The sequence below is a fragment of the Camarhynchus parvulus genome, chromosome 2, assembly GCF_901933205.1.
Source record: "Camarhynchus parvulus chromosome 2, STF_HiC, whole genome shotgun sequence".
NCBI classification, from domain to species: Eukaryota; Metazoa; Chordata; class Aves; order Passeriformes; family Thraupidae; genus Camarhynchus; species Camarhynchus parvulus.
Window position 1 is genome coordinate 95600756 of NC_044572.1, and position 67081 is coordinate 95667836.

Below are 67081 nucleotides of genomic sequence, written 5' to 3' on the forward strand. Positions count from 1 at the left end.
TGAAGACCAATGTGAGTTCAGTGCACCCATCTCAAACAAAAAAACTGCAGGAGAAAAGAAGAACAGAGGTGTATTGGGTCTGACTGAAGTAGAGTTATTTTTTTTCCTTAGCAGTCCTCACAGTGCTGCTGCACAGTGCATTGGTAGCTGGCAGGGTGTTGGTAACACCCCAGTGCTTTGGCTACTGCTGAGCAGCACTGCTCCCCTAACATTCCATCCTCCCATCAAAGGGATGGGAGTGGGCAAGATCCTGGAAGGGCACACAGCCAAGCCAGCTGAACCAAATTAACTGTGGTGGTGTATTTTTTTTTGTAAAAGTTTATAATGGTTGGTTCCATTATCCCTATGCAAATGGTTTGCCCCCACATTGCATGCTCCCACCTCCCTTGTCCATCTCCCCACAGACCTGCCCTTTGTTCCAGGCCCTTCCATGTCCACCACTTTAACCCTGCCCTCCTCCCCTGTCTGTGATTGTAACCCTGCCTTTACTTCCAGAAACCTCCATGTCAATCCTATATCCCCAAAGACCCAATTGGTTCATTCAAACTGTTCTCCTCCCCTGTTATTCCCGATTGGTTTGAACATTGTGTTCCCTGTCTTATGCTCCTCCCCAGGTTTCTTGCAATTGGACAAAGTTTGCAACCTCCCCTTGTTCATTTCCCCACATTTAAGTTGGTGCATACCTGTTGCTCTCGTTTTTCGTCTCTGACCCTTCTCCTGGAAGTAAATCTTCTTGAGAAAGAGTCGGGAAGACCCCTCTCTGTTCATCCCGATCCTCGGTGCAGGTACAGCTAGTGCTTTGGGGAGCAGCCTCACTGCTGCGGCTTTGTAGCAGCCCTGCTGTTCCACCCCAGGCCAATCCAGGCAAGGATTGGCAGCCACTCTCTGTGCAGTCCGGGAAGGGGCTAGCTGGAAATTGACCTGGCACTCAGTCGATTAACCAAAAGGACATCCCATGCCATGTGATGTCAGCTCAGACATAACAGCTAAGGGAGGGAGGAGGAATGGGGGTACATTTGTTATTCCTCAATGTTTGCCTTCCAGAACAACCACTAGGCATGCAGAGGCCCTGCTTCCCGAGCTTCCCAGGAAGTGTCCAAATGTCGCTCGCCGGTGGGAAGTAGAGATTAACTTTTCCCTTCACTTATGCATACACAAACTTTTGCTTGTTTCTTTCTTTCACTTAAATAAATTGCCTTATCTCAATGCAGTGGTTGTTTTTAATCATATTTTTTCCCCTGTCCCCCTGGGAAGGGGAGTGATAGGGCAGCTTAGAGGGCACCTGGCGCCCACACAAGGTGAAACCACTGCAACGGAGCCAGTCAGCGCTCCAAATGGAACAGTGCAGCCAGCATGGACTTATTGCAGGGAATCACTGGCTTCTTGGCCTTCTGGAGTTCTCTGAGTGTATCAAGCAGACATGTGGATAAAAGAAATCAAGATTCCTTCTAAGTTATTTTTAAAAATACTTCTATTATTGAATAAAACAGTTGCCATAGAACTGGAGGGGAAAAAATATTTCACAGCTTAATATAAATCAAAAGACAAGGCTTAATGAATACTTTTCAGGATCAAGAGAAGTCAGCTGTCAAGTTTCCCAGGGAATTATGCTGGTTACAGCTTCATTCAGCTTCTTTATCAATGAGCTGAAGAAAGCATTGTACTGTGAATCCTGCAAGCCTGAACCCAATTCCACTCTTCGAGGTGGCCCAAAGCCAAGTCATAGGCCCAGAATGCCAAAAATTCTTGACAAACTCTCTCAGTGGATAAAAAGGTGGCAGATGAGTGACCAGAAAAAGGTGCAGTAAGGAAAAACTACCCTAAATCTTGCATACACCATGCTACGTTCATAAAAACTCAGCTGTAATTTAGGAGAATTTTTTTCATTGCTTTTAGTTCTTTGAAATTGCTCTACAGCAATAACGTAAAAGAGCCAATAAAATACTGGACATCAACAGAAAGGTGTTCAGAGCAGGAAATCACTGTTACTGAAGAAATTTTGGCCATGTCCAGATTGAGACTGTTATGCCTAATTCTGGTTTCTGTAGCTGAGGAAGAAGATGGAGCTAGAGAAGGTACAGAGAAGGGCAGCTAGGCAATAAAGGGGCCAGAGAGCCACCTTCTGAGATGTGGAAGTCTGTGAGTCTTTGAGTCTTCAGCGTGGGGCTAAAGAGGTTTTAAGGAATCATGAAGGCAATAGAAGGCTGAAGATAAAGCTGTTATTCACAAAATCCTGCAATTAGAGAGCTAGGAAGTACTTGTTGGAACACTAGTAGGAAGCTTACTGAAGACAAGTAAAATACTTCTTTGCCAAATGAGCACTATTAAATTTATGAAAGACAGGAAGATATGGTAAGGAAATTATATCATCACACACAACAAAAAGAGATAGACTGATTCATGGACCACAATACCAGACCAAACTAAGAGAGGTTAGGGGTGTAGCATCTAATATTCCTAATACAACTATTGGGAGTGCTGGGAGAATAAGAGGGGAGTGAGTTCTAAACATGACAAACTGAGTCTGCCTTGTGCTGCCCAAAGTAGCAGAAATATGAGATAGAGCCAACCTTTTAGCGTCTTAAAGGTTAATTGCACAGTATTAATTAACCAACAGATGAGATGGATATGTTAAAAGTTGCAATATAAATTTCTCCTCCCCATGTCATTCCTTTTCTTCATTAACTGTTTAGTGACATCTGCCCTCATTTTCACACTGGTTTCACATGCTCTGAAGTGCCTCCTTGACTACTTTAGGTCTGGTAGATTTTGATCTACAACTAATAAAAAGGGAAAGAAAAAGATCTTTAAAAGATATTTTATAAAATGACAATAGCATTAAATGAGGTTGACAATCCATCTTAACCCAGAAATAGATGTTAATAGAAGGGGTTGGCATTTTCTCAACTCCAAATTGTCAGAAAATGTTTAGGTGTGCCACACCATACTGAAGCTGACAGAATTTGAAGATTTCATTCCAGAAGGAGATGTCAGCAAAGAGGAAAAAAACAGGAGCTGTTCAGAATCCTAAACACAGAACCAGAAACACAGCATTTGCAAATTCAGTCTCTTCTACATTAGTCTGGAACCTCTTATATACACCATTTCAGCTCTACCCATTACTTTGGCAATGTTTAAAATGGTTTACTTATAGTGAGTAGAGAAGTGAAAAACACACAGAATGAGGTGAGACGTGCAGAACTTTGAGACTATAATGAGACTACAGAGTACACCCTTGCTGGCATTTGACTGCTCTTTTTAGATTTACCATATGTCAGATATGAGACTTCACAGGACACTGAAATGAGTAGTTTTTACCCATATATGCCCCTAATTCTCTGTGGGAAGTCTACAAAACCATCACATACGTGAAAATTGGATGTGTCGGGGAACACAGGTATGCTGGTGGCCACCAAAGCCACTACACAAAACCACAGGTCTTTTAATGGAGAGAAAAAGAGAAATGGTAGGTTGTGTACACCCTTCCAAACCATAACATGACATACACTGCAGCAATAGAAACTTAAGTTTCATTTCCGCTAATTAATAGAATTGTCTTGCTTTTGACATCTTCACTTTATCAGAGTAAAAAAAAACAGACATTCATACTAAATGGTTATGATTTTGGACTGCCTAAATGACATTTCAGCTTTAAGCATGTACTGTCTGCTTTCAATATATAAATCTATTCTAGTCAAAAGTAACTAAGTTCACCAGAGAAGCCTGAACATCAGTGAAAAATTGTGGAATTCAGCCTTTTATATCAAACAAGTCTGCTTTTAAGTGCTTTTATGTGTTGTCTAACAAGATTTAATTATCAATTCTGTTAGATATAATGTTTAATTATTCTAAAATTTAAATTAAGTTAAACATAAATGGACAGCAACACAATCTCAACATATTTTTTTAAAAAGATCATGTTCAACACAGATTTTCAGTTTAAGGCCTTTTTTAGATGTAATGCCCAGCTTCAATGCCAGAAAGAAAAAAGTAATAATAAAAGCATCACGTCAGAGAATTAAAAGCTGTTTTAAACTTCTCTTCTTTATATTTTAATTTTGCTACAAGCATTCTTGATTCAAGAGATGGGGGAGTTATCCCTTCCCCCTGTCTTTTTCACGCCAAAATTAATTTTTAAAATTTAGCAAGCAGGACCTGTAAGTATTTTTTCCACAGACTGTAGATGTTACAATGCATTACCAGAATTTTTATCTTCTAATCCATGTGAGCAAATCTGTCAAATGATAAAGATTTCTTCTGATAAGGAAATAATAAATTTCACCGCGAGGGGGTGCTGATGGCAAACCAACAGAACTGTTTTGCCTGATACCAGTGTCCTCATCTGAATTTCTCTGTGAAAACTTCAGGTGCAGATTAGAATTTCATCCGAAAACACAACAGGCCAGACATGTTTGGTCAAATTTGGTCAGCTAAATCCTGAATTTAAAAAAATATTTAAATATACTGTATGTTTACCTTTAAGAGAACAAGGACGCTATGTAAATAATGGCCCAGAAGCTTCCAAAGTGCTGGTATACTGTAATGCATTTAGCACTGTTTCTCATAAATGAACATTTACATTTATGTAGTCAACTTAAAAAGAAAGGTCTTTTATTAGTTCCAGTCTCTTGGTGAGTAGGATGTACACAGGAGGGAGAAAAATGCAGAAAGAGTTCAGGGGGGGAAATGAAAATAGAGCATTATTTCTCCCAGCAATTTTAGTTTTGGAAGCTCTTAATACTAAAATTAGGTGAAAGCCTAAACTGATGTAACTGAAGGACACAAAGTTAAGATATTGTTTTACTGTTAACACAAAAACCCAACCACAAGAATCAAATGGTAAAATGACTATCAAATATCTAAATAATTCCTGTCTAATCACTAGTGTGGTTTTATAGATTGCACATTACTGAGGAGTGCTGAAAAATATAAATATTTCAAAACACAATTTCTTGTGAAAGAAGCCAAGATGTTTTGGTTTTGTTTTGTTTTTGGGGTTTTTTTTTCCTGGTTTTACTATTAAGATCTTTTTCTCGGCATTCAAAAATGAAAAGTCATCTATGTCTTAATTATCTTAGAGTCACTTATCTTTGATGCTACAATACTCTTTTCACTTGGAGTTTACAGTCTTTGGAGCTACTGACTTGACCCTGGAACTAGCAAGTCCTCACAATTTGGCCTATTTACTTGGCTTTTTAAAAAGAGAAGAGAAAAAGAAACTTCTAGCTGTAAACTAGTGCTTTCACCCAGCAAACATGGAAACGTTCCATTGAAATTGAATGGGCTCTACATGGTACTGTGAAAGCAGGGCTCAGAGCTGAGCTGTGGAGTAGCTCTCTGGCGTGGCACTGTGAAAGCAGGGCTCAGAGCTGAGCTGTGGAGTAGCTCTCTGGCATGGCACTGGAGCAGGGAAAGAAGCAAAAATGAGATTATTAACAGATAAAGCTGTTTCAAAGCTATGCAAGAGCCACCATCTGTCCAAAATTCGCATGGTATACAAATCCCTTCAGAGACAGGTTAAGACAGCACCATAGTGGTTTAGGATTTACCACTTTGTCATATACCCTCTTCCACTTAGCACACCATCTGCTGAAATGGGAGTAATGCTTTCCTGGGGAAATGAGAGAGATAGGTAGGATTTACTAATAATTGGCACGAGGGTTATATGAATATGTATGATCTGAATTCTCTGGTTGTGTGGAAGCAGACCGCTTTGGCTCTTCTGGCCATTTTTATCATGATTTGATAGCAGCAGATGGAATTCACTAAGAAGTCTTTTTAAAATATTGAAGTCATTTCTCTTCCCTGCTGCAATAAAGTTTGGAAGTGACATTTATAGTCTATAGGTCAGATCCTGAGGGGTGCAGTCACACACTTGCAAGAATATCTGGCCAATTCACTGTATGAAGAAAGAGTCCAGTTCCATAAGTCTTGTGGAACTAAAGTCCCTGTCGGGAGTTCCTTGACAGTTGCTTTTAAGAATGAAAAGCATTCAAGTTAGATTGGACTAGTCTTCTGTAGGTTTGTAACTTCCTGTGGAAAGAGAACTTAGGTCTCTAAAGCTGTATCTAAAATAGTCAGCGTTTCTAAAGCTACCATTACATACTGGTGTCTGTATCATATTCTTACATGCATGTCAAATCCACATAGATTTGTATCTGACTGGTTTTCTAGTCTAAAGTCAATCAAACTGATTGAACTGACCCCAGAGAGACCAGCAGTGGCTGGGAAGCTGCTATTCACAACTCAGTCATCATTTCAGTCTGCTCAAAACAAAGTCACAAAATTTTGGTGTCACCAAGCTGGACGGGAACCAGTAATGAAATCTGATATTTCTCATATGCAGAAGGATACAGAATATTTGTACAGTGTGTGCTTCAAAACTAAACATAGTCTGTAACTAAGATGTATTTATGGGTAACAACTCACCTATTTCTCATAATACTGATAGCAGAAAAGTGTAGTGATACTTTACTTGTCTTTTCACAGCTGATGTGTGAGAACATAGGTCTTTCACATTCCTTCCTCTCCTCTTCCAATCCACCCTTCCCATTCTACCCCCATTAGTCAGGAATTAAAAGAGGTACAGATTGTCTTTACTGTTTAAAGCTTTTGGGACCTCTTACCCTGTCACAGTCCTTTCTATTGCCCAGTCCCACAACAGGATTTGGGAGGCGCCCAATAGCCCCATATGTGTTGTAGTTCTGCTCTACTCTGCTCCAGGATTTTCTTAGGAAGGTGTAGGAGTGGGATAACCAAGGAGAGGACAAACACAATTCCCTCCTCCAAGCTGCTACTCCAGCAGCAATTGATGGTGAAGAAAAGGGAAGAAAGATATGCTGCACAGAAGCAAAGGCATTTGGGGTTTGCTATGCTGTGTTGAGTAGTACTGGTAACATCACCATTGATAATGTTGGCACCTCCTCAGTATAATCTGCATTGGGAACAGTGAAAATACATACTAAGCATCAACAGAATAATGTAGTTGTATACATCCACACATGAGGAAATCCAGAAATTTGGATCATCCTTTTTTCTCATTCCAATACATTTCCATGGATAAAATGTATGCTCTGCACACTTCTGTAGCACTTTTGAGAAGTTGATGTGGACAACTGCAAAACTGAAAGAGAGAACAAACTCTCCAAATGTAGTAGGCCTGACTGTAACCACCATTTCTTTTGCTCTGGGTCATAAACAAGTGGAATTCCAAACAGATCCCTTTATCCCATTTCTGTTTGTAAATATCTACATAAGGCTACTAAAGAAGGATGCAATACACCATCTCTTCAGGCTGCTTGCCTTAGCAGTTACCTTACCAGTTTTTCCCACTTACATCTCAGTTCCATTTCAAATAGTTAAGTTTCAATTTATTCAATATTCTGTTCATTCTTTGATTTGTTTTTTAAGTTTGCAGGGTGAAATAAAAGCATAAGTGATATTTCTTTAATTCAACTAAAAGTAAAGTAAACCAGAGCTCTTTTATCCCAGATGCAAACAATTTATTATACAGGTCTATTAAATTAAATAGCAAGTTGCACAATTTTGTTTCCAGGATGGATATTTATATGTATTTATTTGATTATTTCTTCCAGGGCTGGATATATGTATAAGAGTGGTATGCAAGTGACACAGCAACAAGGATAATTGTCCTTACCTGGTTAGTAACACATACAGTTCTGGCTGTGCTAAGCAAAATAGTAATATGGACTTCATCCAGTTTGTTAAAACTTTTTATCTCTAAAACAGGGTGAAAGCAGCAGGACTCATTAATTTCTTTCTGCTTTTTAAACTAAAATCCGGACAGAATTTATCTGCTGGATCTCCACCAATAAACTCTGTCACAGGTGCAGCCAGATCACTGAAAATACTTACAAACCACAGGGTCATCCTGATCCAACCCACATGAGTCATTCAGAGCTGCCTTAGAGAAAAATAAGAGAAATATACCTTGAGAAAACGAAATCAGTTAACCTGAAAGAGAAAGTTCTATTAAAAAGACCCCAAAACCACCAAACCTAAAAAACCAGCCAACCAAACAGAAATGCACCCACCCCACCCCACCCAAAAAAACCTCAAACAAAACCAGCCCAAGACAATCTTGACTGGGACCTCAGTTGTGAGCAGTGTGGTATAAGTGGCCACATTTGGGTTCATACACATTCCCCCAGTCATGCCTGTGCACTACAGACCCCTCCAGATTCTGAAACCTAATTCATTCTCATAAAAACAAGGAGTCAATATGTCTGTGTAGCCCCAGTCTCTGAAGTACTTTTAGATCCTTCTGATTAGAACCAGGTTTGGTAGTCAGTCTTAATGACTGGGGAGCACAATCCTTGACTGTCTGCCAGAACAAAAAAAAAAAAAATTAAGACATATCGTGAGAAGTTTGCAATTGAAATTATTAATGTAAACCTCATTAAATAATTAGGGAGCATTTTGGATTTTCAAAATAAAAGATGAAAAAGAATTAAAGAGGGGAAGATCACATGTGTGAAACCTAAAGACCCTAACAGAAATGAAGAGAAAACAAAGCAATTGGAAAACTTGTAGCAGTAATAGCTGCCAGACCTTGCAGAAAACACAGATTCCACGAGAAGATCAGTACCTCTTACCTAGAAGGCAGCCTCTTTCACTTGAACTGCTGCTCACACATGATGGTCTTGCAAGGAGTGCTGCTTGATTTTTGAATCAAAGAACTCTTGCTTTGGCTGTCTGACAGCTTCAGGATACTACACCTAAATTATACCTATTCCAGTGCAACTTTCATCCTCCTCCTACTTGCTAAATGTGCCTCAAATTCAGGTATCTTATTAGACCATCACATCTGGAGATTTAAGGGAATAAAAACCACTTGTGATATGTGAACAGTTTTATTCCTTGTGGCTCTACCCTGCCAGAGGCAGCGAGGCACAGTTATATAAAGAGTGTTCTCAAGTGTGAAACAATGTCCTCAGCCACCAGTTCAGGCTGCATCTCAGCAGCAGGGGCTCCCACAGCTTTAGTGCTGTGGACAAACTGATGCAAACAGAAGACATGTTCACCCAGAAAGAGACATGTTGAAACTGAAAATTTAGAAAAATTGCAACTGAGGATAAAAAAAGCATAAATTGCTCTCTGATTAAATGCTCTTGAAGTTAATGGAGAACTTTTCCCAGCAGTCAAGGACTGGAAGTAGCATCTTAAATCCTTTTTTGGTCCTTATTGTTGCTAGCTTTTCACAGAGAGTAACAAGAAAATATAGAAGTATTTCCAATAATGGATTTAACCTGCTTTTTTCATTACAGTTTCTGTAAGCAATTAATATGCTTGAACATATTCATTTAATTAAATGTATTTATTACTTTAATTTGCTCAACAGAAGCTGGCAAGAATTATTTCATTTAATCTCTAGGCTGCACACCCACACACATTTTCCTGCAAAAATTTTAGATTTCATGTCAGAAACCTGAGATCTTTTTACTTGCAGAGGGTCATGAATATTGTTTATCCCTTTTAACTGGCTTCAGTCATCAAAGTGTTGAGGGAAGCAGCTGGGACTGGGAATCTCTCAGGAATAGAAAGGCAGTACTAGGGAATGGTAGTAAATTTACATCTCTGAGTGATTTGAGGGTAGGAAAGACCCTCCTAGGAAATAGAATACATTTTAAGATGGCATGCATACCTAGCTGCGTCCAGAACTTAATTTCTGAAGTGGATTTTTTTCATGTAATAGTCATGAAAATTTTTGATCTCTACTGTTTAAAGGCTCTGGCACATGGACCATTTTGCTGTTCTCATCATTCCTTGCACAGATACTGTAATGTCTGTCATTCACTGGGACAAGAATGTGTTCCTGAATGCTGTTTTTAATCACTTAAAAAGTGAACCAATCAAAGCTGTTACACTTCACAGTTAGTTACATTTTGAGAGTATTTTTAACGTTAGTAGAACTTTCTACATTGCAAGTGGTTTTGTTCATTTATTAGTTAATTAGTCTCTGCCTATGCCATGGCATTTTAACAGCCTGTTCTGCAAAGCTGTGATATTAGATTATTGGATGATATTTCTTTCTAGCAGTTGTAGAAAACTCACATTAATCTTCAGTTAATTTTTGAATACATTTGTTAAAAGCCTTGATTTGCTTGTGATTTGGAAGACTGATTTGCAGCTGACAAGAAGACAGATCAGGTACCTGCAAATGCCTAATAAACATCCTCATGGTTCCCAGAGGAAGATCCATTGTCAATGAACCTTAAAAAGGAACATTCAGAGGGCTCTGATGGTGACCTAGGGTGCATCTCACCAGGCTGCAGTGTGGGAACAGACCTGGGAGGCTGTGGACAAACCTTGACAGAAGTGAAAATATAAGCAGCAATTTCTCTTCTGCCATGGTAAGTAGCTATGGCCTATCGAAACAGAGTCCATAGGACTGCTGCTTCCTATGTGATGGACACAGGCAATGAAGGGGTTACCATGTCATATTTTTTCCCAATTGCTGTAAATGCAGCTGGCTAAGGATTCAGGAAATATTTGCTATAGTTCTATGCCAGCACCTGATTGTGAAAGTCTGATTAGATTGAATTACTGAATGTATTGTCTGGTTTGCATAATAGAACAAAGAAAGGACACACCCTTCTCCTAATCCTATACACAGTCCTGGTGCTGTATTTCCACACTGAACAAATTTGCAGGTTTCCTACATTCATTTACTACCCTTATTGGGTGAAAATATAGGTTGTACTTAAAAAGTGTGTCACCACAATAAATATGACTCTAGCTCTAGAGCTATTTTCTTCTAGCCACTCCTAAGGTTATCTACCCCCAAGCTATCATGTTGTTACACATCAGTGCACCATTTACCAACCACAATGTAAAACATTGTTCTCCCTGCCTAGACCAACCCACAGCAGTAGTCCAAGAACACCTAACTAGACCTGAGCCTGGCTTTATTTTACTGTGACAATTTTAAATGTAGCTTAAGAAGAAATTTTAATTTTGCCAGCTACAGGGAAGTCAAAAATAAAGTGCGAAACATTCAAAAGACTACATTCCCACTGATTGCTTTCAGCCTCTCATTCTCTGTGGCATGAGAACAGTCTGAACATGTTTTCACAGAGGAGTGTTCTGTTTGGACTTAGATACACGTGAATGTATTGCACCAGTTCTTACAAACACATCTCTCATGCACTGGGGAGTTGGGCATTAACCTATCAGCTATTTGATGAATATACTGAGCCTGTTAGTCCATCTTGTCACTTCTGCTGCAAAGTGCCCTGCTGCCTCAGTGGAGCTGCTACTTTTGTCCCTCTCATTTGTTTAATATTTCTTGCTTCCTGTCTCGTAAAGGCAGAGCTGTGTCTGCTGTGATAACACAGATCAAACATTTTTGAAACAATGAAGGAACCCAAATGTGCAAGGATTTATTTTCAATACATGTGATTCACAGTCAGAGAACTAGGAAGTGGCAGGTACAAGTGTTAAACTGTAAGATTTGAAGTGCAGCCTGCTTTATATATCTTGAACGCAAATGACAAATGAAGCTGGGAAGCTGCAGCATCCTGGAGTGAGTACCACAAAGCCAGTCATTTATAGAAGACAGCCACAAAACCATGAATGGGTGGAGACAGGAAGAAAATCCACTGATGTGAACAGAAGAATGATGTGCTTTGGGGCACTGAGGTCATTTCATCAGTTCAAGAGGACAGAATCAAACGAGCATGAGAAACCTTGCAGGAAAGTCGTCATTGCTGTAAAAATAGGAACTCCTGTAATGAAAACTGATATAGTCCAAATGACATCAGGGAGGGAGGGAGGAAAGTAAATGGGATTGGTGTCATCTGCCATCAGTCAGCTCTACAGTACAATCAATAATTTGTTTTTTCAATTTTTTTTTCAATGGACTGCAATTTAAAATAACCACAGAAAGTCTGACAGCCTCACAGAAATAGAGCTGTACACTGTGATCATAATTGCTCAGTTACCATATAACTCTCATTTTTAAGGTTCAAACCAATAACTTATGGGATAAGCGGCTTCCTACACACTGTGGCAAACCTTGTACTGGTACAGTGGTGTTCATCAGACATCAGATTACACAAACCTGAAAGATTCACAGAATCATTCAGGCTGGAAGGAACCTCTCAAAGTCATCTAGTATAGCTTCTTGCTCTAAAAAGGTCTGCTTCAAGTAGGTTGCTCATGTTCTTGTCTAGCTGAATCAATCTCTGAAATAATGGAACTCCCAAAGAGGCTTTGAGCAACTTTTTCCAGTGTCTGACCATTCTCAAGATTAAAAATAAATATCTATTTCTTACATAGAATTATATATGACAATCATCACGTCTAGAAGAAAATTCTCACCTGCCAACTCACGTCTCTCATCTCAAAACCATGTGTCTCCAAGAGGAGTCTGACTCCATCTTCTACACACTCTCCCACTTGGCAGCTCTGGACAGCAATAGCAGTATTGTGTCTCAGTGTTTTCTTCTCAGAGCTTTCAGCTAAAACTGGATTTGTTCAAGCCCAATCCTCTCATCTTTTCCTCATACACCTTGTGCTCCAGACCCTTGAGCACCTCACTGCTGAGTCCAAAATGGGATGCAGTACTTCAGAATTGATTTCACTCTACAGAGCGGAAGAGACACCTCCCTTTGTTTGCTGGCTACAGTCATGCTAATACAGCCCAGGGTGCAACCGGCCTTCTTCAGTATAAAGAAATACTGCTGACTGATGGTCAGTTTGTTGTTCACCACGATTCCCAGGGCCATTGCTCTGAAGCTGCATCCCAGCTAGTCATCTGCACACTGTGTCTGTGCACAGGATTATTCCATCTCACATGCAGGACTGTACCTGGTCAGGTTTGACTTTCTCGCAGTACCTGCATTTTTCCAGGCCACAAAGATCTTTCTGAAGAGCAGGCCTGCCCACTCTCATCTGCTGAAAGCACAGTAAATATCTTGTCTGCCTCATCATTCAGTTCATTAAGACCATATTACACAGAAGCAGCCTCAGAACAGACCCCCAAAGGACATGACCAATAAGCAGCTGTCAGATGGACTTTGTCCCATCGATCCCTCTGAGACCAGAATGACATGCCCAAATGAAAAAAGGGGCAATTATGGCTCTTCCCCTGCCTGTGACTGGTGAGAGCATATGATTGCATTGGCACAGGCTGTCCCAGGGCAGGAGCTGCTGGACTGTCCAATTCCCCAGCTGTGTGAGGGAATGAATCATCCGAGAATGACGAGACCCACACTAATCATTCATATGATGCCACACTATCCATTCTACAAAACTACACATAGCTGAAGCAGTGAAGCTTTCTGCAAGCTCTTATCATCTCCCTGGTAGTCAAAAGTGTGATCACCTCTGATTTGGGTTTGGTTCCCAGTTTTGCAGTAAATTTCCTATATAATATTAACCAGGGCTCTCTTGAGCCATTTACTTGGTTAAAATCTATGCAAAAATGCTATCACAACTTTAGTGAGAAATCCAGAAAGTGACTTAATAATAGAAAATAGGAGTACTTTTTCCTTGCATATTCCACTTTTATTAAATGCTATTTATTCTTATTACTGAACATTTGAGTCTAATGGTATTTGCAAAGGGTTTGAGACATTTGGTGGAAAATGTAAAGTGGTACCATTGTTTCTTAATCAAGTACTGTGACAATTATTTCATAGGGTATTTAGATCAAGGCATTGACAAATCTCCAAACCAACTTCCTCCACACCCCAGCTCTTCCCCTGATGGTGCAGGGCTTGCAGAGCTCCCATCAGCTAGGCGGGTCCCCTCAGCAATAATATGAGTGAAGCCATCCAGCATTTCACTTTGAAAAAGGAAATGCATTTTCCTGAATATGTGCCAGGTACTACTCCACCCCTAACTCTCTGCACTGCTCAGTTACACACAGTTTAATGGCATGAAAGCTGCAGAATTAGTGGTCCATTACTACTCTATCACTGCATTTTCAGTGACAGTGACTGACTTTATTGCATTATAAATAGAAGTATGAGAATAGGTATAGCAGTGAACCATGTAGATAAATGAGCCCCTGAATCCTAGAGGATTCTAAAACTTTCTTTTGAACTGGAAAAATAGAGAACCAATTGTTGAAATGAGGTAGGATGTGTTCTAAATATCAAGTATTCAAAATACTCTGTGAAGAACCACAGAAAACCTACTCTGTATATATGAATATTAAAAGAGAGATAGGTTATCCACGATAACAGTTTTGGAAGCTCTACAATCCTTAATTAGTAGATACAGCAATTATTATGAAAAGCATTAAATACAAGGTAGATCCTGTAAAGGCATAGAGCAATGAAGTATTTATAAAGATCCATGACAAAAAGCAGTTGATATGAGAGACATAGCTGCATCAGTTATAGTTCTTCTGTGCTAATAATCTTCAAAACAAAACTCAGTAATTCTGGAGGAGTTATCCAAACAAATTAGAAGAAGAGGTAGCAAAGGAAGTTACCTCTGTCTCCAGATTCTGCCCTTTATTACCAAACAACTTAGCCAGAAGTTTTCTGAAAATATCAATTACTTGTACAGTGAGAGTAATCATTATTGATCAATAATGAATACTATTGATGACTCCATTTCATTTCATATCAATCCAAAGCATCTGTTCATCCTTATTACTTCAGAATGATGGAAAAAAATAATACTTCCCTAAACATTTCATCGAATGTGCCATTCACCCTATTTTTAAAATAGTATCAAATTAAGTTTCAAAGTAAGACTGAAAAATTTCATTTGGAGAAAAATGATATAAAATATTTTTATGTTCTGAATTTCTTCCCCTCTGCCACACTGTTTTTCAGATAAAACTACATGCCAGATTCAAAATTCCTGAAAATATAGCAAGAACTCTTGTACCATCTGTTTTCTGCCCCTCTGCTGAGGTAACATCCTTTCTGCAAATTTATGTCAGCAAAAATTATATTAAGACATATGCTGAAAAATATAACAGCTAATTTTTCAGAGAGGCTGATCTTCAAAAGACTTATTTATAAGAGTAAAATTTAAGTTAAGAGGGGTAGTTGAGTTTGAGTTGAAGTCTCCATGCAAATATAAAAGGACTAGTATGGCAATATCCATGTGGGGCACCATTATGAAATTCCACTGACTGGGTTTTAGGCATATCATTTTCTGAAGTGTATATTTCCTTCTATAAATAAGGTTTCCAAAGAATTATTGCAGGAGAGGAAAAAAAACAGAGGATAAAAATATTTTTTTAGTAAAATAACCTTTAGCTAAGTACACACCAAAAAGTTAGCAGTGTTTTTGCCTTAGATATATTTTAAATTAAAAAAATAAACTTCAGGTTTTTCTACCAAGTGCTCATGAATTCAGAAAAATGGCTATTACTGAAAACTATTCTCTCTAGGCCTTCTCACCAGATGCATAAGTATTTCTTGTCTTAAGGCTCCATGATTTAATGTAACATGCTTCACAGAAGTAATTAATAGGCGATTTATTTTTGTAATTCAAGATTTAGGCTCAGTAATCCATAACACAGTGGGATCAAAAAGAAGGCACTTGAAATTGAATTTCTGCTTGGAGGACACCTGAGTATTGCCCTGTTCAGCACCATTTTTTGAATGAAAGATTATGAGGTTTCATTTGAATTTTGCTGAGCACTTAGTTGTTAATTTTCATGCATGGACATTTTGCTCATCAGTTTAAGACTCAAAAAGTGTCCTAAAGCATGGGACTGGAGCTTTCAAGTGGTTTTACTTCCTTAAACCCTCTGGACAAGATCCTGCTTTCAATTACAAGGCCATGTTTACAATGAAATTTCATTATTTTCTCTTTAATTCAGAAGATACAAGGCTACTTCTACCTATTTGGTTTCCTTGGATGTGTCCTCTTCTTCCATATGGGATTTGAGGACTCTGGACACTTACAAGATTTTTGCTAGCATCCTGTAATGCCATCATATCACATGTTTTAAAAAGCTTAGAATGCCTCTCTGATCCACCTGGCTGCAGTGGAAACCTGCCCATGTTTATATGTCTAGAAGTAGACTTTCTCAGTGATTCTGGTTAAATTTAACACAAATCATCTCAGAACTGAAAGCAGTAGCATTTTATCTACATGGCAGTGGGATGCGTGTGCTTTGCACAGATCCTGTATTTCTAGACTTCATTTACATAGGTTTGTATTATCTGTGCTTTTCTCTTGGGCACCAAAATCCTCCATTACCCAGAAAACTGAGTGTTAATTACAGCTGGTTCTCAAAGGAGATTTGGTTTTCATGCTCACAGGCACAGGAATGGCAGAGCACTGCCTTCATCTCCCAGAGCCTTCATCTCCTCTGACCTTTGCATCCCAGGGACCCAAACACAACAACAACATTTTCATCCAAAAGCGAATTACAAATTTGATCTCAATGCTGCAAATTCTTACCCATTTAGATAATTTCACAGCTCTGATTATTTTTGAGGAAATTCATAGCTGTGGTACATCCTGCCCCTAGAAGCACAGACAAGGCCTGAGAGACCCCAAAATCTGGATACCACAGGTTTGAGGCAACTCTGAAAGTAACTGAAAGACATAAGTAATTTTGCAGAGTACTGAATATCACTGCAGTTACTAACAGAAAGATAAAGCATAAAAAAGGTATCTTTTTTATTGAGAAGATAAAGTGTTTTGCTATAACTACCAAGACTCCTGTCACATAAAGACATTCTCTGTTCTCATGTCACCAATAACAGGAGACAGGTTTATGACATCACTTGCTGTTGAAGGGACAGGTAAGAAGAGGTAAAGGGAAGAAAGAGGTAAAAATGCAACTATGGAAGCAATATTCAAAAGAGATGGAACTGAAACATTCTTCTTTCTTAGAATTTATCTTCTTTGCTTAGAAAAAAACATAGCAGCAACAAAGCTAAAGTAATTCATAGTAACTTCCTCTAGTTTTGCAGTTCTCTTCCCTTTCCATACTCCCTGTGAATAAAGCCTATATAAGGCCCCTAAGAAACACTAACCACAGTCTCCAGGGAGTGCAGTTATGAATTATAATGAATAAATATGAAGCAGTCTAGATTTGAAGATTTTATATATACAATCACTGCAGGCTACCAACAAGGTCATTGCTAAGATCCTATGTAACTTGATGTTTTTGTTAAGAACTTGAGAGTAATAGAGCAAACCACATAAATTCAGGGTTACCTAAAGGTCCGCTTGTGAAAACATCTGGAAAAAGTGATCCAAAGAGTAAAAATTATACTTCTTAAGAGAGAATCAATTCTTCTAAGCAAATATAGGAGTTACCAAACCCTTCTATGCCCCTTTCCTGATTTGAACCCCATCCTGTCAAACAGCTACTGTCCTAACTTCATACCCCTCCTTAAAAGACTGTACCAAAGCTCCTCCTTTCTTTCTATTTGTTTCTTCAAGATTTTGATATTTGCATGTAGTCATACTTTTCACTAAAATTTATGGGGAAAATTTAAGAATACACAGAAGTTTATGCTGTGTCTTTGACAAACCTTTTCCATATGATGCCAATAAATAATCAGAATAATGCCATACTTCACCCTATAGCATTCAGAGAAGTTAATTATTAAGGGAAGAAAGATAAAGAAGGCAGAGTTAATCTTCTCTTTGATATAAGGGAAGGTTTATTCTGATTTTTCCTTCTACGTAGAAAGAAAGGTGTTGTCTTGTTCAGCCTCTTTATGCAGGAACTGGTCCCAATTACCCTTTACAATGATTTAGGTGTGTCCCCTAAGCCTGCTACTCTGCTTCTGAGCACAGGGTATGAAGAACTGACATATGTCATTAAAAATTCTACAAATCCCTCTTTGCTGTCATTTCCACCAACTTCCTGCCTGATTATACTTCTCTTCCTTCCACAGCCCATGCCAGTGCAGCACCAAAACTATGCTTTTTCAGTCATGTTTGTGTACTTTCAAAAGGAAAAAAAAAATTCCCCAGAGAGCACTACTTGTGTTATTGCTGCATCAGCAGGTTCTTGCTTGCTTCCTGTGATCACTAGGCAAGGAGCAGTGGCCACAGGCAGAGTAGCTCCCAAAATCAACAAACAGCCAAGCTGATGGGTAGGATCTGGTTTTAAACTGAGAGGAAAGAACTGAGCTGTGATTTAAATCAGAACTAGTAATAAAAAAAATGAGGAATATAAAAGGGGAATGAGAATGGACTCAAATATCTGGGGACCACTATAATAGCTCTCATTCCACTGTGTATTGAATAGTATCAGGTCAGCTGATAACAAGAAAATATATTCTAATCTCATTATTGCTGCTGAATATTGAAGTGGGAATAAGCTAGGTAAGCCTGTCCAACCTTCCCATTTTGTGTCATCTTAACATGTCAAAGATAGAAGAATTAAAGGCTTGTCCTTGAATAAATTACCTCTTCTACACATACAGAAATGCTGTATAGGTTACTGTCTCTCTCATTTTCCTTCCAACCATTCTTCATCACAATCAGAAATCTACAGCTAATTGTCAAATGGCACCCTCCATGACTAATTAACTATCAGGGAAGCTAACATTACCAGGAATAAAGTGTTTGATGGAGTGTTTCCCTCTATTTCACATTCAAAGACTCTGTTATAAATTGATGATACCACAGCTGACTTTTCTTTCAAATGCCAAAGCCTTTCCTATGTAATAGAATGTGAATTTAAAGTAGAAAGGCATTATCCTTTATGAACCATATCACTGCAACACCATAAATCACTTTTCTAAATGATTTCTCCATGTTACATGAGTAAAATGCTGAACCTATCAATCCCTCTTGCTTTATGAGTCTCGGAACAGCACAAAGGCGTGAAAGCTGAAGGAGTATGTATTAATCCTTCTGAAAACTCACAACTCAGCCAATGTAAAGAAGTGAGCACGCCTGACACTGCTCATTTGAAAGCTACAAAATGAATAACTCAAATGGGGAAGGCAGTGCTCACAAGGAGACGTAACACATGGCAATCTACTGAGCATATATCAACAAAATCTGATCACACTAGTAAAAACATCTATCGTGGCGCTGTCAGCACGACAAAGACAGTGGGTTCAGAGGAGTCCACAAAATTCATCAGAGGGCTGCAACACCTCTCCTGTGAAGACAGGCTTAAAGAGCTGGGGTTGTTCAGCCCAGAGAAGAGAAGGCTTTGAGAAGACCTTACAGCACCTTCCAGTACCTAAAGGGGAAGTATTAGAAAGACAAACCTTTTAGCAGGGCCTCTTGTGGTGGCACACAGGGTAATGGTTTTAAATGGAAGGAATGTCAGTTTAGATTAGATACGATGAAGATATTTTTTTTACACTGAGGGTAAGTGAAACACTGGAGCAGGTTTTCAGGAGAGAATTCCTCATCCTTTGAAACAGTCAAGGTCAGGTTGGAAAAGGTTCTGAGAAACCTAATCTAGTTAAAAATGTTCCTGGTCATTGCAGGGGAGTTGGACTAGATGGTCTTTAAAGGCGCATTCCAACCCAAACTATTCTATGATCATGTGATCTTCCTTAATATATTTAGCTGGATACTCTTGTTTTGCCCTTTCTACTAATTGGTAATTGAACACTGCAGTCAGGCTCTACAATATTTGGAAAAGCTTATTATATCAAGATTTTTTAATTGCTAACATTTTAAGAGTATTACTAAAATGGAAGTGGTTATCTGATAAATTCTTTATTATAGTGAAATTATGGTTATACAAATATTCCTTCCCCAGACAATTAGTATCCATAGTGACCAGCCTCAAGTCTTTAGGTCACCTCTTTTGTCCAGAGGTGAATGAATGAGATGCACACCCCACAGCACCTTTGCCTTGCTGGAGAAACCTGCTCAACTTCCATCTTGGGAATTCAGAGATACCCCTTGGATAGCAGCTACACCAAATCCAAATGTCAGTAGCAAAACCCAGACTCCTCAGCCAGCAGCTGTTAATGGTTAGCTTACTTTTAAAATTTAAGTATGTCCCTAACTTCCTCCAAAGAGCAGCCAAGGTTGAGGGAAATGTTTTGCTTTTAAAATATATTATCTTTAACATCCTAACCTGTGGAATCAGTACTTGGCCAACTGTTGGACGGCTTCACAAAGCAGGACCACTGGTGTGTAACTTCTCCCAGGATTGCAAGAACTCTCGAATTATTTTCATCAAAGAACCATTTTTGATTGTGTTTCTTTAATAAAATAAATATCTATATATATAAATAAAGCAATGGCATGCTGTTGAACAGAGATTTCTCTTTGTACACTACAAAGGCCATATGGAGCACTCCACAGACACATAAATTACTGACATCCATTGGAGGCTGTTCTGTATGAATAGTTTCGTTTCAAATTCAAAGGATGATTCCATGTATCTACTGATCAATAGTGATCTGACGATCTTTCTAAGTACCTGCCCATAGATACTGCCGCTTTGAGGACATATTCCAGCTGCTAAATCACATAAAAAATAAAATAGGCTGTACTGTGAAATTTGAAAAAAAAATTCTCAGTGATATTCTAACACCTCTGAAGGCAACATGGTTTTGATTTCAATGTAAACAGAGCATGAATTTCTCCATATTGCTTTCCAAGAACATACAAAAGTTATGACTTGGTGAAGTAATGAATGCAGCTACGAATTTCTAAACTATTTCTCTTTTACTGACTGTACCATCAGAAACTTTGAAAGCCTTAATTAGGGACAAGGCTGTCTCATACTTTCATGGGGTTTGACCACTTTTAATTTCCTCTGTTCAGCAATCTGGAAATGCTAAAATGATAGACATAAATTTCATACTTTAAAATATACAAATAAGCACATTGTTTATTACTTTTCTTTTCAGCGCCACAACATCACTAAAATAATTATCAATGTACTTAGAAAAATCACAGTTGACAGAACCTAAGAGACACTAAGTTAGACTAGCAATATAAAGAAAAGGGTAATTTAATATTTGAAGTTCTTAGCAAATTCAGGTCCCCTAGAATAAGTCAATATCTATTGGCATTGGAATATTATTTTTAAAAAAACCCTCACTACACTGACATAAGTAGATTCTCATAGTGTCTGACAAATTAGCACTTCTGTTAATTTGGCACAAACATTTGGCTTGAATAATTTCCTAGAATTGTATCCATTACAGTTTGGTGCCTGTGGCTGAACAAATTTCTCCCTTGAATAGAACAGAGGTGAGTTACTATTGACACCCACAGAAATGTAATTGCCTCCAAAATCCCGACTAACAACAGCCTCTGAACTCTGCAGTGCCCCATCAATGTTTGTCAGCTTACACTGACTTTAAAGCAATTTGTAGTTTGTCATATGAACATTTGTCATTACAAAATTGTTCCTCATTTTCTAGCCAGAAAGATCAAATGGAACTACATGTCTATATTTCTGGCTCAATTTTTTTAAAATTGTGCTTATAGAATGCAGAAAAAAAAAAATAAGAGTAGGCCTCAGTCACCAGTCATTAATACTTTTTTTTCTTAAGTCATAATAAGAATTGCAGGCTCGGAAGATACTTATTCAGTAATTTAGTTTACAGGGAAAACCAAAAGGAGTTTGCTGGTTCCAGAGTCCTAGGAGTCATCTTTTAAGCAATATGCATTCCATACCATTTAGCCAAAACTTTAGTAGTAAGCTACCCTGCTTCCTTCTCCAGATGCAGTTTCTTGCCCTGAGTCTACTTAACACAAGAGAAATCATTTGCAGCTTAGGAAAAAACCAAACCAAATTTAAAAAACGCAAAACAAACAAAAAAAAACCCCAAAACCAAACAAAAAAAAAAAAAAAAAAAAAAAAAAAAAAAAAATCATTCCCCAAAAAACCAAACCCAAACCCAGACAAACCCATAAAAAGTAAAAAAAACACTCCCCCCAAAAAACCCCAAAGAAACCCCCACAAGGTACACACAATGCAGAAATGTATTTTATTTTACTTTTAAGCTATTTTTTTTATATGTGCATGAATATTGCATGAATTTCAAGGTATTCGTGCACCTGGATAATTTAGGTGATCTCTTTGGAGTCTCATCCAGTCCATTGTTTGCTTCACATCCTCCCCTCAAATTACTCATCTCAAACCATAGTGCTTTGTGTAAAATTTATTTTCCTTTTCCATCTGTGTTATCCAGTGGTTTTATGTTCTTGTCTGTCTGTTCTGCCAAGCTTACTGAGGCTCAGGGAAATTAAACAACTGGTGCAGGGTCACATATGTGTCAGCTCAGCCAAAATTAGCATCAAGTTTTAAAAACAGACATATAACCGCATACAAAATAGGAAGAAAAATGTGAAACCTTGTCACTTTGAGGGCTGTTGAGTTTGGCTTGGTTTGTTTTCTACAGATAAGCTTAGGCAAATTATGATCCTATCAAGAAGAGGTTCTCCTCTCCCCTTTCTCCTGGTAGATCCTTGATTGTACCATAGAACCATCTTCTTGCTCAGAAGTAGTAAAGTTCATAACAGTTTTTCTCTTCTTGTACCACCTCAGAAGGACAAGCTGTAGAAGTCAACAGTGCTGCATCCAAATTTTAAAAAATGAAAGACATTTGTGTCTGTTGGTACCTATATTAAACTCTCTTCTAGACAACACAGACCCACTGTTTGTTGTAATCTTTCATGAAAGCTGAGAGAAAAACAGTACAGTAGTTCACAAACATGAAGAAAATTTGCCTCTTTTTCTGTCCTAATTTCTAAACTTTCCTGCTTTAGGCCAGTAAACAACTGCATTTAAGAGAATTGTGAGATGTATAATAAAACAAAGTATTTTACGAGGTAATAAAATATTTTCTGTATTAATATTACTGCATGCCTAAGAAAAGAAGTAGTAGATTTGAAAAGGAAATTCAAGTAGGATCTGTGTAAGGCATGGACAAGCTTCAGTTTGGCTCAAAAGTTGTTCAGATATAGTTCCATAATAAAGCATGCATTACTATTAAGAATATATGAGGATATAATACCATACTATCTTACTACTAAGGATAGATGAGATTTTAATAATATATCACCTCTTTATATTCTATATTTTACTTCCTGACATCTTCCCAAGATGCATGCCAACTGCCTCATGATTATTTAATGCATGTTTATAAGTCTAAGATTTGAAACTTGTAAAAGGTCTTCTGAGGAGAAAAAAATTGTCCTCATCCATAATTTCTTTTGAAATTCCACAGCTCTTCAAAATAATTTGTGTTTAAAATCAAACACTGACTATCACCTTCTAGCAAAACCATACGTTTTTTTGGTCCCAACAGATTCCTAGAGAAAGGCAAGAATTTCAGTTAATTGCCAGATTTTCACAGTATCCACCCTCTCAAATTAGAACTTGAGATTAAAAAAAAAAAAAAGGTAATAAAAATTACTTCTTTTACTATATAAAAGATACATGATTTTTCTTCTTGCAGTATTGACTAGCTCAGTTCCTAATATGGAACATTTTCATTTTTCTTGAACTTGCAATGGAACAGGTGATACATAGTCATTTATCGTTCTGTGTGCATAAGGCTCCAGATTTTCTTATACGTCCCAGTACTTCAGATTTTTCTAATACCCTTTTAGAACTTGTACATCACTCATTAAGGACTTACTACTTTTAATTACTTCACACCACTTAAAAAAAATCTTTGGTCAAAATCCTTGGTGATTTTCATTTCTCTCCTCAAGAAAAAAACCAAAAAAACCCCCAAAAAACCCTGCAGTATTTGACATGCCCTTCAGCATTAGTACTTTTGGAATAAAATATGTCTTCCCTTTGTTCGTTATCAAAATCTATTTATATATTTCCATTGGGAAATATCTGAGATTTACAAAGCAATGAGAAAAAGCACTAATCCATTCATTAGCTGAGCATTTGATCTTTTCCAAGACTATTCAGGACAAAAAAATTAGGCTTCACTGTTTTTTTTCTACAGCAATATAATCTTTAATGAAAATTATCAAAACCACAAAGCTGTTTTCTGGTAGGTCTTTGAAAACATAATCTCTGAAACTCTCAAAGCAAGCTGCAAAATGGCTTTAAGAAATATATACAGGTGCTGAATTATGAAGCTCAGACCCTGTACAGGGGTAACATGACCAAACTCAGCCACACACACACTGAAAAAAAATAAATACTAAATCCCTTAGTGTTAATCTTTACTCAAGACGTCCCCGACCCCTATAATAGTATTTCTTCTCTTTTTTACTTATATATAAAAATAGAAGGATGAAAGATATTTTCCTCATCCCCCTCCTTCCCATTTTTTTTCATTTCCCCTTATCTATTTCATCACCTCAGCAAATTAAAACAAACCAACCTCCAATGTAAGAATTAAAATACAACATTAAATAAATATGTCATTATGTTTCAAATCAATTTTAAGGATAAGCAGATCAGATTTTCTTCTGATACTAATTGATACACGGAGATTTCTATCATTTTCTGTGCAGTTAAATATGCTTATACTTTGGCAAACACAGGAGGAAGAATGTAATTTCAGATTTGCTCTTGCTCTTCTTGTTTGCTGAAATATTTATACTACACAGATTCTGTGCTGGTCCAAAAAAAAGTCTCCCTCAGATATGATATTTTTCAAAGCTTTCAGTGCTAGAATGAATCTGAAGCAGATCTTGAATTAATTTTAACACTGGCTTTGCACTAAAAAAAGTGCAGAAGAGCTTCATGAAAAATCTGTTAGATGCTCCAGTTGGGGACAATTCTTTACCTTGCAAAGGCCAAATTATTTACTGTTCTGTTTAACGTTTCCTTAAAATAAAATAAAAAAATAAAGGCAACACTTTCCACAATGATCAAGAAAGTACTCATCCTTAAAATTCTCTCTAACCCCAAAACACAGAAACAAGAATTCTTAGACAATATTTCAAGATCTACAGTTTCTCATCCAGTGCAAAAACATAAGCACAGGTGCAGAGTCAGACTACAAACCCTCACAGCTCAGCATTATGTTTGTCCAGTTACAAACCAATTTTGGAAAAGATGACCAGCACAGGAAGTAAAAGTAAATAAAAGCAAGTAAAAAAGAGGAGAAACACTGCTGGAGGAGTTGGAGACATCTTGGGCAAAGATTAACACTAAATTACAGGGATTTAGTCTTGCCTTGCAAAAACAATCTGCCCTTCAGATGCCCTCCTAGCCATCCTGTGCCATCACTGCATTTAGGAAAACAACACAAATATTTCTAACATATGAACTTACCATGTTCTTGCCCATGCACATTCTTAGCATGTAAAAAGGCCCATGAAAAGGAGCTTCACACCTCAAGACCAGCTGTATGAAGCACATACTCCTTTCTTTTGAACCTCTTCCTCCTACTTTTCCTTTTTCCCCCTTAGATCTTGTTTTGGGAAAGGCAATGAATCAATGATCCCCGTTCACACACAGTTCATAAGCCACCTGAAATAATTCCTTTGTCCTTGGCCAGCAACCTGAACGTTACATCCACAGTGGGCTGGTTGTGGTGACCCTGAGTAGCTGCAGGTCATAACTCAGGGCAGGTAAATTGTGATTAGCAGCACTGGTGCTACATGGAAGTTCACTTCTCTTACATATTATTCTTACTCGTGCTATGACAACCCTTGAAAATGCTTGTTTTAGACTGCTAAAAGCCTTAATTGTGAAAGTTTTCTACAGAGAATTCTAGAAGCTAATAGTTAATCTGTTCGAAGGTTAACTTCCTTCAGGCTGTCAAGCAACAGCCATTACCACATTGCTGGAGCCAGACCAGGATTTAAGCCAGCAGCTTTTCCTGGAGTCCCTTCCCAGGGCTGCACAGACCCTGGAGCAGCTGACAGCATGGACAACATGCTGATGTTTGTGTGGTGCTCCCTCCTCTCTGCCATACGAAGGGATAGAGGTGATCTTTAAGTGACACTGCAAGTTTTAATCAGAATATCCCACACAGCGAGCATGGCAGAGATGCTGAAAGGGGGAAATGGCACCAAAACAAGAGACAGAAGCTACAGGAGAGATGGAGCTGTAAGTGATCAGGCTGGTAAATTGTGGGGAGGAGAACTGAGCTGAAGAGAACTGCTGTCTCTGCACACTGGTACGCCCTAAGGTACATAGACATGTATGAATGTGAAGAAGTGTCAGCATTGTAAGGCACAATTCTTCCTTTTAAAAAAAAAATCATAAATTTTAAACAATGTTAATCTTCAAGTAGATTTCCTTAAAACCTGTATTTTATGAAAGAAAACAAAAATACATAACCCTACAATCTCTGTTTTAAAAGTAAACTATAAAAACTTTTCTTCCAATTTTTATTCTAGGAGCTCAAAGCTATTATTTTTATAACTGTTTTGTTCCCTTCATTGTACATCACATATTCTATACTATAAAATATTGACAATTTCACAAGGACAGTAACCTTCCAATGACTGAACACATTAACTAAATTTCAAGAAAAGCTAATCTTTATGAAACTTAGCAGTTCCCTATCTCAGCTTGTGCAAAATATATCATTAACTTTCCTGAAACTGCAGAGCTGACAATACTGGAAAAAAGTCTACCTCTATCTCCACAAAAATCCCTCTTAGGTACCATCACAAGTTTAATTCTGATATAAGTAAATTCATATAACTAACCAAGTAATTTGGGTATTACATAGGAGGCGCGACACCTAAAAATCAGTCTCTGTTGAATAAAATTGAAACTGATACTTGGAAAAACTAATTCACTAAAGATATTGAAAAAAAATTATGTGTGTTGTAGGCTTTTCTTGGGGTCTTTAAAATTGTTCCTATTTTCAATATATCTCTTTTTTAAGTGGCACCATCGTTTGTATATTTAACAACGACACCCTAAGACTTCTCTTGAGCACTGACCTATTTGTATGTGATATATGCCACTGAATTAGATTACCTATATATGAACAAATCTCTAGGGTTTATTATTTTGTTGTTCTTTCACAATCATTTATAGGATTGTGCACAGTGGTAATGTATAAAATAAATTGGGATTTTGGGGTGGCTTGAGGCAGGGATTGCTTCGTTCTCTTGAGACAGATGTGGTTTTGCCATTGAACAAATGAGGTTAGCTGATCTTAGGAAGTTACCAGATCATCTCAGCAGTATAGTAGGGTAATATCAGTGAAAGTAATATGTAGTTCTTTCTTGTATGTATTACAGTTGGAAGTCCTTTTATTATATTAGAATAATATATTAAATTCATACATTACCAGATGTTGAGACAATTAGTCTTTAATCATTACAATAGCAATTACTGTTTCTGAAACTACTTTCAGGCTAAGATTCTGCTTCTTGGCTATCCACAGAAAACTGTTCTAGGATTCAATTTAAAATTAATTAAACTTGAAAATTTATTGAGGTCAATGTTAATTTGAAGATTTGACAGTGCCATTTTTTTTTTTTACATGTAAGGAATTTTTTTTTTCCCAAATACCACTGTTGGAGAAAAGGTAATGATCTAATTATGAGACGCTATGGCTTTCCTTCTAAGCAATAAATTATCTTCAAAAGAAACTTGGATATACAGTAAATTAAGTACCAAAAGATGACAGTGAGGTTATCTTCACTTTCAGTATTACATTAACCATCATGAGGGCACAATTCTTTGATGAATACATCCTAACAGTTAACTGGTATGAAGATGTTAACGACGTCAGTATTGAAGCTTATGTAACAACCTGTATTCAGAAAAAAAATTCTCCCTGAAAATACAGCAATAGTAACAATTTCCATCATTCTATATTTTTTTTATTTGGGTTTATTCACTGAAACTGAAAACATATGCAAAGAGAAAGAAAACATAAGGGGAAGTTAGAAAGCTTTAAATTGATACAAAGGAACAAGTCTGCCATGGACCTGTGCTTTGTTATCTCTTACCTTCACCATAGCCCAGAAAGACAGGAGCTTCTCAGAACATCACATTTCTGAGCTTCATGCTCATCAGAACTACAGAGTATCTTTGACTTTGTTGCACAATGAAATCTTGAAACTAAGACTTTTAGAGATTTCAGCATCATCAGACTGGCAGAAAATTCTGCTTGACTAAAACAGTTCTGGTAACTTTTCCATTAGCTCAAAACAGGACTTTTGAAAGAGCTTTGCTTCAGAAAGATCAGGTTTGAGGAAGGCTAGAACGCTCACAGACCTATTTTCTTCTTGGAGTGATACAGGGCAGACAGCCAAGGAAGAAAAGCACTCTGGAAAAAAGTAAAGTATGCTTTTCAGGGGAAACAGGCATTTGTATTAGTGGGCACAGAAAACCTTTTGACAAACAAAACCTCCAACCAGAAACTGAACAAGACAGCTGCTGTCTCCTGATGGAAGCAGAGAGCTGGGGCAGAAGAAGAAGGGAGGTATTTTATTGGGAGGCAGCACTGCCAAAAGTCTCTTCAGCCCAGATAGCTCTTTGGTTCCTGTGGCGTGGTCAAACACAGAAGCACCCAGTAACAGCTTAAGAAATTCAAGCTGTTTTCCTTTCTTCCTTAGTTGAAAGGTATATAACTGAAATTACACAATTAAAAAATAGATATAATGATCACATGATAATAGATGCCCTATCTATTTTTCAAAGGGCTGCAGCATCTCTCCTATGAGGAAAGAATAAGAGAATTGGAATTGGTCAGCCTGGAGAAAACTGACCTAATTTTGGCCTTCTGGTACCTGAAGGGAACCTAAGAGAAAGGTGGGAGACTTTTTACCAGGGTGTGTAGTGTCAGGATGGAAAGGAATAGCTTCAAACTGAAGGAAAGTAGGTTTAGATTAGCTATTAGGAAGAATTTTTTTCCTTTGAGGGTGGCAAGGCACTGAAACAGGTTTCTCAGAGAAATTGTGGATCTCCTACCCCTAAAAGTGCTCAAGGCCAAGTTGGATGGGGCTCTGAGCAAACTGGTCTAGTGGAAGGTGTGGCAGGGGTGTTGAACTAGACAATCTTTTGAAGTCCCTTCCAACTCCAAGCCATTCTATGAAGCTGAACTAAGAATCTGCCCTGAGGCAGAACAACTCCTATTCCCAAGTTGTTTCTCAAAGCCTAAGAAATAGCCATTGGTCTCCACTCCCTAAAACATCCTATTCCTACTTCACATGGCATGGAGAGGAACCAATAGTTATTACCTTATGAGAAAAAAGAAATCAAAGTGCATACTATGGTGGAAAAGATGCCAAAATTGGCTGAACCTTAGCCTTTGAAAAGGAAAAACAAAAAACCAAAACCAAATGAAAACAAAAGGATTGCAAGCAAACTGCACGTGCTAGGGGAAAATAACAGAATATTGGAATATTTTTTCCTAAGTATCAAGGACTTCCACAAGATATTGCAGCTTTGTAAGTATTGAGGTCTTAATTGCAGAAGGTGATGTATTTCAGGCCCTGGCTGCCAAGCCCTGCTTTGGTCCCAGGGTTGCATTATTAGATATGCAGCAAGATTTCAGCATCAGGCAGTGTCTCATTCCTTCTCTTCTGCCACAACTATGAAGATTGAATGTGGGGTAGAAATAGTACTGTAGGCATAAAATATCCAGCTCTGTTTGGATCATGCCAATTTTACGGGTGGCTGAAAATTTACTTCTTACTCACCTTTCACTGCTTACCACAGAAATATTTGAAGGTAAGTTTATTTTTCATGGAATTTCTGGGGTGAATAGAATAAACATAAAGAAGAACATCATGCAGACCTATTAACAAAACCCCTGCAAGATTCCCCAGGGGAAAAACCCCCAGGGGAACAACCACACAATGCACTGAGCCTAAAGCAATACCAGCCCCAGCAGCAGGAAATAGAATGTGTTTTTCTCTTTAACAGCAAAAGCTATGAATCCTTCCTGGTTACTGTTTGAGGACTTATGTTACAGAATAAACACAAAAGTACATATCACTGTGGACAATACGAGCACTAATTATTTGCTACCAAGGCTGGACTTCTAGTTTGTTTGCTTTTAAAAAAACCTTCAAACCAAACAAACACCACCACCATCACACCTGGTTATAAACCAAGACCTAAGGAGGTGCTGGCACTCACCTGAATTTTAGTAGAGAATCCAAGTCCGAACTACATGAAAACATGTGAACAATTGTGCATATCTTCTGTAACACACTGTTTATCTTCGATCTTCTGTTTTATTTGTGCGACTTCCCAGCATCAAGTGAATATATGAAGAACAATACAATGTCTAAATTTTTATTTTGGAGCTACATAAAAAATATCTGGTTGCTTGAAAGGCAAGAGGCAATATATTACCTTTGAGGTACATCTGAATGAAAGGGAGACTTTGGTTATGAATTCTGTAAATTTTTAATGGAAAAAAACCAACTAAAATGATCAAAAGGTTAACTTAATATAGTATTTATGCATACCTTTCAAAAATAATATTCCAGTTATATCCTGGCAATTTCTTTTTTTTTGTAAACTATAAATTAAAATAATTGGTATACAAAAATACTTTGAAAGTCAACTAGCAAGGGTTAAAAAATACAGATTAGTTAAAATAGTAACCATTAAAATTTAACTGTTTAAGTCAGATACCCAAATTTTACAGTGTCTCTCAGGGCTTTCTTCTGTTTTAGAATGTCTCTAATGTATAGAAGACTCTACCAGCCTTTTTGTGAATGAAATTTTTATTTACACACTGTATCCAGAAGCAGATACATAAATCCTTATACAATTATTTTTCAAAAATGTGCAAGAAATTACTATAATTTTGTTTACAAACCAAAACACATTAAAATCAATGGACTTTGGATAATTCACTCTGTGGTGTGCTTAGTACAAATAGTGCACACCAGGTCTGAAACAGAGAAAAGTGTAAACTACAGCAATCTGGATTGCAAGTATTAACTTCATGGCACTCCATCATCACTATAAAAATTCTTTAACCCAACAGGTATTCATAAAAAATTCATTTAGAATTTTTCATTATCTGTGTAGAATTTAGACCACTTTCCAGATACAAGAATGCCATATTTTTCACATTATGAACTACCATCTAGGCCATTTTTTATTTATAAAGAATGCCTGTAATTTTTATTCTTTGCAGTCATAGGAAGATTTAAAGAAATTAAATTGGCAATCATTAATTCATCTACAGCTTAGCTCAGAATTTGAAAGTTCAGTAACAGAGAAATACTTCTCATCATAGCCCATATATTGCTGGTATGCTGTTTTAAATTTATAATTCCAGTATTCACACAGATGAAATGCATCAAAACAAAAACTGCACAGATTTTACTTAGCCCAGCAGTCAATATTCACAGAAAGAAAATTGGCTTTAACAAAATGCAAAGTCAGCTCATCTGAGAACAAAAAGTTTAATTAATAATTGCATTTCTGATCCTTCTGGCAGAATTACATTTTGATAAAAAGATGGCATTCACTATGTCAACAGCAGGATAAGTGCTATATCCTTCAAATAGATCAAAGAATACACATCACTTTCAGTTGTTTATAACACTGGTTTACAAAACAAAATTAAAAACAAAAACAACAGAGGAAATTGTGCAAATTTATCATTTCCAAATACAAGGTATTGTTTCACTCTTCTAATTTGTAAAGCAAAGTTATGAGTAATGTCAATCATTTCAGACACTGAAAGGAGTTTTATTTTAAAGTTTCATTTTTAAAACCATTTTTCCTCAATTCAGTTGCATATAAAAGCATACCTTTTAAACCCTTAAACTGTTGAGCTGAATAAATAGCCATATTTCTACTCTAATAGGACCATAGTCTTGTTAGCTTTTGTTCCTAGTGTATTTACTTCCAAAGGTCCCCAAAATATCCTCCATCATCTTTCTTTCATTTGTCAAGGACACTTTGTTCCTTTAATTTTCACGAAGCAGAAGTCAACACAAATATTGTGGTTATTCTGAGTGCTTCTAAATTGACTCATAACTAAATCCTACTGTGTTTCTTTTATATTAATCTTTATAATAAGAAATTGTAAGTATCTTTAATATTTTCAAAGTATTTTTTCTAAGTTCATTCTCCTGGCTGGCCAGACACCTCACTATGAAAAAGTACTGTGAGGTTCTGATTAAAGAAACCTGTAAAAATAAGTATCTGTGTCTACTTACTAGTGATTTAAAGTATTTGGAGCTTAGTAGAAATATTACCATCATTCTTTATTCAGAAGCAAAGTGCTCTATGGTTCTTATGATCTAGACCTCAATCGCTTGTAAGTGTTCCTTTTGTGGTAGCTTTATGGCAGGGGAAATGACAAAGTTAACTTGACCTGATTAGGTTCACAGATGAATAACACAGCAAGGAAGGCAATTCAAAAACTGGATAGCTGTTTTAAAACATTTTTTTATTTAAAAAAGCATCATTTATGAGTGAACAACTGAAATTTATAAAGGCATGGGCAAGAATTTTAGCATGTGTGTTCTTGCATGTTTTTCAATTCCACAATAAGACCAGGATATTATAGCTTCAAATATTTAGGTTTCAATGCAATGACTGCTAAATTAATGCATGTGGCATAGTATAAACATATGTTTAGAGTATTCAATAGTGGTATTAAATGGCAACGAAAACATTTCATATACTATAATCTTTCAAAGATTCTGTAGAATGCATAGGCCCTCTAGTATGGGGAAAGAATTTTTAGAGTGAAGAAAATGCCAGAGGTTTTCTTCCAAAAGTATGCATCTGAAATCCATAAAAATTATTTTCTTTTTCCTCTCCACAGACAGAATCAGAACACTGTACCATACAATAGGTTATTGTGCCTTTTTGAATAAAGTTAGTGATCCTGATTCAGGGGAGGGGGAATGGGACATGACTGGGTAGGGGGAGAAGTCAGTAGAGGAAAAAAAAGAAAACAGAATCCTCCCTTTCATACATATATCTCCATGGCAGAGCCAACAAATCATATGTATAGACTGCTCTAGATTATTTTCTTTTTTAAGTTTAAAACTTTATCAGACTAAAGAGGAAATCCTTATTCTCCCTCCCTTAAAAGCAAAGGCAGTCTTTATCTACCTTTGATTTTCTTTTTTTATTTTTTAATTAAACATTATGGTCAAAAAATAAATTAAAAAAATATAAATTTTGTCTATCAATTCAGGCAACCCAAGATGTAGTGCTACTGCACCACCTTGCAGCAATACTGTATTCACTTCTAAAGACTCATTTTAGGGTACAGAAATGCTAGATTAAATAAGGAGAAGAAAATGACCCAAACAAGAAAGATGTATTGAAGATGGACTTTTTTTCTAAGGTGATCTTTACTTATTAGCCACTTCTACCAGAGATGGGGAATATGACATTTTAAAACACAAAATAGGGGGGCAGAAGCATGCAAAGCGAGGCCTCTCAGCAAGGCAGAGGCAGGCCTCCTTCCCAAGCCAGCTATGACCCCTTTAGAAAGTAACTCATAAAAGTAATAAAAATACGGGAGAAAAGAAAACCAAACTAAAATAAAACAGGAAAATGCCATGGATTAATCTTGCATAATGAAAATATTACAGTGTAGAACCTGTACTCCCCACTGAAAGTCTTTTTTTCCCTACAGAAAGTTAGAATAACTGTAAGCTTTCCAAATGCCAGAATCTTTGACAGATATCATAAACACTTACTTAATTGATTCAATATTTCATATGTCAAAACACATTTCATGACAGCAAAATGAAACATATTCTGCGGTCACTGTATATCCAAACATCTCTTCCCAATAATTTGAAAGGCTAGGAGAATAGCACTTTAGAGATGCATTTAAACATCTTCCATATAAAATGTTATCAGTCCTGTTCCTTCCTCCTCAAAGGATATAGAAAAAAGGGGAAAATTATCCAAAGGACATTAGTGTATTACTGTACTTTCTGAAGTGAAATAAAAATGTAGAAAAATGGAAATGATAAAATTTCAAGTAGCTTGAACATAAATATGGTAGAAATCATCCTATTAAAAGTTTTACCCCATCCCCAAAATGGCTTAAAAATTACGTTCCCATGATAACAATTCTTAGAGTCTTGCCACAAATCCAGGAAACGTCCTTCCCTTACTCTGCAAGAGTAGGCAGGAGGGAAAAGGAAAGAAAGAGGGGACCTGGTAGGTGTTCATTTATTAACTGATGGCATGATTATAAAAGGTAATATTTTACAAGACCCCCAATACCACAATTTTCTTCTAGGTACTATACATTTACTTTCATATACTGTTTTTTAAAGGCCATTTTTAAAGGACAAAACACTGAGACGAGAAGAAGGCTGAACCAACCTTCTCAAACACAAGAGTGTACAGACAGTACAAGGCTTAGGAGGAAGGCTTTTTCTTTCCCAAAGATATGCCACATAACCATGTTCTTATCACACAGCTCTGTCTATACATCAGGGCATATCTCTACAGAAATGTCTAATTATGACACTAGGAAACAGTTTTTAATTTAGATGTAAAATCAGTAATTTAGAATACCAATATGTTATTTATTCATGATCATTTTTTTCCAGAGGTCGTTTTAAAGGAAAAAAAAATCCATTCAACAAGTTTCATTTGACTTTTACTTGTCGTTGAATACACATGAAATGTGCTTTCAATGCATAAAAATCACAGTGGATAGCAGCAAAGGACTTGGGGGAAATTAAGGAGAATTTGATCATTCACATTGTGATTAATCTGCACATTGACGAAAGATAGCTATTTCACACTTCTAAAAATAAACTTGAGATCATTCTTTCAACAAAACAAAACAAGAAAAAAAAGCCTCCCAAAATATACAAAACCCCCCAAAACAAACATAAATCCAAATGCATTACTTTTCTTTTACAGACAAAAATGAAATATTTTTATGGCAGCAAAAGATTTTGATAATAATGAAAGTCTGTAAACTGTAATTCAATCTCTTTTTGTTGTTGTTGTTCCCAAAGTGCAAGATGCAAGATTCCCGTAAGCTTTCAGTAGTGCTTTTCCTGTAAATAATCCTTCATTTTGTTTGGCAAAGGCAGTTTTTGAATCAGGTCTATTCTGGTGTACTGACGTATTACAAAACGACACAGGTACTGTAAAGAGCGCACCTGCATAAACCGGGACACTGGATTTGTCAGTCTCACTGGGTAAGTTGCAGATCCTGGCAGTCGGGATCTGGAATAGCAGAAAGCTCCATTTTCAGAGTCCCTGATTGAATGTTCAATTAAGTCAACTATAGACGTATGTCCCTCCACATCTGGCTGTTCATAAAAACTAAACCTACCATTTGAGTGTTCAATTCTAGTGTGAAGAGTTTTTCCATGGGAACGAAAACTCAAACTTAAAAGATAACGATCATCAGAACTATCTCGAACGAGAAACGAGCCATCAGGCACATTAGCTAATTTTCCCTCTGCCTCCCAACGTGTAATGGGGCCCCAGTACCATCCTTGTTTTGCAAGCTTTTTCAGTTCTTCTGTGAGGCTTGTCACAACCATAGGACCACTGTTCTGTACAGAGTCATAAACTCTTCCAACTCCTGGGGCAGTGTTAGGATCAAAATTCAAATGGCAGCGCATACTTTCAGCCACATGGGCATCTGTGCCATTTAATCCATTGAAGTTCCTTTGGATTTGATTATTCTGCATTGGAGGTAGCAAAGGTGAGAGTGGAGGGACATCGCTATGATTAACTCTTGGGCTTTGCAACATGACTCCTGTGGTACCAATCAACAAACCATTCATAGTCTGGTCCACAAAGATATCCGGTGCAACAACTACGTCCTGATCCACTTGGCTCTCATCTTCATGGAAAGCATTTCCCCCCACTTGAGAAGAAACAGTCGAAACTTCCATGGGTGAGGAACTATCCAGACAGTAACTACGTGATCCTTCCAAAGGATACATTCCCTCATCTAAAGGCACAGTATACTGAATGTAGTCCTGAGGCATTAATCCAATAACTACAGGCACATGTTCATCAATATGAAGATGCAAGTCCCCGTTCTGAGATTCCGTATTTTTTAATGCATTGGTTTGTTCCTGGAACACATTTTCTGACTGCAAGTCATGGAAGTCCTTTCGAACACCATTCAGTGCTGGGCTTGGATTAGAGGAATGGACCAAGGCCTTGACTTTCACTTCCATTTTGATGCAAGTCTCTTCTGAATTTGTAGGTCGAAGTGGCCACGGAGTTGGGCTGTAATGGTGATTACGGAGGGAAGTGGATCTCATAGGTCTTTGAGCTCGCACATCTTTGAAGGTTATTGGAGCAGATGAGGAAGAAAATGTGTCATCATCTGCAGAGCTTACAGATGGTGTGCTGCCTTTGCCTTTCTGTTTTTGTTTTGCTGAAAGCCTCCTTTTTAACGTACCCATTAAACTTTCACTTTTTGATCTATTTTTGCCTCCTTTTTCATCTTCACTATTGACTTCACAGCTAGCCAAATCTTTACCATAGCAGCTGCCAAACAAGGAGTCATCTTTTCCAAATTCACTTAATGATGGCTGCTGAACCACTACAAAGTCACTTTCATCTTTACTTTTATTTAAGTTAAAGGACTTGCGAATTGTTTTGAGACTAATTTTCTTCATTATGACAAGTTACCAAATCTGGCTGATCAGCAGTACTTGCGGTGATGTAGCCCTAACACACGAAGAGCAGCTTCTGCTTCATTTATGTGTTTTATCCTGCCTCATTTAACTTCAAGAGCCATTTCCTGGAAAGAAATAAAAAACAATTACACTCACAAAATAAATATTTCAAAAATTATCTATAAGGGTGTCCCCCTCTCCAAGCAGAACAGAAATTGCAATACTTTAACAATGGACATCACATAAAAGTAAAAATAGGGAGATGACTTCGAAACAATCAGGCTCAAAAAATGAAACTCCTGCATTAGCCTTGGAGATTTCCACAACTTCATTCTGGTTTCAGCACAGTAATTTTTGAAACATCCACACACCTCATATTACACTCACAGGCACATATATTTAATGCATTTATATATAATTTTAAAAAACATAAACACTCCTCTCTTTCCAAAGGCTCCTAAAAATCCCCACACAAGTAACTACAGAAAATAAAACTATAGAAAACATTCTAATCAACAGAATTCCTACATGCAGGTTAAACTGACTGGTCCTAAAAACATGGTCTTATAAGGTTATACTTTGTCTACACAAGAAAGTTAAGTAATATTTAGAAGGTTGCATATTTATAGGAAAACTAACTGTAGTGAAAATACAGATTTTCCTTAACAGCAAAGCAATACACATTTACAGCAAGTCCCCTCCTGAACTTCTGTGAAAGAAACATTTCCAATGTTTTAGCCACAGAAAACCAAGTCATGGGCTCTTCTTGCCTAAAATTATTAGAACTTTTCTTCCTCCAGTATTTCTGCCAAGACCTAGTGGACACAGCTGCTCGAGTTCCAGACAACTGCTCCCACCTGGCATCTTGCAGAATCAGGCACCCACAAATTTGATCTTTCTGATTCTTTTTTTTTTTCTCGATTGAGGTTTGACTGTGTTTTGGGGAGGCTTTGGATGGGCATGGTTTGTTTTGTTTTAATTTTAGCTAGATCTTCCAAATAAAGAGCTCTGCAAAGAGAAGGACAATGCACGGGAAAGAGAGGACAGGGAAGTTGCTACTCGCACAGAAGTAGGTACTACAATTAGTAGTAACTGTTATTCTACGTACCTCCAAATACGTGCGATGTTAGCAGCACAACCTGCAGCAGCAAGCCTGGCTCCAGGCTAAGCATGGCAAGCTGAAGGAGTCTAAGAATCTTTCAAGAAATCTTCCAAACTTGGTGGACTGAGGGGAAAGTAAAACAGCCCTTATATATGCACTTCCCACTTTTCTCACAGAGTATCACAATATAAGCAAACCGAGAAAAACAGTGCAACCGACTGAAATAAGTTTTCTCAACTAAACAATACTGTTTTCTTAAATAAGCATTCAAAAACTGCATAAAAGCATGGAAGGACAATGATTACTATAACCAAGAAGCAGTCCACTGCCTATTGCTGTTGCCCAGCCCAGCTTCTGTGGTCCTCAAGTACACAAAATCTAAAGAATCATATCCAAAGCAAACTAAAGGCAATGTGAAGCATCTAAAAATTCTGAACTTCAAAACACCTTGAAAATTTTTAAGTAAAACTCTGCTGCTGGAGGCGTGGACATTGCTCCATAAAAAGCAGAAGTAGTAGAGATTGATTTACTAGTATTGTACCCTAGTCCTACCTGTATCAACCTATTTCAAAGACTGGTTCTGTCTCCTTGTCATAACCTCTGATATTTCCCAAGTCCATCTTTAGAACACATTCAAATCTTTGCATTTCATTTTCTTAATTACCAAACTAAATAACATTTTCCTTTCTTTCAATGGGGAGAAACTAAAAGGTTTCTCCAGACTCTAAACTGATTTACTTTCTACCAGCAAAGAACAAACATGACCAAACCACTTCCTAGACAAAAGCCTAAGAATCAATTACTTGCTATAAATGAGTGTAAAAAAACAGAACCAGTATTTTATATGTTCACTAGTTATTTCCCACTTTTAACATGTTACCTGTTGTATCAGGAGTCATGAAATCCTAACACCATCCTCCAGTTACACAATGTGAACACAAACCTAAGTTATGGGTATGAATTTTCAAAAGTTAAAATGCTATGTTTACTTTCCTAAAAGTGCAGATAAAGGGAGACTTACATGCCAATTAAAAGAAGACTCAAAATGTCATTGACTTTCTAATCCTAAACCATTTAGATTTTGCCACCTTTCCAATTTGCAGAACTCTTTTTGTCATATGTAACCAAATTAACTGACAAAATGAGTGAAAATTACAACCTCAGGATTGCATGCCTTCTCCTAAACTAACAAAATTAGAGCATTGATTCATTTGATAAAATTAACTCTACTTTTGTGTATGCAGTACCAGAAGCCTGGGAACTATCACATTAGCTCCACCTGTGAAATCCACAGTGTTCTCCAACTGCTTCTGACATCCACAAGCTGATATTATTTCCACTTTTCCAGAAATGTTCCTCCCTCCTTGTGGAAGGTACTGTCTGCAGATACCAATCTCATCACTCTCATGACCAGTACCTAGACTCAAGGAAACAGCAGGAAGATTAATCAGGGGATATTCAGATTGGATACCAGGAAAAGGTTTTTCACACTGCGGGTGGCTGGGTACTGGAACAGGCTCTCGAGGGAAGTGGTCAGAGCACAAAGCCTGACAGAGTTCAAGAAGTGTCTGGACAATGCTCTTAAGCACATGATGTGATTCTTGGGCCATCCTACACAGAGCCAGGAGCTGAGCTCAATTACCCTGATGAGTCCCTTCCAACTCAGGATATTCTGGATTCTAAAAAAATGGTTGGTTTATTAGTTGTATTCTTGTAAAAACTCATGTCAAGATATAAGAAAGGTTTTATAATCAACTGTAAAACACATAAACAACATGCATCTATCCAGAAGCCCAGTTCACTCATGCTTGAGAAGATGATAAAAATCTAGTGACAGTCCAGGTCAAAGCTCTTCAAAGTAAATCGAACACACTCACATCATGAGAGCAAGTCTCTAAACAAGTCATCCATATGAGACCCACCCTATGATACCTCCTACAAATATTTTGTCCAGGACAGGAGAAGTCAGATACTCAAACTGATCCCAGTACATCTCTTTCTTTGCACATACTAAAGAGCACCAGCTAATTCTGCATTGCGTACCAATGCATTTAAAAACACTATATAAACAGCCCTCAATAGATGATACACTCATATGTTTGCAAGTATAGAATTCATTTCAGTCTTCATCTCATAGAGCTGGAGCAGAAGAGGCCAGGCATATACCCCTTCCTGGAATACATTAAAATGAATTATGCAACTTCACAACCCTCAGCACAGCAACAGCTTCGCTAGTACTTTGCACCAATTACAGCATGACTGAAGCTTCCCACCAATGTGCTCTTCCAGTGCCATCTGCTGTACAGTGAATTAGACAGCCTAACAAGACACAACTCCAGAAATTCTTCTGGTAGATATTTGCAACTATAAACAGACTCGAACTCCACCAATGTATTCCCAAAGCCTGGTGACTATATGTGCAGAAACACCTGGAACACACAGATTGATAATGAGAGATTAATTGAATCCAGCAAGAAATGAGATCTTAATGCACAGAATAATGTGGATTAATGAAATTCAAACTTACAAACTTTCATCACAAATTCTACGTCTCAGAATTTTCAATATTATGCAGGCTAACAAAATACAAGCCAGGTCTCTGGATGAAAACTACCAAATTACTACCCAGTAAACACCAGGTCCCCTTTTGCACATAAAAATATGTGCAATGAAATGTAAAAAATATGTGTAATGAAAACTACATTTGCACACCTCACTTGGAAGAAGAGCAACATTTATCAATCGCATACAAATGTGAAACTACTAGTGAAGATAATTAGGGCTAAAAGTTCACTTTACAGGCTGTTTCTTGGAAACCTGAAAAGCAGGCCATGCAATGGTACATTAATTATTATGGTGGCCAACACTGATGTATGAAAAATTATGGAAGTTTTAAATATATATCAATTACTGCAAATCCGGTTTGAATATTCCAACATTTCAGAGTAGTTTCAGTTTGATGGTACAAAATGGTTTCAGTAGATGGAATCACATAGCTAACTCTAAGCAGTGCTTGCAAAAGTACACCAACAAAAAAGTCTGATTATACTGTCTTTATTAATTTCTGATCTTTTTCACACTTGTATGTTAGGCATACTCATTTCCCAAGACAAATGCTATAAACAATGCTGCCAAAATGCACTAAATAGAAATAAACCAGGAATAACTTTAAGGAGTTAGGACAGAAAACATCACACTGGAAACATATAGCAAAATAGAACTCATGTTTGAACAAAGAATTGTCCTTAAAAAGTTTAATAAAAAAGTCATCACAAAAATGACTTCAAATTATTAGTCAATGCTACTTCAGAAAACTTTTCTAAAATAAACGTTATTCTCCTTATTTATTTCCATAAAATGAAACAGTTGAGCATTGATTTTTTTTTAACCCACATCATCCTGCATCATTCCTGAAAAGTCTGTCTTTCACTTAGAAATATATAATATTTATTCTTATACTGGATCATCATAAGACTTATATCATTTACAATTTCAATTTAATGAATTTTAACATAATTATTTATATTAGGAAAATAACTAAAAATACCTCAAAAGTGAAAAATTTCTGCATTGCTGGGCATGACAACCACTAGGGTCTCATTACTGTCAGATAATGAAGCCTATTCTAATCTTCAGAAGCCTAAGTTCTCATTCCCCTGCTTTCCCCAAATTGTCACTGAAATTTAGTCACACATTCTTTAGAAGATCGTGTCAAAACCAGCATCTTAAGGTAATTCAGATTTCAAGTGCTGTATTTTGGAAATTCCTAAGTGTCTACATTTTCTCCAAAGTTACTAAATCTATTAATATGAATTATTAAGGAGTTGGTCTCCATACCCATTCCCATCAACTTACTTCAATACTGAAGACCGTATCACTGGAATTTTTTCTTAAAACCAGTAAACAAAATACTGACTCGAGGTATTTCCTGCTATGTACTTAGAGTTTCAGGCTATATTAGTACAAAAACTATGGACAAAATACTCATTAAGTAAAGAGAGATCCAGTATCTACTTCAAACACCATCAGTTTCTAAAAGAACAGACACACTACAAGGCAACTTTTGGCTTTTTCTCTATACAAGCACACTGAAGATGGTGAGGATTTTCCCTTCACTGATCTTCAAGTTCCTACATTATACTTCTTTTCAGTAAGAAGAATCTTTAAATGAAGTAATCTGAATTCCATTGCATACTCTTATACCTTGAAAACAAGAAAAAAAATGGTTTTAGTAGTGGCTTCCTCGCTAATGGATGAACACTCCCCTAATATAATCACAAATTTTATAAAAGCCCTTCTGACTAGCATACCTGCTTTCTTAGTGAGCTCAAGGTTCAGATGTACAACTTCATATAAAATTGGAACAAGGAAAAAACAGATGAGAAGTTCATTTGACAGTACATTACACTTTTAACATTTCAAGAGTACTTAAAACCTCCTATTTTCAAGCTAACTAATCAAACACCTGAACCATGAGTTATTCACCACAAATTTAAACTTCTACCCTTTATGACTGGAGCAGCTGAGGAAAGTATGGTCAACTTCTCTACAGGGCAACATAATTGAACAGGTTTTATACAGATTATAATTTAAAACCAACCAACAGTAAGTTGTGTCATTTAGTCGTATCATCTCTCCTATTTTTTTCCTCCTTTTACAGAACTTAAACATAAAACAATCCATGTGCACTACTGTTCCAACACAGGATAGGGTAACCCTAATCACTACCAATCTTTAGCAGAGAATAACCAAGGTACACCTTTTGTAATACATAGAAAAGTGGGGTAAATTAATAATGAAAACTTGACACAATGAAATTTTTCTTTGTCACTTCTGATTATGGAAATTAAAAGTATGTAAAACCAGGAACAAAGTCACTGGAAAAGTCCAAACACCTTGACTTCTTTTTCCTGGCCTGCTGCTGAAAAAGAATGCCCTTTAACATTTAGATTTTTTTAAATTTTCTTTCCTTTAACACTATTTAATCCATGAGTGCTTGCAGTAGGTCCTTTTCTTTCCCATATTTGGTTGCAGAATGGAATATTTCTATCTGATTGGTGATTTTCCTCTTGGGAATAACTTAAGGGTGTTAAATGGCATCTCTGTTATGGTTTGTATGTGTATATACAAACTTGTAACTATAATAATTTCATCACTACAACAGCCAAACCCAGTTACTAATATTAACAGACCTCAGCCAAGGTTACATCTCGGTCACCCAAGGATGGCTGTCTGGGATCTGTATCTACTCCCGAGCTACCATGGGCACACTAACGTGGGGGTGTTAAACTGAAGTCGGCACCAGTTGGTATTGGCTCAAGAACACACACAACATCATAACACCAGAGATGCTGTTGGAGGAGGACACTCCAGGGAAGCTGGGTGGATGACAGCCAGTAACCACTTGAGCCATTCCTGCTAGATCTCTCACAAACTGAGAATCAACACCCAAACAGGGAAATAAGCAGACTGTATTTTGCATACATTTACTAAAACACAGCACAAGCACCACCTTTCATCACTTTCTTTTAAGCAAGCATATGATAATAAAGCATACTGCTAACAAACTGTTTCAAGAATGTGGAAAAATTACCAGGAAAATGAAACCACAATTTGGCTCTAAGACCCTGATTAACAGCAAGGGGAAAAGGAGAAAAAAAAAAAAAACCAGCAGTTCTATGTATGGCAAGGCATTGAAAAAGAGAAAAGAACATTTTTGATGAATCAAATGGGAGAAGCCACTAAAGAAACCTGATGTGTTCATGTGTTTCACTGCAGAAAATCCCATCCATTGACTGCAAATAAACTTTTGCTTTTAGTTTTCACATAGCTGGGCAGAAGCAGATGAAGAGTGAGAATAATGCTCAGTCAGGCTCTGTTTTCATTTCTTACTATTTTACCAGAATGCAGCAGCCAGCCTTGCAGCAGACTGTCTGTCAGCAAAAATTAAGTAGTTTCATAAGCAAAGGGTAGACTTCCTGGGAGATAATGCATGAGAATTCCTTTCCAACTAAGGGTCCATCTCCCACTCCATCCTGACAGAAGATTACACCAAAATGTTCCCCTTACGTTGTAAGGTATGGGGTAGCCTCAGCTTGATAATGAGGATTTATGGTTATCCAAGATATATATGCAATCCTCTTAAACCATAACACAGTTATATTAAGAGTCTGAAAAGCTGCAAAACCATAATGCTGTACAAACCAGCATTTCATTTTACAATACAGACCAACATCACATTCTGTAAAAGGAATCAATTTTGAAACATTTTTGCTCTAAGATGGCAAGGAACAGATTCTGTGCCTACGTATTGAGAACAACGTAAGTGTTTGAAATTAATATCATGAAAATGAAAGGAAGAATAGGAAAAACATAATAAAAACAAAATAAAATTGCATTTCTGCACTTATATTCATTGAGAAGCATGCATAAATTTCTAAATGCTGAAATGTATGTTGAAAAGAACATAATATATGTAATTGTATGGGTGCAGGTACTAAAACCCAATGCAGTTTGGTTTCTGAATCCTCAATTATGCATTTCCAAACATAATTTTAGAAATGCTATCCATCCGTTCAAAGCACATGCCAGAAAGACAGAAATAATAAAGCAGACCATTCTCTCGAAGTCATTTTTTTTGTGGTCAGCAATAATCTTACCACTCTTCATGTTAGTGACAAAATAATATAATTGTGAGAAACGGTTTTCCAGCCCTTCCAAAAAAAGGAAAGGAAACACTCAGCAGACATGCAGCAGCTAAATAGGACCACTTCACGTTGACTTATATCGATTTTGGTTTCGCTTTCAAAGTTCAGGCTGGTGTTTCTACAGCAAGCACAGAAACACTGTTACTGTGTACAGCTTCCAAAACACGAACCAAGACAGCTGAAAAGGGCCTGCTGCAAAAAAAAATATTTTGACAAGGAGACATTAAACAGGTACCATGGATGATCTTTTCCTACTATGCTATTAGAACAGACATTCAACTTCTCAGGCCAAACATCTGTCACCAAAGAACCCCACAGTACGAGGGGCACGTACCAAATGGGCAATACAGAAATACACCACTCGGTTAACACCCAATGCTACATTACACATTTTTTTCCTGCTTCCAGGAGAAAAAAATCACTAGGAAAAAAAAGGGAAGACATTGCAAGGAGAAAGAGGAAAATACAGGAAAAGTAATAGAAAGAGAAACCTCATACCATATGGTACGAATACAGAGATGATAATTCTAGGAGGTATTGAAAAACATCTGGAGGACAACACAGTCATTGGTCACAGCCAGAACACTGTGTCATGAGAGGAATGTCGTGCTTGTCAAACATGATTTCCCTTTGTGACAAGGTAACCCACCTAGGTGATCAAAGGAAGCAAACTGATATTATGTTTTTGGACTTCAGTACTTTTTGGTACTATCACAGGACCCTTCTGGACAAATGTCCAGCACACAGCTGGATAAACACAGCACGGGATTGGTGAGCAACTGCCTCACGGGTTGGGTTTTAGTGAATAGGGTGACATCAGACTGCGACCTCTCACCAGTGGGGCTCTGCAGGGCTCCATCCTCAGCCCTGTGCTTCTTTCAACATCTTTATAAATTACTTTATAAAGGACACAGAACTGGAAGAGATACTGAGCAAGTTTGCAGATGACACAAAATTGGGAGGAGCAGAGAGGTCCTGCAGAGAGACCTTGACAAGTTAGAGGGCTGGGCAATCACCAACCATTCAAGTTTAACAAGGGCAAGTCCTGATTCAGCACCTGGGATGGAGCAATCCCAGATGTACAGACAGACTGGGGAATGAGATGCTGGAGAGCAGTGCCACAGAAAGGAACCTGGGGTCTTGGTCGATGGCAAGTTGAACCTGAGTCAGCAGTGCCCTGGCAGTCAGGCATCACCAACCAGGTGAGGGAAGGGATTGTCCCACTCTTGCTCTGCACTGGGGGAAGCCTCACCCCACCTTGAGTCCCTTCCAACTCAAAATATTCTGTGATTCATGTTTCTATTGAAAATTATAAGAGTTTGTACAGCATCACTACATAGGTCACTGTACTACAAATTTTTAAATATTGTCATTCTCCCTTAGTTACGAGTTGTTAATTTGTTATAGTGTTTTTTTTTTTTTGCTTCTGCCTGTCCCAGTCACCTAATATGAAAATAAAGACAGAGGAAGTAGTTTTAAATTACTATAGCACCGAGCAAGCATGACAGATAACTTTGCTTTCTTTGGTGCAACATGGGATACTCTTTTCTTCAGGAGCAAAAATGAGAAAACAACATATCAGGAAAGCTATTAAGTCACATTCACAAGGGAAAAAACAAACCCAAAACAAACAAACCCCAAAACAAAGTTAAACATAACTTTTAAACACCTCACTTGCCACACTAGCTAGCCAACAGGTGGCTTCACAGCCCATGTTTGCAAAACAAGTATCTTCACCAGTAAGTGGTAAACTGCTCACATTTCCACTTACATTTGTCATTTATGCTTAATTGACAGATAACCAGGACCATATGTAATTGGCCTTTATTCCTACAAATAACATCCACCTGGCACCAAAGACATTAAAAAAAAAAAAATTAAAAAAAAAGAAAAAAAATCTGCACAAATTAGCTCCAGGTAATACGATCCCTTTCAAAATATCCAGACAGAAAAAAAACTCCAACCTTTTAAAAAGTATGCCAAAAACATAGTAATTAAACTCTTCAAGCAATAATTCAAATTTAGTTATCTAATGTATTCCAGCAGGAACAAAAGAAAAGTTAAACTCTAAAAGATAAATATATTTTATAGTGATCTGTGTACCAAATACACGAGCTGAAACAAAGGCACCTGAAACAAGCTTTCAAGATAGCGACTGGCTTTATAATTCCCTACACAGAAAAAGAGGATTCTGGTTTTCTGCCATATGCAGCACAGTCATGTTCTGCAACTGGAGAACGTGTAATTGCAGAAGACTCATTTTCCAATTTTTCAGCTCTTCTAGAAGGCCCGAGCAAACAGCAATACACTGCAGCCTTACACTGTCTTGTACCATTCTGCCTTGGATCTCATGACTGAGGCTGACTCCAAATTAACCTCCCCAGTACAGTTTTTCATTGAGACTGAATGACCCTTGGAACTTTTATGACCAGGTAGAATCTCCAGTGTTTTTATGGCTATCATCCCCACCTGCCTCCATCAGGCCATTTTCAATAAGAATAAGAGCCTTCTTTCCTTACAAGATAACACTATCCTCTCAATTCAAGCTAAGATGCAGCAATTCTTTATGAGACAGTTAACCCTCGACATAAATGGAAGGATTAAATGAACTCATTTATGGTCTGAGGGGAAAGAACACAGTGCCTTGATTAAAGAAAAATAAAAGTGGAAAGATCTTCCACAACATCTGTACAGAGTTGACACATGAAGAAATCTCCAAGCATGCTGAGGAGGAAGCAGCTAATAAGCACAGTCCCCAGAATCACAGAGAAAAAAGGACAGGCCTCTGTTTTGGACTTTCTTCACTAAATTATCAGAGAAATACAATATATTTGCTACACAGATGTCACAAAGGTCCCACCATTCCCCTCCAGACCATACAAAAATGTTTACTGTCAATACTGTATAATCCTTGCCTTGCGTCAAGGCATCCAGTTGCCATACAACTCAGATTTGATAAGTTTTCAACCTGCAGACTCCTGCCACTATGGCTTTCCTTTTTTATTCACATTAAATCAGTTCACATCTTTAAGCTCTAACAATGGAAAATTCTAATAGAATCAACAACTGACATCATCCATGTGTGCATTGTGAAAGAAAAGTAATTTTGTGAAATTATCATAGATTTAATTCATTTTTTTTAAACTAAAGACAGCAACATTTTTCCAAAGCAATAACCAATTGTGTTACTACAATACATATATAACATATGCATAATTTGAAAGCGTATGCATCCTTTCAGTAAATCTCATTGAAAAGAGAAATAGATATTCAGTGAACTATGAAAGACCTGGGATGAAAAGGCATTGCCTACATTTAAACAATAAGTATATTTAGTCAACCAAGGTCATTCTAATCCCTTCAATAACAACAAATACATAAAATACTGCAGTAGAGCATCTCACATGAAGTAAGAGGCTTCTATTCAAGAAGCCAGGTTCCCTAGTCACTTCTCAAAAGTTCAAGAAAAAAAAAAGCTCAAGAGTTAAACTCACATTCAGAGACTACTGTTTGTTTTAGCATTACTTCCCATAGAAAGAGAACTCAACCATACAAGGTTTCTGCGTATGCCCTGAAGTCCCATGAGGGCTGCCCAACCAAGTTTTATCAAATAAGCGGCTAAGAGAGCAGCCATGGCAAAAATTCATATATTCTTACATATACAAAAATCCAAGGGCATTTCTAAACACAGGAAAAGCTTTCTCTGGAACTCAAAAGTATTTTGAGAGGAGAAAAGTGACATGGAACATCTCCATTTCACAGAGAGATGATGTTCACAAAAACTGTTTCATTGTAACATAAAAATGTTTACCTCTGACCTTAAAGATACCACCCACATTCTCTAGAAGTAAAAGTATTTTGTTACTGTGACCTGTTTTTCAATTCTGAGCAACTGTTAAAAAGCAAACGGCTTAGGAGATACTTTTTATATCACTGTGCTAGGAAACCAGCAGCGCAAAATATTAAACCTTTAAAAATTATCTTTAAGTTCCACTAACAATTTTACTTTCTTGAAAATTTAAAACATTATCACTAAAATAATCACAATCAACTTCTCTTAGCAAGTAAAATCCTTTGTGCTTTCCCTCTTGAACAGCATAATGAGAAAAGTAACTTTATATCCTTTATCTGAATATGTTTACATAGGAAACATAGTAGACAATTTTATTAAGGTTCAAAGTACAAGAACTCAGAAGTTGAGAAAAGCCAGAAGAGTTTCCTAACCAACTCTCTTTCTTCTTTCTCTCTTTCTGTGGGACAAAAATGTTTACATTAATGCTGCTCTCCAACATCCTTTAAAATGTGTAGTCCTACCATTTACTTACAGGACACCAATTAAACTCAAAATTGCAGACAGAATTATTGACTTCATTAAGGACATTTTTGCTGTCTCTACGTCCATTTAAATGTTAGTGCACAGGCACTCAATGCTCTATTCAACACTCCATGAGTCAGAACACAGAGAGATCAATTTCCAATTTTTTTAGATGGATTCAGAAGCTGAATAGCATGCACCATCAGGCAGACCTAAGGTAGTTTAATTCTGAAACCTAAATTTTGAATTCACATAATGTGGAGTTATGGGAGAAAGGGGTGAGAGCTTCTGGGGTTTTGAGAAAACACCTACCCTACCTAAATCTGAAATCTCCCACACTTCTCTAAGATGGCAGCGGAACCAAACAACAGCAGTGCCAGGAGTTGACTGCAACAGCAAAGTGGCGTGTGCTGAAAGAGATCACTTAAACTTCTTCTGGTCCCTTTCAGAGTTTGATGGAGGAGTAAATCAAACACATGAGCTTGGGTTTCATTATTCTTTTGAGATATACCAAACCTTTCAGTAAACTTTCTATCACTGTCCTCTAGCCACGATTCAACTTCCCGACTTCCTTTAAAATTTCACAATTCAGCAGATATTTCACAAAGTTCTTTCAGCCAGTTGTTTTATTTATCAAAGCAGTAAGCAAATGAATAGCCCATGTTACAGTACCAAGATATATCAGGTAGCAGGATAAGGAGCAGAGAATCCATCAGTGGTATGTAGCTAAAGATGTCAAAAAAGATGCAGAAAAAAATAAAAGCAAACCATCAAAGTTATGGAGAATGGTAACAAAAAAAAAAAAAACAAATCCCCTTCTTCCCTAAAAAAAAAAAAAAAAAAAGGCGCAGCAAACTCAAACACCTTTCAAGGTTAGTTCTAAACCATTAATTAAAGTGATTGAAGTACAATCCGCAAAGAAAGCAAATTCAGACTAACAAATAGGCCAAGGGCCAGAGTTTAAGTTTTGAATGATACAAGCTCTGAGTTGGCTAAACTGGTGTCACTAGCATGGCACAAAGCATTCTCACAACCCCCACCCCATTCTGCTTGTAACAACAGATCTGACTGAGGCTGATGGCCTGCTTTCCAAAAATACAATTGAAAGCCAAGTACATTTTGACGAACTGCAAAGGTCAGAACTGTAACTACTCTTACCTAAAATTAAAAAAATCTGGCTTTTGTCCAAGTTAGAATTCTTTTTTTTTCAGTATCAAAGCTAAGCAGTCCCTCTAAAAATCTACAGGAGCTGCAAGTACTTTGTGCATACTACAACAATCAAATTCCTTAAAACTTTCATAGACATGCGGACCTTTGTTGTTCTTGAAAATCTTTCACATACAGGGAGCAGCTTAATCAAGGAAGTATCAGAATTTCAGAGATTTTTTTTCTTTTAACTCAAAGCTCCTCAGTAGCCTTTAGTCTTATTTTTTGTATATAAAAGCAGAAGTACTTAGTGTTGAAAGAACAGTATCAGTGGCTGTCCTGTGGTTAACACCTTTATCGACATTTTTAATATTGTCTATCATCACCCAGAACCATGCCACATAAAATTCAGCGGCAACCACTTCTTTTTATGGACATCATGAGAAGTGGAAGCATGATCATAGAATCCCTTTGGATCACATAAGGAGCTTGCACAAATGGAAATCAAACTACAAAGTCTAATTACTTGGGCAGTGGTCCTAGACACCACAAAAGGAGAGTCTCACTTAATATATCCTACTGTGCAGCAACAGTTTCAGATGCAGGATTAATTGGGAGAGAAAGTCAGATGCAGGTTTTCCCTCTCTGGATCAGTTGCTTACTCCATCAGGATGAGAAAAGGCACACTATCTAGATAATTTTCAGCTCTGTTAATCTTCTTCAGAACGGCTTTAGAAGAAGGAATAGAAATCTTTTCACACTACAGAGCAGCTGAAAGGCTGGTGTTCAGAGTAGTCCTCATACAGAAAGGACAGAAGTGGAAAATTACCATGGCTATCTTTCATTCTGAATGAGGGCTCTACCTACCAAGCTGTTATATCCTATATTTTTACATCACTGGGAAATGCAGCTTGTACTGCTTGCAGTCTCTGAAATCTATGCGTGCAAATGACAAGGAAATTTTTAGCTACATACTTTTGTATTTAATTTCATATTTCACTGCTGATACATTTTGTCCTTCACATAGATGACAGACCCAATATCCACCTATTATCTAAGGTCCTAAATAAATAATAGTGACAACAATCCACTCAAACACACTTGGGAATCCATTCTAAAGGCAAAGGAGCATTTAGTACATCAAGCATAAGGAACCCACTCTTACATAGTTGCACCTCAATTCTATTCTGGAACACACATACTATTTAATGAGATACAATTCGACTGAGATTGTCAAATAGTATCAGCTAAGGAATGATCAGTCTTTCATGGCCAGGAAAAGAGATCCAATCAGCGAGACAGAAAGTAAGGTTTCTTTTACAGACAAGCCAGCACAACACAACAAACCAGAAGGCAGGGGGTGAAGGGGCAGGAAGAGAACTTTCTTCTCCTTGTTTGAAGACTGGGGGGATCTTGAGTCAGGTGGTCCCCAAGGGGCAATCATCCTGAGTACCTCTAATTAAGCAGTCTCTCCTGGAATATGCTCCAGTAACAGAATCTGTATCAGTCAGGCACCCAGCACTATGTGCCCACTGATCCCCCCCATGTGTTTGGCTTGGCTGCCCTTCCAAGGTCTTAGGACCCACTGCAGAAAGTAATCCAAGCTCTGCATTTCAGAAATGAGAATGCAAAACACAGCTTATTTAAAATATTTCCCTTCCCAATTTCTCTGGCAGGAGGCCCAATAAGAACAGAGTAAATTAATTATCTTCTTTATGGTTTAGAGTCTATCCACACATGGGAAATAGTAGACACAACTGTGCTTAAAGTACTGTCAAATATACCAAGTAAACACACCTGTAGAGAGAATATTATCTCCAGCTAATCTCACAAAATTTTTTTACACTTTGTTTCCCCTAAAAAAAGAAGGTGAAACATTACACAAATTTTTAATTTCACCCTTTTAAGTCCAAGGGTGCTTTTAAGAAGGCACATACCCTAACACTGTGCAACTTGCACACTGACCAGAATAGGAATAGAATTTTGACTGCATAGGCAAAGCTGTTTAGCCATCTTTTTCATAAAGTCCTGACTTGTCAGAGTAAAACCTTTTTACAGGACTAGACCAGTTCTGACAAAACTTAGTCTACATGCAAATTTTCTCATTTTGGGTCAAAATGAGAGAGACTCTTAATTATTCATGATTAAGATCAGGAAACTTTTTTTCTCCTACACCTACACTCTCATCACCTGCAGACAGAAACGGCTCACTACCCCAACCAGTGAATATATTAATGGCAGCTTTTAGACAGACACTGTTCTGTCCTGATGCACACTGGATGATGGTTGTTTTGGGGCTGTTGTGAGTTTTTTTTAAATAATGTTGCCAGTAGCAGGAAATCATTGTACACTTAACCCTAAACTATCTGATTTTACTAATATTCTGTCCTCACCCAACAAAGATTAATCAACTGTGAGCAGCCATTTAACTCAATGGGACTCCTCACCGTACTTTGTATTCAGCTTGCACATGAAAAAATTGGGCCTTACACTGAGCAACTTCACATCAGTGTATAAATTGTTATACATAGACAGGATCAAAGATAAAATTTTCACTGTCTGTATGAAGTAATGTGCTCTATCAGATTTACACAAACTCAAAGCCCTTAAGATAGCTATCTCCAGAGCAAGGTCAAATTTCTGCAGAGCCAGGAGTATCGAAGCCTGGCTGCAAAAGCTAGCAAAGCTTCAAAGTTCAACCACGAATAAAAGAGTCGTGTCCATGCACACTGACTTTTTTTTCTCCAGTTCTGACATTGAATTTAAAGACACACTATAAATAAAATGAAGGAAAAAAAAGTATTAGCCCAATTCAAAAAAAAAGACAATCAAGGGAATACATACTTTTCAATGCTGATATATAGAACTTAAGTTCTTTTTTTCCCCCCTGTCAAAGAACATTTAAAACACTGCAGATTCCAAAAGCACTTATTTTTGTAATACACAGAACATACAAGTCAGTACTGATATAACAACTTCCATTCACTGTCGTCTTCTGATCATCACTGGATTAGACAACAGCTCAGATAAGTGCTATTGGTGAATAGAGACTTTTATCCCTGCAGTAAGGGACCACAGAATATTTACATTCACAGCAAGTATTTTCCCAAGTAACTGGATTTTTTGCACAAAATAATGCCAAATACTAATAGCTAGTATTTTATTACGTCTCAGCATTACTTACTACTACTAACCAGCAGCTCTTTTCCTTTCAAAAGCCAAAAAGAGGAAGAAAGTCAATATTTCAGAGTGCATTGATCAGCATTGGTTTTGCCTCTTTTCTGCTGAAGAGAGAACAGGGAGGGGAAGGAATAAAAAAACCACTAGGCACCTACCTTACACAGACTGAGACTTAAGCTCTTACACACACCTTAGTGACTCGTACCTTTGAATGCACAAACCAACTATTCTAGAGCCAGTCTCCTTGGGCTGACCAAAATTCCACCTTAGAAAACACCGCCAGCACATGTTTCACCCAAACCAGTATCCCTGCACAAACAGCTTCTGTTAGTGAATCTGGCGAGAATTCCTTACGCGCTCAGTTCCCACCAGCTCCTGAAAGAACATCCATCTGAAAAGCTGCCTACCCTGTTTTTGGAGTACAGCTTCCACACAGCTCATCCTAGAAGGCACACCTTCTGTAATCAAAAACCTTTGGCCTGCTGACACTTGTCTCTGTTTCTCTATTTGATTAAAACTCCTAATCTGATACCTGATTACTAACCCAAAGGGATTCCAAGGGTATTAAAACCCATTACTGACGTCAAAACCAGTCAAAATTACAGCTTCTAACTGCCCAGTCCTGCAGCACTTACTGAGGTAAAGCCAGGAGAGATAGAATTCCCGAAATCAGAAGGAACAAAAAAAGAAGGCAAGTTTGACCACTGTATTGGAGACATCATGGGACCAAAAAGAAACATTTGGAGTAGCCTACTATGTTCTCAACCTATTTGAGGAATGCAGACTGCTTTAGAGAAGGAAAAACAATCACCTACTCAAGACTCCTACAAGCTACTGTTTTAGCACATTTACCAGAAAACGTCAAGATTAATTAAGAATAAAACTACTCAAGAAAAAACAAGAGATCACACACTGTAAAACCAAGTCTGACTGGAATCTCATTTCCAACAATCTTTTCGAAAGTAGCACTCTATGTACTGTTTTAAGCAATACAGAATATCCTTGAGAAAAATGCAGATTTAATAACTTTGGGAATCTCAAATGCTAAAATTAATGACTTTATCTCCTAGCTGCATTCACGACATGAATTCAAGACCATCAAAACCTATCACAACTGCTCTTACAGGTCAGCATCATATACATCCAAGTTAAATAACACAAGTACAGCTGCTGATTATACAGTGCACTAAAAAGCAAAGAACAATACCATATATCTGTGTGATTTACTTAATAATATGCACAGTTCATTTTCATGGTTTAAATTTTTAACTTCAGACCACTTAAACTCTCAGAAAAAATTACTAACATCTACTATCTATACCTTCACTTCCAGAAAAAATGGCTCTCATCCAAAACTATTTTACAGCAGTTTTACAGCAAGATTAATTGGTGTTTACAACAAAAACCCCCTCGCTTTACAAATCTAAGATTTTTTAAAATTGCTAACCTATTGCACTTGGCAGATTACAAAAAGACTGTTTCCCAGAAGACAGAGCATGAGAGGCTATGTGCATGAAATATACAAAAAAGGAAGCAATGTTAGGGGTGCAGCACCTGGACAGAAATGTCTATATACAGCATTCTATGCTTGGCTTTACCTGCAAGAAAGATTTTTTTTCATATTCCTTCAATGGAGTTTAAAGTCAGAGGCAGAACAAGTCAGCCACTCTATTGACATCCATGCTAAACAAACACCTACATTTAACTTGCATAGTTTTCTTGGTGATGCAGCAACCAAAGAAGAATTTTTTAGGTAAAACATGTGGCCTCATAAATGAGGCCAACTGAGTTCCTCAGAGTCCAAAGTGTTATGTGAATGGTTAAGGAGACAGAAAAGGACCAATAGTTTCCAAAGTATTTTATCTTAATATTTTCCAGAAAATAATTTAATGAGAGATAACAGTTTAATTAATCTTTTTAAAATTAAAAATATGCAAAGATACGTTCTTAAATCCACATTACAGACTAATGAAGAGCAGTTAGATTTGCAAAGCCAAACACCTCAAAGCCTTCTGAAATTGTCTGGAGTTCCAAATACTTATTGTTTGCATGCCTGTACATGACAAAAGAAGACCACAAAAACTACCAAAACAAAATATCCAGAGCAACTTTTATTTAAGTGAGCTTAAGGACTTGAAGAGCTAAATTTCTAATGCTTTGATCTGAAATTTTTAATTCTCAAAATAAGTAGACTAAGCCAGATTTTGCTTCATGTTGCCTATTCAAATTCAGTCTGTGCAGACTCCAGCAAAGTTTGTGTACCCTTTTTCATAACCTTGATGTATCAGTCAACACTTTACATACAGTCAGCTTTCCATTTTCATCCAAGGCAATAATTATAGGCCAGTTTGCTTTCAGTTTGGTTTTATTCACTAGGAGAGGCTGAAGTAGGCGACAGGTTTTTGTTTCAATAGCTTTTTCAATTCAGCTACGGGGGGAAAACCTTCTGCAACAAAAAACCCCAAAGCCACGAGTTTCTAAACGTTTCTTTCAAAAGTAATGTAACAAACTATTTTTAACACAGAAATTTATTCAACTTGCATAGTACATTGTTTTAATTCAGAAATCAATTTTTTCAAGAGGAAAAAGTAAAACAATAATAAAAGAAAAAATGTACTGTGTACCATGAATCTTTATATTCTTCTGTATCAAAAATATATTTGAGTGGTATGAAGCTGCTTTTTAATCCTGGACAATAAATATACCATTACAAGCACAATCATCTTCTTTTCTAAGAAAACATATTGTTGTATGTAACTTGACATCTGAAATCAACAAGAATGATTTTTAAAAACGTTTTTCTTAAAGGATACTTCCTTCTCTACCACTACAAATTTATTGGGAGGGTCCAGGACAAAGGTGGTAAGATCTTGGGACCCTTGTCTTCTGAAGACTGATATTTATTTCCAGAAAATTAAATGTGCAACAAAACAGAATGCAAACAAATTTTGGAATAAACATAAGGACAAGGAACATTACAGATATAATTATTTCTTTTCTGAAAAATAAAAAATATTAAAAAGAGTAAACTCAAAGTTCTGTATTTGCTCTCAGTTTAATACTTTACAGTACAAAATATACAGTTACATGGCATAAGATATTGTTTTTCATCCTACTCAATTTATATTCAAGCCATTTTAGTATGTCTATTACATTCCCTTTTATACTATTTGTATCTTATTTTCTTCCTTGGAGCATCAGAACTGCTTGAGCTACCCTCTCTGATTTGTTGCTAACACACATTAAAGCCCTATCAACAAAACACTGAGGCACATACCAGCTGAGAACAGTCTCCTTCCTATCTATTTTATGTTATTGCATTGTACTACCCAAACACTGCTAAACTAGTGCTATGTAGGCCCAAGAGGGCCGTAAAGAAAGAGAAAAAAAGGCACTTGAGTTAGGGATTACCCTGGACTATGGCCCCAGTTTTGCCAAAAATAGCATAGTAAATATGCAGTGAACTCAGGGCAGCCCTACCAAATGAAGTCCGGCAACTGTTCATGTTCAAATTACTATAAGACTATTGAAAAATTAATAAGAAAGAGCAGAAATAATTAACTTGCTTTGTACGAACAACTTTTTGTTAACAGTTCGCTCTCTCACTCTACCAATTAATCATGTTAAGGAGAATCAGAAGTTGTAATCTACTCACAGAACAGTAAGAACCAGTTACCATTTCTTCAAACTATCCCTCTCCAAGAGTAAGCCAAGGTTACTGACCAACTTCACAATCTAGGATCAAAGAAGCTAATAGCATAGTGTAAATTAACAGACAACTGGTTTTTAGATTTCAGTACGTCAAGTTTTTATGAAACTTAGAATTATCCATCACGTCTCCTGAATCCATGCAAACACTTTGATGCTGCAATGCATGCAGTACATAAAGCGATGCTCATGGAACCCCTGGAAACAACACAGAGCTTCTCCCTAACTACTCCATACCTTTGCAGCTTTCCAGGGAGTTAGCTAATGTGGGTATGTCTGCATAACAATACTCTGTTATCACTTAAACTTTTAAGTATTAAGGCTTAATTTCATTAAATTTTTACTTAAAAAAAAATCTACTTAAATCTCAAAACTTGGGATATAGGGAATGCATCCCTGATTAAGCATACAAGAGGTGAACCTGTTTCAAGTAAAAGCTCAGTTCCAAGCACAGTGCAATGCCAAAACCCCAAGAAATATTGAACAGGAAGTGAAAACTCCCTTCAAGTACTGTTTAACACATCAAAAAAGCAAGCATTTTGAAAAAGCTGAAATTGTCTTTCTTAAGTTACACATTATGACTACTGTCTTATTGCAGAAGACTCAAAAAATACCTACACATTCTCTAGTTGTTTAGAGTCTTCCAGCCAAGCTAAGTAATTTATTTTATAATCCCACCAAATCTTCCATATTTTCTACAATCCATAGATGTATCTATTAGTACAAACAAAAACTAGAAATAGAACCAGTTCTGGTTTTTTCCACCCAGAGCAGAAATGCAGAGACATTATTCCTTGAGTACTTGTGCAGACAGCAACCCTCCAAGAAAGGAGGCCTGCAGCAGGCATATTTTAACTACAGGTGTATTAAGAGGATAGACATGGCATAAACATTCTTGGCCTGTAGGAAAGAGTGTTTGGACCCTCACAGTGAAAAGGCACAAGACTTTTTTAAGGAGAAGTCAGTTTTCCTGACTAAAGCATATTCTACAACCAACTTCTTTAATGCAGTAACCTACTCCATACGAAAAAAACCCCACTGTGTTCCAAACTAATATGATTTTGAAAACACAGGAAGACAAAAATAAAGGGGACAGAAAGACATAGCCAAAGTACCCTCATATCACAGAAGCATCATCCTCTGCATCTCTCAAAAACCCGTTGTTTTGCAAAGGCTTTTTTCATAAGCAAACGGGTTGGCATGGGCTAGTTTTTTCTAAGTGGCATCTTTACGGAAAGACAGTGTAAAAAGCAGCTCGAAGAACAATGAAAGCGAGTAAAGTTTGCGGATCTGGTAATGCTTTTGTTAAAGTCAAGTTCTTAAGTGCTGCCTGTCACAGAAAGGAGCCTCTCTCGCTCGCCCCGTCGGGAGCCCTTGGCGCACCCTCACCTCGCAACAACCCGGGGCTCCTCCACCGCACAAACCCCGACACCGGCTGCCCAAATCGCCACCTCCGGAGACGGGGACATACAAGCCTCAAGTGAAGGCGGGTTTCACGGCGGGGTAAAGGGAAATCAGCCCAATTCCGCCGCCCCCCACAATGGCACCAGTAGGCGTGGGGTACGTTCGGGCAGCGGCCCAGGGTAGGAGCACGGGAGCCCGGCGGGCCCCGCTGCCGCCAGTGGCGAGGACGAGAGGCTGACCTGGACCCCCTCCTGTCACGGCGGGGGCTGGGCAGCGCCTCGCCGGCCCGGGCCCGGCACTGCTTCCCTCCCGCCCGCCTGGCCGCCTCGCAGGCCGCGCCGCGGCCCCGGTGCCTCCGCAGGGCCTGGCACCGCCGCGGGCTCGGGGAGCCCAGCAAACAAAGGGAGCGGAGGCCGGGGCCGCGGCCCGGGAAGAGGGCGGCGGGCAAGTGGCGAATCGCACCGGCCCAATCCACTGGCTCCCCCTGCACCGCACCAGCCCTCCGCGCCCAGCGGTGAGGGCAGGGGGGAGCCGGGCCGCGGTGCACCGTTGCCCCGGGGACGCTCACCCAGCGGAGGCCGCGGTGTCCCGCTCCCGGCGCGGGCCTCTTCCCGGGCACCTCAGCGGCGCGGCCCGGCCTCCGCTGGCTCCCGGGCTCGGCGGGGGGCAATCTCCGGGGGTGGCGGAGCGGCACTCACCGAAGAGGAGGAGAAGGAGGAGCTGGCTCTGCTGTTGCTTTCGCGGGGCCCGGCCCGGCTTCGGCTCTGGCTCCCTCCCTCGCCGTGCCGCCGCCTCCCTGTTCCTGGCGCCGCCGCCGCCGCTTCCTCCGCCTCCTCTGCCCCCACCCCTCCGTCCTCCGAGGGGCGCACGGGGGCGGCGAGCCCGCGATGGCCGCCGCCTGCCGCAGGCACGGCTACGGCTGCGGCTGCGGCGCCCGCGCACAGCCCGGCGGCGGCAAGAGGGCCGCGGGCATCCCCGCTCCGTCCTCCGCCCGCCCGGCTGCCCCCGCCGCCCGGCGGACTCCACCAGCCCTCTGCAGCCCGTCTGCCCCGCAGAAATCGGGCCCCTTCCCTTACGCGGGTCCGGGCGCCTCGCCCCGGGCTCGTTCCCGCTTGGCGGCCGCGGGAAACCCGCGGGGGGCGGCCGGGAGCCGCGCTGGAATGGAGGCAGGGAGGCGGTCTGGCTTTGTTAGCCCCGGCCCTTTCTCTCTCCACCCCGCGCTCCGGCGTGTGACCGCTCCGCTGGGCGACAGGAGCTCATCAACCAAGTCTACAGGGAGTTGCCTCCCTTATTCCTTCTGGCGGGGGCAGCCCCTCGCTGGCAGCGCCCGGCCAGAGGGGTCCCTCAGCCACCCCCGCTGCCCCGCCGGCCACGGGCGCTCCCCGCCAGGCCCGCTTGCGCTGAAGAGGGAGCGGGAGAAGGAGGGAGGTGATTTCTCCTCCGCTTCACCTTCCCTCACACTTCTCTTGGCGTGAAAGCGACGCGCCAGAACAGGCATTGCTTTTGTGTTCAACTCTTTCACAGATCTCCTCGAGAAAAGTGACACCAAACTTCAGGCATGTATCAGCTGTGCTGCAGCAACTTCAGCCAAGCAGACTGCTTTGATTGCTTGTTCTTCGGTCTCTTTTTAAAAATAAAATGCTAGCTCGAGAGCAAGAAAACAATTCTTAATTTAGGATGTGTGAGACTGATGGAAGTGACTAGCAGGGTGTGAAGAATTAAAATCTATGGACGATACGGCTCTTAAAAGTTGTCACAAGTCCTGTTTGCTGACTTGTGTGGAGCTAGTAAAATACTACTTCATTTCCTGCTTGTGGTGCATATAACCGATGCAAATCAACAACCAGATTTGCACAGATAAGCATAATTTGCTTACCTATGTAGTTGCATGACAGTCAGTAAGAGTATTTGTATGACTTATTATGAAACAACTGACTTCAAGGTTAAAAAGTATCCATTGAAACTCATGCACATTCTGCTTGAATTCTATGAGATCTGAGGTGTTCGTGAGTTCAGGTCAGTGACTTGTTTAACTGCCTAGGTTATTTGAGGTCAGAGTGTGCCCCAATTGCGTTCACATTTTTATATCCCAGGCATTTATAGAGAGTTATATACTTTCCTTGAGTCTCATCCAAAGATTGTATGCTTCCTTATGTGCCTGATCAGCCTCAGTTTCTGGCAGGCCAGGACCATTTCAGGAGATGATGACTCTAATCAGAGTTGCAGAAAGAATTTTTTTTCAAATATAAAGTTTGGCTTTTTCATTTATAAATAGAATGACTTATGTTTTTATTAAGTGTTTTAGATTAGAACTGTTTGTTTTACAATTATGATTACATGTTATCAATGGTATAACAAAGCTAAGAATCGCTTCAAGTGGATCACATGAAACCTTATGGGTTTTAACTTTTGTTTGTAAAACCAATATTGTTGATATGAAAAATACAAATGACTTTCTGGGTTGGCAGTGGTGTTCAAAGAAAGAAAGAAAATTAAACGAGCAATAAAATACTAACTTTTTTTTACAACGTAGAGGGTTCCTTCTTCTCCTAGAAGAACTGTTGTAAGTTTAGCCACCTAGTTAAAAAGGGAATAAGAGAGAGCAAGATAGGCTCTGATGGGGAAAGTTCTTCTTCATGTATGTGTGTGTATGTTCTTACCTTCTTCTTGGGCCTCCTTTTCCTTGAGATACCAGCATTTGAGCAAGTAATTGTTTTCAGGATCCTGCTGGCATTCATGCTTGACATATATATGTAGTATTAACTTAAGCTGGTTTAGCATTAACTATTCAGCAGCAGTTGTGGGACAATGGCAGCAGTATGAGAAGAAGCCAACTGGGCTTAAAATGTTTGTCCTTCATTTTGCTTTCAGGCAGCTTTTACCATAGGCAACTTTTTCAGTCATCTACATTGCAAGCAAGATGAATTTTTTAAATCATCTTAGAAATCTTATTCTACAGTCTCCCAAACTATTAAAAAACTGTTGAGTCTGGATGATGAGGTTTTCCAGCCATGTGTTGACCAAAGGCTTCCACGTGTCTGAAACTGCCCTCTTGTCAGTCTTATGAATCAAAGGACTCAGCTTTCTGCAGAAACGAGACTGATAGACAACAGGAAGTTTGAAGAAAAGTAATGCAAAACATTTGGTAGATTTTCCCCCCATATCTTCCATACCTAAACATTCTTCTCAGTAGGGATGATGTTAAATATGGCTTAAATTACTACTCCAAGCACTCACCTTTCTCATTTTCTCTCCTTCTCCTTCCTTTCTCCTGCTCATGCACACGCTTCACTTTTTTCATGGTGGCTCCAGGCCTCATTGGCCCTCTCTAAGCCAGCTCAGGTGGCAATATCTCTTGAGGTTCATTTTCCTAACAATAATTTGTGACATAAAGAAGAACTGATGCCTTATTTCTCACATCTCATTCTTTTCCATAGGCTCCAGTGCGGTCTCAGCTTGTCTCACCCTAAATACAAAGTTTCAGGTTTCGGACAGACTTTTTCCCATCTAAAAGTAGAAGCAGGCAACTGTATCCCACTGAAAGCAACAGTTTATCACCAAGTCTGAATTCACGTAAGTGCGCTGCTGATGCTGCATCTTGGATGGCAGGCAAGGAGAATGCAAGTGGGATCACTCAGATAAGTTTTTCTTGGCTTAAAAACATATAGTGAACTAAATTGGGCTGTTTGTACATTCAGGCATCTTGTTTCGATGTTCTCTGTATGTATGACCTATCAGACTTGCCTTACAGTTGCTAACTTTTTTTAAATGACAAGAACGAGAAATTTGGTCTTAGTAATAGAGAATCCAAAATTTTCCTATCCAATTTCCTTATATTTGGGAGCTTCTAAAATCAAGAGCTCTACACTCAGTTTTAATTACTTTGGGGTTGCATGTTGATATGTTCTCTATTTTGATCTGCTTATGCCTTTTTTCTCATTATACTTAAAATTGTGATTACAAATTACTTCATTATTTTTGAGATCAAACTGTGTATATACAAATCTGTAGTTCAGAGGGACAGGTCAGAAACCTAAATTACGAGTGTTCATTGACAACAATGCCAATAGTTATGTCCATTATATCTATTTCTTTCTTATTGCTACCTACCTGCCTGGCATATGTTATCATCACCTTGTAACAACTTCCCTGGCCCTGGCTCTTTGGCCTGAATTGTGGTGGGAGGTTAGTGCCTTTTTCTTATTGTTCTTCCAGGCATATAACTGATTTTATTTTAAGGACACAAATGCCTTCCTTTCCTGTTCTGTTCAGTATATTTCAGAAGGAAAATTTGTTGTCATTTTACTAAAATGTTTAAATTATTGTAATGCTTTACAGGAACTTGATCTTTTAGATCGTAAGTGTTCAGATCACCTTGAAAAAGCATATGCTTTTAAGGAAAGCCATATATCTAAAATCCCTAAATTGCTGCTCATTTTTGTAACTGTGGCTTAATTTTCTGTTTTTTTAATTCCTGTACTCCTTTTTTATTATGTGAATTTATGTATTCCTTTATTTGTATTTTTGTATAATATTGTATATTTATATTCCTATGTTATAATATGTATTAGAAGTCCTTATATATCGCATCATCACATATGGTTTTCAGATATTGTAGGTTTGTTCCACTTCATTTTCTCTTAGGTTTTTTCACATTTTCTGTTGATAAATTCCATTTCTATTATAAAAGTTAATTTATGTAAATATTTTCAAAGTGGGTTTTTTTCCCCCCTATTTTTTGGAGGGACTTCCCCCTCCACCCAGTTTAATACTATTGTTACAAAAAAAACAAAAAAAAAACACCAAACTGAGGTAAAGTATTCAGGAAGTTCTTTCACACAGACAAACCTTTTGTCTCAGATTGGAGTTAAATTGGCATTATTTACTGACACTGCTGAAATTAAAGGTATAGATGGCATTAAGACCTCTTACAGCTACTAAAGAACTATCATACATAAAAATGATGTGCTACATTTTAATCAGAGTACTGCTATTGCTTCTGCTTCACACTGTGGTTATGTTGTATATGCTCCATCTCTCATGATTATGGATAAAAACCAAGTCTTGACTTACTCGGGTGTTTTTTGAAATACACCAGTTTTGGGTGCCACTCTCACCTCTTTCATTTAATGTCATTTGAAGAGGAAATACACTTCAAAATTATTGATGAGCACTTCTGAATTTAAGATTCTTACATTCATTATGAAGCTTTCTGCTGATGATAAGGTTTGTTCATTTTTTTAGCAAGACTGCAGCTCAATATTTACTTTTATTTTCAAAGTTTTCTATCAATTATATTACAGTAGAAAACAGTGTAAAGCAAAATGACATCTCTAATAACAGCACAAAGGGGCTAACTTCTAATCTCTTGAGTAATGGAGAAAGGGAGAAGATATTTTAAATTTTTATGTACCAAAACCAGAATGGTCAGGTAAATTGGGCCTCACAAATTGATTCCTGTTAATGTCAGAGAAATAAAATACCACTTCTCTTGTTGACAAAGATGCATAGTAAATCATGACTATAGCTGTCTGCAAATAGCTCTATACAGTGAGGTTAGCCTATGTGTCTTATTCATTGATTGTCCGTATTGCCTGTACAGTCACATGTAATCTGCATTGAGTCATGTAGATGTGGAGATTCTAAAACGAGGGCAAGGTGGAGAACTTGTCCCAGCTCAGACCTCATCTGTGTAATCACTGTTGACACAAACAGTCTGAACCTCTCAGCCCAGAGGACTTTGCTCTGGAACAGGACATAGCTAACAAAGACAATATATATGAAGCCTATACTCTCAAAGCCAATGCATTGGTGCACATGTACATTGTTTCATCTGTTTGCCCATACTGCTTCATCAAAATAATACATATAAAAAGCTACAGTCATGTATTTTTCTCATAACAGTCAAGCAGAAACTTCACAGAGACCTCCTTCTTAAACTTGTAGAATTTCTTCTGTTAAAATGTAAAATATGTATCCAGCAAGAATGTATATATCCATTTTTATGGCTACTGGTGTTACACCTTTTTTTTTTTTTTAAAGAAAAAAGAATTATGTTTGGAACATTATATTCTTCCCTGTAGCCAGATTTATTATAGTCAATATTTTAATTGTTCTTTACAATACAGCTCATGAGCTTGGCTTTTTAGGCTTTACTTCAGTATTCACAACTGGCCCAAGGAGTCCACCTAAAGACAATAGTTTTGTCTTGCCAAAGACAAATCAAAACAAACCTAAATGTCACTTTACTATACTTAAACATTCTGAGCTTTGAGTCATGGTTTTGCCATAGGTCTGGAGGATCAAATGAGATTTGTGGGATTTGACTGAGATTGTGACAAGGGTGTGTGTTGCTCAGTTTTCTGGTTTCTCTCTTTGAGGAAGCGAAACTGGTCCAGAAAATGTTGCACTTGAGCTGCTTTTTCAGAGTAGAGTTCATGACAAATATGTGCCCAAAATTTTCAAATATAAAACTGGTAATTTAAACATTAAATAAACAATTTTGTTTTTCAGAAGGTTATTGTTCTTAGGCAGGACTACTTAAAAGGAAAACAAGCTGTTGTTTATTTTGTCATCTTTAAGGGGAAATAGAGGAAGGAAGAAAAAAGGGAAAAGGATTTAGAATATGACTTACTCTTTCCTTTTACAGGCATAAATATTTTTTAAAACTTATGAGGTAACATTATTTTTGCATTTTTTTTCCGCTTACTCCTGTTAGAATTATATAAGTGAGGAATAAGCATACAGCTGTAGCTAGAATTTTATTGAAAAACCTAAATATAAAATTTTGTTGACATCATCATATGTACTTCATTAGACCACATAAAAGGATGCAAAGTGTAGATGCTGGCTCAGAATGCTCACTACAAGGATTATATAAAATTTGAATATGTCTGAAAACAGTAATAGCAGGTGTGCCTTGAAATTAATGTTCTACTTGCTGTGTAACAATTAATTGTTCCTTTTGGCTTTAAGTGTTGCAACCATTTCCTTAGTTATGAAAAAGAAGGTCAAACGGGTTCTTTTCCGTCCTACTCTTAAGAATATCCTTTTAAAAACATGCATAAAAGCACAATAAATACTCAGTTCATGGGCAGAAGCATATTAAAAACCAACAAACAAACAAACCTACCCCTATAATGGAGGTAGGGTTGCAGGAAGTCATTTCACAATACTGGCTAGGCAGTTCTTGTTGAGCCTTGATTGTCCTTCCCTTCCAGTTCACAGAAGAGATCCACATTTATCCCAACACTGTGAAGCTCTGCCTGTGATGCCACGAGCAATTTCCCTTGATTTCTGAACTCTCTCTGACTTCACCTAGATCCATGGCTTCTCCAGTATTCTTATTTCTCAGGTGCTTATCCTTGCACTCTTAGTTAGATCAAGAATGATATTCTTGTTTCTCAAGATGTTATCATTAGAGGGTGCACCTGCAACTGCAATTTTAATTTGAAATAGTTTATAAATAATTTTAATCCCTGTTTTTTGTATTTATAAAGCACAAGCGAAAAAAAATAAAAGAAGAAGACTTTGGGCTGTATCAGTCAAGCAATAAAATTCATAGCATTCTGGGAAAAAAATTACTATTGTTGAAGAAAAAATGTTTAAATCTAGATGGCTTACAGAGGTACATATGGAACTTCTCACATTTAGGTCACAAGTTCAAACATGGTCTTCATTAGCTGCAAATTAAAACTATCAATAACTGACATCTGTTACATAGCCAATGTGGAATGAGTTGCTTTCTGAAGTGGATAGCTCAAAAGACATAATTGGTGAACTTGTTTCTAAATGCACTCTAAACATGCACATTTAAAGATGTTTGTTCTCAAAAATGAGTAATTTTTATCTCTCAGGAAGAAGTCAACAGTACCAACCTCTGCAATTTGGCACAACACATTTATTACTTCTGTAATTGCAACAAGTAAAATACTGGTGTTAAAAGCTCTGTTAAGGTTGCTCTCTACCTGCAATCTACTTTCTCAATGAAGTCAGAGTTTTTAATTACAATTCTTTATGTATGTGCTGATCTCTCACTAGAGGTGAGGCTGATCGGCAGTGCAGGGTGGAAAAGCCCCCTGCCTGCACTAGGCATTTTCAATAGACCTCGGTCACAAGTCAGATCCCTGTGAAATCCTGAAATGGCATTGTGTGCATTGGGAAACAGCCTACTGTGTCTCTACGAAACAGCCTACATGCCTCATTTTCAAAAACATCCCAAGAACACTTATGAAGGTGTCTACGCAAGTGTAGACCACACTGAGCCTGTTGAATAAATTTGGGTTATTCTACTGAAGTAAGTTTGTCAAATTCATCACATAAAGCACACTGAACATTTGAAATATGAGAGCAAGATTCAGAAAAGGTGAAAAATCCTTATATGATGACGGGGTGTCTAGGTTGTTTTCAGTATGCAAAACAGTCAGGAAATACTCTTATCAGCTGATCTGTCTGCTACTTAGTGACCCAAGATAGAGTCGCAGTAGCAAGTGTATGATCTTTTGTATAATCCTCTTCTTCCACAAAAGCTTCTTCGATCCCTTAAGGATTTCACTGCTTTTTATTTATGAAGCAGTAAATTTTGTTACTGTTGATTATAATGTAGCAAAATTCTTTTTAGTCATACTATTCTGTTCTAGGTTAATGTGACTGGAAGCATCTTTTGGAAAACAATTGAAAGAAAGACTCAGTGACTTGGACATGTTGAAGATCATATCACAGCTTCCTTTCATGAAGGAACTTTGTAAAAGAAAAGAGCAGTGCTGAATATGCAGCATGCTCTTCCAAAGCTGGAAATTATTACTGATGTAAATAACACTGCAGCATCTTCTTTCATATGTAGAATAATGTGCATCTTACTACATGATTAAAATCAATGTCGGTAAACTGACCACAAAGAATGATAGAATCCTAGACTCCAGGATTGAATTATTTCAGCTGATACTGATAAATAAGGCTATTCTTTTAGGAAAAAAGGAGGTTAATATTTTTGCTAAATGTGCTCACGATAGTGAATATACAAACAGGTCTCTTTTGTGGGTAAAAATCAGATTTTAGCTGGCTATCAAATTTTGCTGCAGAAAAGAAAATGCTTTGATGGAAGAAATGGCATTTTAC

At 37.9% G+C, this 67081-nt stretch overlaps 1 protein-coding gene across 4 annotated transcripts; it reads right to left on the reverse strand.

Annotated features, from left to right (window-relative positions):
* Window positions 1–30320: 30320 nt before the first annotated feature.
* Window positions 30321–59402, reverse strand: SOCS6 (suppressor of cytokine signaling 6). Of its 4 annotated transcripts, none has more exons than XM_030970733.1 (3): window positions 58663–59402; window positions 37511–37627; window positions 30321–36527 (listed from the first exon to the last, which is right to left on the reverse strand). In XM_030970733.1, exon 3 carries the CDS (start codon window positions 36400–36402, stop codon window positions 34798–34800), a length of 1605 nt encoding a protein of 534 aa, XP_030826593.1. In that variant the 5' UTR covers window positions 36403–36527; window positions 37511–37627; window positions 58663–59402; the 3' UTR covers window positions 30321–34797. The 4 variants fall into 4 exon arrangements, with proteins under 4 accessions (XP_030826593.1, XP_030826587.1, XP_030826598.1 ...); XM_030970727.1 differs by having other exon boundaries at window positions 58533–59402; XM_030970738.1 differs by lacking the exon at window positions 37511–37627.
* Between the last annotated feature and the right edge of the window lie 7679 nt (window positions 59403–67081).

Coding starts and splice junctions, on each gene's coding strand:
- SOCS6 (XM_030970738.1), bottom strand. CDS start 36,402: ATGAAGAAAATTAGTCTCAAAACAATTCGCAAGTCCTTTAACTTAAAT.